The sequence below is a fragment of the Saccostrea echinata genome, unplaced genomic scaffold, assembly GCF_033153115.1.
Source record: "Saccostrea echinata isolate AGI-Se365-2 ecotype Australia unplaced genomic scaffold, CSIRO_AGI_Sech_v1 ptg000002l, whole genome shotgun sequence".
Classification (NCBI taxonomy): domain Eukaryota; kingdom Metazoa; phylum Mollusca; class Bivalvia; order Ostreida; family Ostreidae; genus Saccostrea; species Saccostrea echinata.
Genome location: NW_026889751.1, coordinates 5,702,721 through 5,774,809, shown reverse-complemented (window position 1 = coordinate 5,774,809; position 72,089 = coordinate 5,702,721). Strand labels below are relative to the sequence as shown.

Here is a 72,089-nt window from a genome sequence, read left to right as displayed (position 1 = left end):
TCAACTGAGCCGAAGACTCAAGTGACCTTTTCTGATTGAAATTTGTCCGTTGTCTGTCGTCGTCGTTGTCGTAAATTTTTCATATTTTCATCTTCTTCTCAAGAACCACTGGGCCATGCAATTTCAACCAAACTTACCACAAAGTATTCTTGGGTAAAGGGGATTCAAGTTTGTTCAAATGAAGGGCCACGCCTTCTTCTAAGGGGAGATAATTATGATTTTGCGAAAAATTAATGGCATCATTTAAAATCTTCTTCTCGAGAACCAATGTGCTTGAAAGTATGAAACTTATGTCATTGTGAGGTAGTGTAGATTCAAGTTTGTTCAAATTATGACTCCCGGGGGTAGGGTGGGGCAACAATGGGGGGTCAAAGTCTTGCAAAGGAATACATAGAAAAAATCTTTAAAAATATTCTTCTTAAGAACAGCAAAGTCATAATTGGTCATATTTACATGGAAGCATCCCCAGGTATTGTAGATTCAAGTTTGTTCAAATCATGATCCCTGGGGGTAGGGTGGGGCCACAATGGGTGATCAAAGTTTTACATATGAATATATAGGGAAAATTTTTGAAAATCTTCTTCTCAAGAATAGCAAAGCCATATGATTGGTCATATTTATATGGAAGCATCCTGGGGTAGTGTAGATTCAAGTTTGTTCAAATCATGACCCCCAGGGGTAGGGTGGGGCCGCAATGGGCGATTAAAGTTTTACATATGAATACATAGGGAAAACTTTTAAAAATTCTCTTCTCAAGAACAACAAAGCCATGATTTTTCATATTTATATGGAAGCAACCTCAGGTAGTGTAGATTCAAATTTATTCAAATCATGACCCCCGAGGGTAGGGTGGGGCCACAATGGGAATCAAAGTTTTACATAGGAATACATAGGAAAATCTTTAGAAATCAAAAAGCCATGATTATTAGACGTATTTATATGGAAGCATCCTCAGGTAGTGTAGATTTAAGCTTGTTCAAATCATGACCCCCAGGGGTGGGTGAGGGGGGGGGGCAAAATGGGCGATAAAAGTTTTACATAGGAAAAATCTTGAAAAATCTTCACAAGAACAACAAAGGCATGATTGGTCATAATAATATAAAAGCATCCTCAGTTAATTTAGATTTAAATTTGTTCAAATCATGACCTCCCCCCCCCCCCCCCCGAGAATAAAGGGGCCATAACAGGGGATCATATTTATACAAGGGAATATAAAGGATATATCAATAAAAAAAATTCATCTTATGAACAGCAAAGCCCTTATGTGTCATATTAATTCAAAAACATCCTAAGGAAGTTAAGATTAAAGCTTGTTCAAATCAAACACCCCCCCCACCACCACTTTTATATTTAAACTTTTCAATACTGAATGATTTCTGCTTTTTCCTAGCCAAAGTGCTCAGGTGAGCGATGTGGCCCCTGGGCCTCTTGTATTCTTGTCGCGCGATGTCCGTTAATATTTGAAATTTTCAGCTTCTTCTCTGCTTCATCTAAACCAGTTTCAACCAAATTTGGTATAGAGCATTTTGGGGGAAAAGGGGAACAAAATTGTGAAATTCATGGTCTCTGCTTCTCTGAGGCCTGAGAGATGTGGTCAAAACCATTAAAAAATAAATTCAAAATTAATGGGTCTATAGATACAGCCTTAGGGTTGGGCTCGTTGGCACCTTAAATAACCCTCTCTACCCGTGGAAATGTTGTAGACAAACTATTGCCATAATTATAATATAACATTTCGCACTCTAACAGAATTTTGAAATGGCTCAGGCCCCAGGTTGGAGTTAGGTTTACATCATTTAATAAAAATACATAACACACCAATTTTAAAATCTCTTTATTCGTGATTATCTAGCTGACAAACTGTTGGAATGATAATTAACACTTAAACCTCTACCCAAACTAATTGCCCTTACCCATGGTTCACGTAGGTTTGTTCCCGTTTTGCACACATCTGAATTTCATGTATTGAAAAAATGTGTGCAAAACGGGAATTTGTCCAGGTAAGATAATTACTTAATTGCTATAGTCTATATCATAGTTGTGAATTTGGAGAAAGAGATTCTACGGAAAGAATAGGAAGAAAAAATGTTAATTTTGCACTTGATATTTTGACTTAATTCTTGAAAAAATCATTTTAAATATAAAAGATAACACAAAACTATAATTATATTCACATGATACTAACTAGACAGGTTAATATAAGATTGAATTCATTTATTTATTCATTTTATCTTTATGAAATAAAGAAACATGCAAATTTTGTGTATTAGAATAGGTTTTACTTACTGCTTTTCATCACTTTACTCTTTTAAATTTTAATTTTATGTCTTTTTATGATACCACCTTCTCGGGTGCTCCTTATACACAAGAGGGAATTCCTATACTGAACTGAACTGAACATGGTGAAATGCGATAGGGATATGTATTTGTCTAAACTACCAACTTCATCTTCGGTTGGATAAGTAAAATTCTCATAATGTATTCCCTTAAATATTTATTATAATGCATTGGTAAAATACAGGTAATTCGAGGTAAATCCTAGACGAAGATCAGACTATAATTGTTATCAAAACATATTTCACACCTATTGTTATATGCCTAATTATCAAATGTGTGCAAAACGGGAACACACCGTTCAGGCCACGGGATGTGGCCAATTTGGTAATACTGAAAGTACATTTCATCTTTATCTAATTAGACACATAACGCCTTTATCTATTAATGGCAATCGAATACAGAAGGCATCACCTTAAATAGATATGGGAAAACGCTAAATTATACATGTTTATGCGGATGTTTCTTTTTTTAAAATGAATTTTAAGAAAATTGCGTTCAAATTTGCAGATATTTTGTTTTCGATAATTCAATTACAGGTTTTAAATCGATTACCATTGTTCCGACCGAGTATTCGGTTAACCTTTTAAAAATTGCAATCCCTATATCTGAATTAAAGCCTCTATTAACTCAAAATCAGCGTTGTCTACAAAAATTGTGAAATTCTTGGCACCCTGGTACATGGTTCAGACACCAGATGTGCTATGTTGATCACATTGGAAGTATATTGCATATACACAGGAACATATTACAAAGGTCCTCACATTGAAAATATATTACACAGGTCCTCACATTGAAAATACATGTATATTACACTGGACAGGCCCGTAGGAAGCAATTTCACTTTGATGGGGCACAACCAGACATTTTAAGTTGTGGGGGGTACTATGAACTACCAAAATTCCTTGACAAGCAAAAAAAAAAAAAAAAAAAAAAAAAAGGTCATCAGACATTATTATTGAGGGGGCAGAAGCATATAGCAGCTATGTTTTCTACAGTATTCTATATATCGGCAAAATTATTGGGGGGAGGCACGGCCCCCCGTGCCCCCCCCCCGGTTCCTACGGCCATGCAGGTACCCACAAAACTGGAGGGTGGAGCCGAAGGGGTCATAGCCTGAAAAAAAAATCCATAATACTCAGTTGACCGTTCTCTTTTGCTTTAAAGGATTTTAAGGATTTTTTTTTTAATGATTTTCCATTTTATTGAAAATTGAAACACTGTTGTGTTATTAAAAAAAAAAAAAGATAAAGGGTATGTTTCAAAACAGTTTCCTGTCTTAATCACAGCTATTCTGATGCTTATGGACATAGACTGGAATGTTTGTGATGATTTTTTACTCTTAATGTGGCTGCTCTCTGTGGTTCTAATTCATCGTTCATTATTAATCTTCTATCAGGTATCGGCCATTATAACTCTTAACATTGTTTAATTCTGTTCTGGCAGGTAGATATCATATATTGCTTCAGTAATACTTTAGAAATTCTGTCTATGCTATTCGTCATTTATTGATACCATCGAACACAGTATCACCCAACACTGGTAAATGTTTCCCCCATGGAGGCTCTAAACACAATACACTAAAGACAATATCACCTACATGTAACAATGTAACAATGATTTTGACAAACATATGGTTTTCCACAAAGAGTTTAAAAACTGTTGCTAGATAAGTATTCACAAGAAGTCATCATTATACAAACAGAGACTGAATATTTTCGTTGACGAAGATGACACCATGCAGTGAGATCGAACTAAAATAAGTCCGATTAAACCATAGTCCAAATACTATGTTTATATGAAAGGAATGTTCTTAAGGAGGGATTCTTCTCATAAGAACACTTATTTCTTATATTTAAAAATCAATGAAATTTTCACAGAATCAAGAAGACAATATCACTAAGTGATGGTATCAGTTAGATTAAATTTGACCATTTTATATTAGAGGCAAGGTCAGGTCAAGGTCAGTACCTTCTCCCTGGACATAAAGAATAAAAAATTACTGTTTCCAATCATGTGATGCCTACTTCTATTTCAATAAATTAATGTTTTTCTTTTTGCATAAAGGGATATTACCATATAGGGTCTATAAGATGATATTACAAAATTGACATAAATAATTTAACTAAAATGGATGTTGGCTAATCCGAATTTTCTCTATTTTTCTTAAATTTTTTAAGATATTTTAGTTATTTTTATATGCTTCCTATATTTAAATTTTTCTTATTTTCACATATGGTAAAGTTGTCACATAAAGATACAAAATGATATAAAAACAAAATGTTTGGACCGTTTACTAAGAGAGAAAAAACACTTTTTACGGATTTTTGGCTCAAATCTGAACTTAGATTGGAAGCTTTTAAAAGCTAACATAATTGTAGTTTGTTTGGAAAATCATATTTATTTGATATATTTTAAAACTTTAGTCCATTATTATTTATTTAGCTTACATTTAAAAATTTTCTCCAAGTCTTTGATTGTGTAAAAATTATAACTAAATTCATTGTTCTATAATTATTCTGAGAGGCAGAAAAGAAGATATTTTCATACGCCGCCATTCCGCCAAAAATATAGTCCCTGCTAGATTTCAAACTCGGTTTACCATTTCTATTTAAAGTTGTACAATTGTGATGAGGAAAGAAAATTATGATCTTTTAAATCTCTTACATCTAAATATATAAAGCATATAAGCAAATATACTTTGAATATTTCATCTAGTCAGAAATCAGACAAGAATCCCTCCTTAATTTAAATTACTTAAATGTCCAAAATATATATTGGTATGACAGATGTGTGTTTTATTTCCGTTTTAATTCCTCGTTATTTTTATTTAAAATGCTTCATCTCTTTACATGATTAAGTTACACATAGCCATTGTCATACTCCACATTCACTTCGAGTGAAGTTAATTAAAACTTTATGACAACAGGTGTGTTGAAGAAATGAGTAAAAAGAGAATTGTGATTTTGTAACATTGCTAGATCTTACTGTATTTTTTTCCCTATGACTTAATATCAAGACTATAATATTTGGTAATTAGATCTTACTGTATTTTTTTCCCTATGACTTAATATCAAGACTATAATATTTGGTAATGATTTATACAACACTCTATTTATTAAGTCGAAAGTGTCAACGTTTCAAAGCCTTGAAAAGGACTTTCGTTGAAAGCAAAAACTAAAACTTTCTATTTGTTACCAGCAGCTACTTGCTTTTTAGGGGTCTTGACTGCGGCCTTCTTCTAGTTTTTTTTGTTTGTATGTTGTTTAACGTCCCTCTCGAGAATTTTTCACTCATATGGAGACGCCATCACTTGCCGGAGGAGAGCTGCAAATTTTGTCCTATGCTCGGCACTTACGGCCATTGTGCAGTGAGGGATCTTTTTCATGCCAGCACCTACTGCGACACGGGACCTCGGTTTATACGGTCTCATGCGAAGGACCGGTCTCCACGTCCCCCAGTGGGATTCGAACCCGCGACGTAAGGGTCAACTCCTTACTACGCGACTCTAGAGCAGACACCCTAACCACTGCGCCACCCTTCTTCTAGTAGAAGAAGGTAGAGCGCTCGCTCCGTCTTCGGAGGTCGTGGGTTCAAACCCCGCTCGCGACTGACCTAAGTCGATAAAAAATATAGGTAGCTACTATTTTTTCTCGTTTCGGATGAGACCTTAAAGACTGAGACCCCGTGTCACGGCAGACGTTGGTCCTAATTACTGCTCAATGGTCCTGAGTGTTGAGTAAGGGTCTGAATTTGAAACCCTTCACCGGTATATGGTGGCGTCTCTATATGAGTGAAAAATTCTAAAACAACATACAATCAATCAATTTAGACTCTCTCTCTCTCTCTCTATATATATATATATACATATATATATATATATATATATATATATATATATATATATATATATATATATATATATATATATATATATATATATATATATATATATATCCTGGGATATTTTCAGGGTTCATGATCGTTAAATTAAAAGAAATGTCCGTCAAGGTACCATTCCAAGATTGCGGTCTCGATGTATTCTAATGTTTAATGCTCATCTCACGCACTGTCTATTTACAGAGACACACATAACCATTTATTTATGTATCTCTATTACGTCCGTCCTTGCTTTGGGGTTAATTCAATATAGGTGCAATTAACGCTAATCGCTGAAATTAGCCCGAGAGGGATTCGAGACAACTGGCGGCAACCGCCTTGATAGGTTGATCCTAAGTTCTTTCCCTTTCTTCGATGAAGTCTAAAACTTCTAATAAACGATGAGTCGTAGAAACATGAAAGCATCTGCAATAGAACTCTTGAGTTTTAATGCCGCCCCAGACATCAAAAGTATGGAATATTTTTAAAGAAAGGCCGATTTTAAATCCTTGAAGTCTAAAATATGTGAAAATCGAATTAACTATTAATACGCGAATCAGTCAACCATTATATGGTGTATTTTTTGACACAAAAGCTGCCCTTTTTTCATCCTTACAACGTCAGAGGTCCCGAGTCCACCCGTGGCCGTTGGACCCCACGACCGACTTCATTCAATAAAGAGGTTGAGATTTCATTCGTGTACGTCTAGTAGGGGATTTCCCTAAATTTCTTGCGTATTACCTCATCAGTTGTGGTGTTGATAAGTTTTCTACACATTCCTACAACTTGTAAAAAGGCATCTACACGTAGGTGTAAACTTGTACCTTTTTCAATAAAAACTAGTCAATTTATGTGTGTTATTGTTGTTATTTATTTAGGATGTTAAGTTTCATGAACACTTATTTTAACGATGTTTTGTTCACTAACTAAAGTCAACTATAATGTCACAAAACTACTACAAAGTTGAAACAGAGACACCGATGACAGTCTACATGTTCATGTTACACGTCATTAAATCTCAACGGACAAATTACAAAAAAAATGTACACGTACACACGTACATGTACGCGTACAAGTTCAAAATCTTAACCTCTCTAATATTCTACGGATTGACTGCAGCGACGTCCTTCCGGTAAATTACAAATCTTGATTGTTTTTCCTATTTCGAGATCAATCACATATTATATCGGTGACAACCTGCAACACGTGCACTGAGGTGCCAACTGATTACTTTCTGTATAAGTTATATATCAACGTATGAAGGCTCCGATCTGATTGGTGCTTCACAATGAGAGAGGCAAGCCCGTAGAATATCGAATGAAGTTTGTCAGAGGTCCAACGGTCATGAGTGGCTTCAGGACCCCTTACGTTGTGAGGTGATGTAGGTAAATTATAACCTTTAACGACAGAACAACAAATTCGGTAGCCGTTAAAACCGACCCAAAAGTTCTTCGTATGACGTTCGTTTCCTTTAATATGATCCATTATTTTCCTGTCAAAATGAGCGGAATATATTTTTATTTTATTTAGAATTTTTCAGTCTCGAGAAATAGCAATTTTCGTTATGAAATAGTCATTTGCATTACCTTGTTTTACTTTTTAAAATGCTTGTTTGGAATTTAATTTATGCTCAACAAACACGAATGACTTTTCATGACATTCAGTCCCAAATCCGACCTTCTCTGCCCCCCCCCCCCTCCCAATTTACAAACAGTCTCGCCAATGTAAAGTTCTGATCTACTTCATAGGTTCTAAACTGATGATCTTAATTCATTTAAATATAAAACAACTCATAAAGTTTTATTACTTATTCAAGGCCCATATCGGCATAAAGAGAAAAACATAAGAAGGATGGGAAGTTTATCAGAAAATCAGGATTTTTATTTCACTAGAAAAAGGGCATTTTTTGTATTTTACTTATTTTCTTGCATTCAACTCAAATGATACAAATGTATATAGAAACAGCATAGAAAGAGGAAAGGTCTCGATTTAACTGCTAGTTTGTTTTTTTATTTATTCATTTTTTAATTTATTTTATTTTTTATCCATTTTTATTTTTGAGCACATATGATATGGATACCGCCATCCCCACCCCCTAAAAGATTAAAAAACCTCCAATAATTAAGTTCCTAGTTTTAATTTTAAACATATAAAATTTAGGATCCTTTCCTCAAAGCTGCTGACTTTAATAGCCTCGAACCACGCTTAAATGTGAATAAATTGCGCTTTTGATGAGTTATTCCAAGATTCTTCGGATGAATTAATAAAATTCAAGCCAAATAAAATTTAGTTTCTTAGGCTAAGATTATGATCTATGCAATAAAATTCATCCTAACGGTAGCTTTGCCTGAGAAACTATATGTATATTTTTCTTTTATTGGCTTAATGAAAGTAAACAGCATTTGCTATGAGTCCGGAAATTTACATCTTATCCTTTTATCTTTAGATTTAGAATTTTTGCAACCATCCGTAGTAAACAATGTCTGGTGGCGCAAACTTTAAAGAGGTGAGACGATATCTATATATTAGCGACAGCTTCATAACTTTGTTCATTGTGTTGAATTTTATAATTATTGTATTTCTTCTATTGTTTTTAGAGAACTGTACAAAATGTTTTGCTGCAATTCTTCAAAGATGACAGAACAAAAGGTATTTTAATATTTATCAGGTCCAGTCCAAAGACTATTTCTACCTGGCTACGTAGCTATTAATAGCTACCTAGGTATTTAAACCTACCCAAAGTAGCTATTTTTACCTACTTTTTGTATTACTTGCATTTTGTGACCAAACGGCCGAACAGCGCAACATGGTGAGTAGCAAATTTCTTGATACAGTCACACTGATGATGAATACGACAAAATTTGGGCCAAAAAATCATAAATTGACAATTTTGCATTAATTACTAGGAAAAATTGTTTATGAAGTAATCATTTTTTGGCTAAAATTTTGCCGTGTTCATAATAAGTGTGACTGTATCAAGAAATTCGGTATTCAACATGTTGCGCCTTTTGGCCACAAAATGCAAGTAATACAAAAAGTAGGTAAAAATAGCTACTTTGGGTAGGTTTAAATACTTACGTAGCTATTAATAGCTACGTAGGTAGAAATTGTCTTTGGACTGGACCTGTTTATATTTTTTAAAAAAAATTGCACTTTCGTGAAATACCCTTTTTATATTTCACCAGAATTTCCTCTGTAATATCTAATAGGTTGCACAACAGTATTAAATTTTGCTATATATTCTTACCAAAAATGCGCAACTTTGAGCAGGTGGTATTAATTGAAAACAAACTTTTGAGAAGTTTCCTTTTCAGATCTTGTAAAACAATTCTTTATAAAGATTTTAGTACCAAAAAATACATAGCCATCCAGCAAGGCACGCAAGTTTGTTTCGGTCGAAGTCGAGCAGGTGCTTGAGAATCAAGTCCAGGACCTAATCACTCCCCACTCAAATACAGTATATAGAAAATTCAGCACGCCCTAAATTTTAATGAATCTAGTCAATATAGGAAGTTTACATATTGTTTTTCATCTCATAAAAAAATTCAGCTCCAGTCTCGTGTTAAAATGCCCAAATCGGAAGGGAAGATTCAGGAATTATTTTGCGTCAGCCATGATTTGACATGAACCTCAAGTGAAATACTGTTATGACACCTGCAATAAACGGTACCCTTGGATTTGGACTCATTGATTTTGGCATGGGACTCATTAAAAGGGGTCCTTTGGACCCATGATAACCATTTTCAAAATGAATCACTGTTGTAAAACAATGTCAATGTGTTGTGTAAAAGTGTGACAGGTCGGCATGGGATGCTTACTCCTCAATGGCACCTGATCCTACCTCTGATGTTTTAGAGTCCGTGTTTGCTCTTCTCCTGATTTGTATTGTTTGAATGGACGTTTGAGCTTGAATACTATTCTTTATCTCCATATTTCATATGTGAAAATCAGAATTATGGAGACGACACGTGGTCATGCAATCTAACAGCTCAATTTTTTTATTTAGTTAATAAAATTAAATTTGCATGGTATGTTCAAATTAGCTATACAGTACTACTGAATATATGTGGAATAACTATATACGAAGTCTGTTCATGCGATGTTTAAAAATGACGATTATGCATAGCTAAAGTGTTATATTTGAGTAACCCTAAATTATTCTTTTTTTCAGTTAACTTTAGTAAGTTTTGCATATTTATTATTTAAAATTCATTATTTCCTGAAATTTTAAAATATTAAGGGGTATTTACTTCTAATCTGTATAAGATATATGTCGCATATATACGTTTTGTAAAAAAAAATGTAAGATCGGGCCTAAAAATGTTTTATTTTTTACATAAATCATATCTGTATATAGCATGTATTTTAGCGCTTAATTAATTTATACAAGACAGTAAGATTTTGAAGGATTCTAGTACTGAAACTGATTCTATCATCATGATTTTGATCTCATTAATGTCGGCCTTCCAGAGGTAAATAAAGAATACTGTAAATAATTTATATAAAATGGTTCCTAATGCAAATATATATACAACATTGATGTAAATAAAATCCAAACCGAACATGGAAGGGGGAAACCTCACTATAGTCTTTTAGGGGGGAAGACTTACTATATAGTCATTCTTCTCCCCAGGGGAAGTCTCGCCATATAGTCAGACTTCCGGGGAGAAGTCTCGCTATATGACACCGGCACAATCTCATGATTTAGCTATATATATAGCTTGATTTAGCTATTTTAACACACTTTTTTCTAGGACTGGGACGAGATATCGATAATATCGATTCAATGTGAGGAAGATACGCATATCGATACATGTGAAGAAATATCGCAAAAAAATTCTGACTTATGTTTTTCTTTGTTTACTTAACATTTTGGGTTTAATATATAAAATAAATATGCTAAATATAAATATGAAATACATAATAATTAATACCACTAAGTAAAATGATTTTGTTTTACAACAGAATGATACACAACTTCTTTGAATAAATTTTTCTTATTTGTGAACAAATGTTTCGTTCATTTCAGTACAAAAACAAGATGTGTTTGTGAAACACTGATGCCCCCGTATGGCAATTTATAGCAAAGGTTAAACTTTCTCAAATGCAAATCAAATATGTTGGTACCAAAAGTAAGGTCTTGTGTCGAGGAATATACCTGTGAAATATGAGAGCCCTAGTAGCAACCATTGAATAGATATGGAAAAGGTTTTTTCAAAAGTAAGTCAAACATCCAGGTCAAGGTCAAATGGTCAAAATTAATGGTGCCTAAGGAAATGCCTTCTCACAAGAAATATACTGGTGAAATGTGAAAGCTGAAGCACCAATCGTTCAAAAGTTATGACCAAGGTTTAAGTTTTTCAAAAGAAGGTCAAACTCCTAGGTCAAGGTCAATGGATTACAATTGTTGGTATCCAAAGGAAGGTCTTGTCACAAGGATTACATATGTGAAGTATGAAAGCCCTAGCACTAATGGTTCAATAGATATAACCAAGGTTAAAGTTTTCCAAAAGTAGGTCAAACTCCAAGGTCAAGGTCAAAGGGTCAAAGTTGTTGGTATCCAAAGGAAGGACTTGTCACAAGGATTAAATATTTGAAGTATGAAAGCCCTACCACCAACCGTTCACAAGTTATGGCCAAGGTTAAAGTTTTTTAAATGTAGGTCAAACTTTAAGGCCAAGGTCAAAGGGTCAAAATTGTTGGTATCCAAAGAAAGGTCTTGTCACAAGGATAATATATGTGAAGTATGAAAGCCCTAGTTCCAACGATTCAATAGTTATGGTCAAGGTCAAAGTTTTTCAAAAGTAGGTCAATCTCCAAGGTCAAAGGGTCAAAGTTGTTGGTATCCAAAAAAGGTCTTGTCAAAAGGATTACATATGTGAAGGATGAAAGTCTTAGCACCAACCGTTCAAAAGTTATGGCCAATGTTAAAGTTTTTCAAAAGTAGGTCAAACTCCAAGGTCATGGTCAAAGGGTCAAACTTGTTGGTATCCAAAGAAAATTCTTGTCACAAGGAGTACACATGTGAAGTATAAAAGCCCTAGCACCAATTGTTCAAAAGTTATGTCCAAGGTTAAAGTTTGGTAAAATTTTGCAAAACAGGGTCAAACTCCAAGATCAAAATGTCAAATATGGTGGTACCCAAAGAAAGGTCTTGTCACAAGGAATGCACATGTGAAATATGAAAGCCATAGCTCCAACGAATCAAAAGTTATGGGCAATGTTAAAGTTTTTGTGGACAAACAGACAATCAGACAGACAGACAGACGGACGGACAGGGCAAAAACTATATACCCCCGAATCTTCGAAAAGGGCACATAAAACATTTTATAACCTATTCAACATATCGTGATACATATCGTATCATGGCTCAAATATCGTGATACGTATCGATATAGAAAAAGTTGTATCGTCCCAGCCCTACTTTTTTCCTAAATATAATTATTATTTTTTTAGCATGTACAAAAAGTCAAACTTTGTTGCAGTGATAATATTCAACCTTGAACTCTTCTGAAAACAATGCATGTAAAAATCACTCATCAAATTGCGACTCCTTGAGAGACTTTGTACTCAAAGTTCTAAAAGTTTTGGGACTATATGAAGCAATTAATATGTGATCATAAGTCTCTTCTTGAATGAAATTATAAAGGAGGTCAGTTATGGTCAACAAGATAATTGATTGGTAATAATTCAGCACAATGAGAAGCAATCATACTTATCCACGCCTCAAGCACACAAGGTAGTCTACAGTTACCCTATTTTGAATAGCTTGATTAACATGATTAAGCTATAAAGCTATTTCAAGCTATATAGCTATATCAAGAGATTGTGCTTGTCCTGTGTATTTAATAGACTTATGCATCTCTACTAATTTTCTTTTCAGTAAATGCAGAGGCACTGAATTTAGTAACAGAACTCCTAAACATATTTGTATCTGGTAAGTAAAAATGTTTAGCGTGTGGTTAAAAAAAGGACAGTGATGATATCAATAAAAAAATCTTATTAAAATGATAGAATGCTCCATAAATGGAAAAGTTGGGGGTGATATGATGTATGATTATCAATGGTTATGATGGCAATTGTTTAATAAGAATACCATATAGTGGGTTTCTTTAGCGGATGTAAAATTTGGCATTTTGCTTGCTCAAACATATGCCAATAACTTTGGCGGACATACAGTTCCATGACATTGTAAAAGAGAGGGAATTCATGATCTAGATGCGTTTTCAGTACTTTTAAGATATGTTTGAATACCGATTTCAGCAAGAGTTTGAGTAAAAACCAACACCAGATGAAAGATATCTTGTTTAACAATGGAATGATCAAAGTTATTTTTCTTATGTTCAGTCCTTATATGCAAGGATGTAAATTTAGTGATTATAACTTTAGCGGGCTACTTCAAAACAGCTAAAATAAGTCAAAGTTAGCACCCCGCTAAAAATTCCCGCCATATGGTATTTCATAAACTGAAAACTGAATAAAATGATGTTAACATTAACAAAGGATTGTTTGGATTAGATGGAACAATATTCTTATGGACTCTCTTCAAGAGTACTACTGTATACAGTATTTTTTAGCTTTCAATTCAATTTTAGCCTTGTTTGTATAATCATTGGTGTATTTAAACTAGACTTGGAAGTGTATTTTTTTTTTGATGTACCGGTACATACCAAACCATAATCAGAAATCCATGGTTTCTAGCTGCAGATCTGTAGCTCGCTGGTCTGAAAAAAATCGGGAAGGATGACTAGAGAGCTACAGTGCCACCCATCGAAAAAAATGTATTGCGCACAAAAAAGTGAGCTGTTTCTCAATTTTATTTCTCCGAATATTTACGCCGCCATCTCAAGATATTACTAACCGTGTGTTTCTAAACTATTCTTTAACTATTTCCAGAACAAAACATTCTCCAAAACCGTCAATAATAGCCCTCCTGGGCTTGAAATCAAGATCATCGAAAATTTCGCCTATTTGTACTGCCATTTTGGATGGCAAGACAATAATTCAGTCCAGTGCACTTCGTACATGACTTGTCATACAGTTTTGTATTGGAAGAAGTAAAAGAATATAGTAGGAACACACAGTTAGTAATATTTTGAGATGCATGGAGAATTAAATCGAGAAACAGCACACTTTTTTATGCACAATAAATATACACTTTTTTCAATGGTTGGCACTGAAGCTCTCTGGTCGTTCTTCCCAAATTTTTCAGACCAGCGAGCTACAGATCTGCAGCTACATGGTTTCTTGCATTTCATACCTGAGGTAAGAGAAGTGAGACCAACTGTGGGTTTCAGACGGTGATACCATAAGGCTGAAATAGGAATGTAACTTGGTTAATTTGAAATGACAGGCTAAATATTCTGATATGTTGATACTTGGCAAGAATGACTCATGGCCAAAATTTCTTAGTACATTGTATAAAATAACAATATAAAAATGTTTCTCTAATTCACTGTACAAATATCATTTACAGAAGCTGTCCTGAGAACAATTAATGAGGCAAAGGTATATGAACTTCTTTATTGTCTTATATCCTATAGTGTTAATGGTTGGTGGCTTTGTCCCCAGAAAATCCTGAAATCAACATGGAAGTTTAAGTCCCTTCCTGAAAAAAAAGATAGGGGGATTAGATTGAGACTATTTTTTATTTCAGTCCTCCCTTTCTCTCTCCTGCTGGCTGCCCATGACAAGTGTCTGTCATGATTGCTTTGTCATTGTAGCTCTTTTTATCTCACCTGAGCCAAAGGCTCAAGTGAGCTTTTCTAATCAAAATTTGTCCAATGCCTGTTGTCGTTGTAAACTTTTCACATTTTCATCTTCTTCTCAAGAACCACTGGGCCATTTTCAACCAAACTGCCACAAAGTATCCTTGGGTAAAGGGCATTCAAGTTTGTTCAAATGAAAGGCCATGCCTTCTTCCAAGGGGAGATAATTATGATTTTGTGAAAAATTATTGACATCATTTAAAAATCTTATCAAGAACCACTGTGCTTGAAAATATGAAACTTATGTGGAATCATTGTGAGGTAGTGTAGATTCAAATTTGTTCAAATCATGACCCTCAGGGGTAGGGTAGGGCCACAATGGGCTATCAAAGTTTTACAAAGGAATACATAGGAAAAAAGTTTTACAAAGGAATACATAGGAAAAATCTTTGAAATTCTTCACAAAAACAGAAAGGCCATGATTGATCATTATAATATAAAAGCATCCTCAGGTAATGTAGATTTAAATTTGTTCAAATCATGACCCTCCAGGAGAATAGAGGGGCCATAACAGGGAATCATAGTTATAAAAAGGAATTTTAAGGATATTTCAATAAAAATTTTCATTTTAAGAACAGTTAAGCCGTTATGTGTCATATCAATTCAAAAAGCATTCTTAGGAAGTGTAGATTCAAGTTTGTTCAAATTATACCCTCCCCCTCTCCAAACCACTATTACATGTATATTTAAACTTTTCACTACTGAACTGATTTCTGCTTTTTCCTAGCCAAAAGTGCTCAGGTGAGCGATGTAGCCCCTAAGCGTCTTGTTTATGGTAGAAATGATCTGTGAAAATGATAGCATATTCATGTTACCTCTCCTGAAGAAAAAAATATTCATTTTAATCTCATCTACTTTTTATTTAGAAAGATCATCAGGACCAGATACCCTTAGATTATTTTGAAAAGATATTGCCTCAGTTGGTAAGTGGTTTGGTCTTTCAGCTCTAGTACACTTTAAAGACATATATAAGCTCACCTTATCAAAATTAGGATGAGGTTACTGTTATTCTGTATTTGGAAATCCCCTGTTGGCATTGACATTGCAGGTTAAAGCCATATCCCAACATTTTATAAGCCAAACTTGCATGGATAATGAATTTAGGGACACTTTATGCAGTTATGCTTATGCATCAGATGCTTTGTCTGACTAATATTTTCTGGATAAGTGGAAAGGTTAAAGCTTTTGGAGCAGAACCATTTCAAAGTAACTATGAACCCTACTTGACCAAATTTACATGGATGTTGATACAGCTGAGTTGCTTACAATGTTGCATCTAACCCATATTTTCCAGAGGAGTTTTAAAACAGGTCCATTCCCAAGTAAGTATAAACTCTACAAGAACCAATCTTGCAAAGAAATGTATTTAGCGTAATATAGAGATACTGACTTGCATACAATGCTGCATCTTCCGTAATCTTTATTTTCAGGAGGAGTGACCAGGTCAGTTTTGGGGCAGGTCAATTCCCAAGTAACTAGAAACTAGGGATGTCAACGAATAGTCGACTATTCGACTATCAGTCGAATGGACCGACGATCAAATAACAAAACGACATTGGAATAAATAAATTCAATAAAAGAGTGATAAAGAGATGGAATTCTCATCCTTAAATTGAGAAACTGTCTTTCCTCAAACACAGTCAATAAGATAATTTTCCTCATTAAAATCTGTGGACTTTACATGTAGAAAGTACAGTAATTAGAAATGTTTCATTTCCGCGAGAATTATTTGTCAATTAATGTGTTGTTTTTGTAATAAAATTATCTCGCTATACTGCGCTTTCTTTGTAAAATTATTAATTGGACTTGATTTCATATCATGTACCCTTGATAGCCGTGACATGTTTGGACACTACGATAATTATAAAATTAATATTCTTTTACATATTTTAAAGACAAAAAGTTTATTCAAAGATTTAAAATTATCACAGACACCGTGTGTACCCCCCCTCCCCCAATCATTTCAATAAGCTTTAAAAATGTATGTATTTCATACTGTCATTTTTTTATGCTTCCTAAAAAACTGACTTTACAGACCGATTTATGAACATGATTGACGGGGAAATCATACATTTTGGAGAATTTAGGGGTCTATATTTAGTAAATATTAACACGCTATCCATATTTTAAGTCTATTTGAACATCTGTGTGTAACATTTGATGTTACTTTTTAATAAATTTAAGAAAAGGGGATTTGGGGTTTAAAATGTCATGTACCAATGAAGTTTGAAATAAAATTTTAGTTTCCGAAAAAAAGTTTCGAATATATTCAACTATTGTTCGAATAATGCAATCGAATATTCAACTAAAGAAAATAAATATTTTGACATCCCTACTAGAAACCCTACAAGGACCAAACTTGCATTTGTTATGCATAGTCATACTTGTAAGACTTGCTTTGGATGCTGCTTATGACCAGTATTTTGTTGATGAAAGACCAATTTAAAGTTTTTAGCTCACCTGAGCCAAAGGCTCAAGTGAGCTTTTCTGATCAAAATTTGTCCGTTGTCTGTCGTCGTCGTCGGCGTCGTTGTTGTCGTAAACTTTTCACATTTTCATCTTCTTCTCAAGAACCACTGGGCCAATTTCAACCAAACTTGCCACAAAGTATCCTTGGGTGAAGGGGATTCAGGTTTGTTCAAATGAAGGGCCATGCCCTCTTTCAAGGGGAGATAATAAAGAATTAGTGAAAAATTAATAGCATCTTTTAAAAATCTTCTTGTCAAGAACCACAGAGCCAGGGAAGATGAAACTCATGTGGAAGCATCCTCAGGTAGTGTAGATTCAAGTTTGTTCAAATCATGACCCCCGGGGGTAGGGTGGGGCCACAGTGGAGGATCAAAGTTTTACATAGAAATATATAGGAAAAACCTTTAAAAATCTTCTTCTCAAGAACAGCAAAGCCATGATGAGTCATATTTATATGGAAGCATGCTCAGGTAGTGTAGATTCAAGTTTGTTCAAATCATGACCCCCGGGGGTAGGGCGGGGCCACAATGGAGGATCAAAGTTTTACATAGAAATATATAGGAAAAATCTTTTAAAAATCTTCTTCTCAAGAACAGCAAAGCCCCAATTGGTCATATTTATATGAAAGCATCCTCAGGTAGTGTAGATTCAAGTTTGTTCAAATCATGACCCCCCGTGTAGGGCGGGGCCACAATGGAGGATCAAAGTTTTACATAGAAATATATAGGAAAAATCTTTAAAAAATCATTTTCTCAAGAACAGCAAAGCCCTGATTGGTCATATTTATATGGAAGCATCCTCAGGTAGTAAAAATTCAAATTTGTTCAAATCATGACCCCCGAGGGTAGGGCGGGGCCACAATGGAGGATCAAAGTTTTGCATAGAAATATATAGGAAAAATCTTTAAAAAATCTTCTTCTCAAGAACAGCAAAGCCCTGATTGGTCATATTTATATGGAAGCATCCTCAGGTAGTAAAAATTCAAATTTGTTCAAATCATGACCCCTTGGGGTAGGGTGGGGCCACAATGGAGGATCAAAGTTTTACATAGAAATATATAGGAAAAATTTTAAAAATCATCTTCTCAGGAACAGCAAAGCCCTGATTGATCATATTTATGTGGAAGTATCCTCAGGTAGTGTAAATTCAAGATTGTTCAAATCATGACCCCCTGGGGTAGGGTGGGGGCCACAATGGAGGATCAAAGTCTTAAATAGAAATATATAGGAAAATATCTTCTGATGATGAACTGCAAAGCCATGATTAGTCATTTTGATATGGAAGCATCCTCAGGTAGTGTAGATTCAAGTTTGTTAAAATGATGACCCCCGGGGATAGGGATGGGCCACTATGGGGGGTCGAAAATTTTACATAGGAACATATAGGAAAATATTCTCTTCTCAAGAACTGAAAATCATGTTTAGTCATTTTGATATGGAAGCATCCTCAGATAGTGTGAATTATAATTCGTTCAAATGATGACCCCTGGGGTAGGGTGGGGCCCAATGGGGGATCGAAAGTTTTACATAAGAACATGCAGAACAAATATTTCTTCTCAAGAACAGAAAAGCTATGTTTAGTCATATTGATATGGAAGCATCCTCAGGTATTGTAGATTCAAGTTTGTTCAAATATTGACCTCTGGAATAGGGAGGAGCCATCATGGGGGAATAAATTTTTACAAAGGATTATATGAGAAAATTTTTTCAAAATTTACCCCCCCCCCCCCCCCCCCCCCCCCCCCCCCCCGGTAACCTTTTCAATACTGAACTGATTTGTGCTTTTGCCTAGCCAATGTGCTCAGGTGAGCGATGTGGCCCATGGGCCTCTTGTTAGAAGTTGCATTTGCAAGGATATTTAAGAAAACTTGTATGGATGACACTTGTATATCAGGGGAACATACTAACTGCCTTGCAAAGGATGCTTTGTCATTATTTATAAATATTAAGTGAAAGGCCTCTAATGATAAATAAACATGATAATAATGAATCTGAACATTTGATTTTTAACTTTTCCTTACTTATAGGTATCATTCATAGAGGTGAACTTTTAATATCTGTTGATTTTTTAAAAAGTATACATGTATATATGTTCTTTTTCAGTTGCTGGATTTTTGAAGATTTAATAATCAATTATTCATGAAGGAATAAAGTATAAAAATCAATGAATATACTGACTTTGCTTTTTTTTTTTTTGGGATAAAACATGGGCAAATTAGTAGAGAAAAATCCTTTATTTAGGCAAAGAGAGTAAAAAGAAGAAAGTAACAATATGCATATATGTAACTGTTTGTAAAACACTAATGCCCCTGTATGGCAGCTCATGGCGAATGTTAAAGTTTATCAAATGCAGGTCAAACTTCCAAGGTCAAGGTAGACGAATCAACATTGTTGGTACCCAATGAAAGGTCTTGTCACAATGGAGACACAAGTGAAATAGGAAAGCCCAAGAAGCGTCTGTTCAAAAGTTATTGCCAAGATAAAGGTTTTTTTCAAAAGTAGGTCAAGGTCAAAATTGTTGGTACTGTATGAAAGGTCTTATCACAATGAATACACCTGCAAAATGTGAAAGCCCTAGTACTAACCATTCAAAAGTTATGACCAAGGTTAAAATTTTTTTAAAGTGGATCAAACTTGAAGGTCAAGAGGTCAAAATATTTGTACCCAAGGAAAGGTCACAAGGAAAGCACATGTGAAGTATGAAAGCCCTAGCTCCAACCATTTAAAAATTATGTCCAAGGCTAAAGTGTGGTAAAATTTTGCCAAAGGTGGGTCAATCTTCAAGGTCAAATATGTTGATACCTAAAGAAAGGTCTTATCACAAGGAATACACATGTGAAATATGAAACCCATAGCTCCAACCAATCAAAAGTTATGGTGAAGGTTAAATTTTTGCAGACAGACAGGGCAAAAAACTATATGCCCTGAATCTTCGATTGCGGGGGCATGAAAGTTGAACCGTGATGAAATTTTCTTTGAATATACATGTGTCTGTTAACAACAATTTATAGTTGGGGGTAAATGGAATATGGCACAATTTCATACGTATTAAAGGTTATGTAATTTTCCTGCAATGAATGGTTCCAACCATCATCGCAAGCCACAAGTTTTTGTGTCCATTCCATTTCCATGTGAAAACAAAATGGTTCTCAAGATACAGAGCTGACAATCTCTTTCCATGTCTAGTGTGTATGTTGTTTGACCCTTGAACTTGTGACCTCAAAATCAATAGGGGTTATCTACTCCTTAAAGGAAACCATTGTACCATATTTGATGTCTGTCAAGCATAGGGTTCTCTAGATATTGAGTGGTCAATATCTTCCTATGTCTTGAGTAATTTGACCCTTGACCTTGTGACCTCAAAATCTACAGTGGTCATCTACTCTTCAAGGAGAAACAGTGTACCAATTTTGAAGTCTTGACATTGTGACTTATAATCAATAGGGTCATCTACTCCTTAAAGGAAATCTGTCTTCCAAGTTTGATGTCTGTCAAGCAAAGTGTTCTCAAGATATTGATTGATCAATATCTTCTTATGTCTATTGTCTAGATTAGTTTTACCTTTTACCTCAAAATCAATAGGGGTCATCTATTCCTCAGGGGGTACCAGTTTACCAAGTTTGATGTCTGTAAAGCAGAACATGTACATTACCTGTGACCTTTCCAAATATACTGCGACTTTTGAGCCCATGGCCTGAAGTTTGACCCTCTTTTCAAATATATTAAGGTAGTATGGGATACCTCCACGTTATGACGTATTTCCGTTTGAAGTATTGTTTTGATTTGCATGAGTGCTTATTATCGGGTCAAAATTTGTAGATACACCGCTGAAAAGAACAATCTGAAGCCTATTTCAATGCAAGTTCTCACAAGTCGGCATTTTAAGTAAAAACAGACAAAAAAATCGCAAGTATATAAATTTACTTATAATTGTACAACGGACATTTAAAAAAGCAAACCCCTGTAAAAGGTAGTTTCAACATTGCTGCTTTTGAACACTTTTAAGCAAAAGCTGTATTTCAATTGTTTGAGTAGCTGTACAGCACCTTGTGTGCGGTGAGGCATGGATAAGTGCGATTACTTCACATTGTGCTGAATTATCACCAATCAATTATCACGTTAACCAGAGCTGGACTTTTCTGTTATTTAATTCAAGAAGTAACTGTTTGGTCACAAATCAGCTAGCTATTGTATATAGTCCCAAAACGTTCAGATGAATGCAATTGCTCTGAACAAGACACCTCCTGGAAAGCGATTGTCCATGCATTGTTTTCAAAACCGCTCAAAGTTGAAAACTACAAAGTGCGATTTTTTTATGGTTGGGAAAAAATGCTCATCATTTCTAGAATAGCACCCAGGTTTTTTCAACCCTTGGAAAATAAAGAAGGATAACTCTTCCGCTCGGATCTTTTAATTCAAAAAATTTTAAATGCATTTTATATTTTCCATTTATATATATATTTTCAATTTCTTTATTTCACTTTGCTAACATATTAAGATACATTCTTATTGTAGACTTTCATGAAATGTTATCCGTCTGTTTTCAAGAAATAAAGTTTTCCCAGTTTTTTACGCTTATTTTTTGTTGAAAATTAAAAAAATACTAAGACATATTTCTTGTCATTTTTGTTTTTATAAACATTTTATATTAGCAAACGCCTGCCTATAATATTAAGCTTATGAAAAAAGAATTATGCAAGAAAAAAAATCGTTTTTGTATTTCTCATTAAAATAATAAAAAAATTATTAAAATTACACTTTAATATACTGAAAGGTGGGGGTATTTCAAATCCTTCTAATTTGGGTACATAAATATGTAGGAGAAGTTTCGTTTGGTATCCCATACCACCTTAACATTACTTTTACTTTGGTAACATTTCAATGAGAAAAGATAGGGCTTTCATATTTCACATAAACATTACCTGTGATGTTTCCAGATGTACTGTATATGATTTTATAACCCCAAGACCTTGAAGTTTGACCTAATTTTCAAAATATTTAACATTGCTGATAACTTTTGAATGAGAGAAGATTGAGTATTTATATTTGGCATGTGCATTACCTGTTGCAAGACCTTTCTGAATAAACTGTGGTTTTTGACCTCATGACCTTGACCTTAAGAGTTTAACCTACAGTCTTTTTCAATGGTAATGACAATTGAATAAGAGGAGATAGGGCTCTCATATTTTACGTGTACATTTTCTATAACAACAACTTTCAGAAATATCATTTCTGACTTGGATACACAAACAAGACAGTTACAATAAGCAATAAATAATTGCATCCAAACCACTATACCAAAAGTGGGGGACCACAATTCTTTGAATTTACTTGTTTTCAGATGGACAATATAAGAACAACATACAAGTATGCTCTATCATAATTCAAAACATGCAATCCAGCAAAAAGACTATAGTTGTTAGTGTTTTAGAGCACTAGCAATAATGGGGATTACCTTTGACAATACACACCGGTATCTTGCATGTTTACCAAAGGGCCGTAAATTCAGTGTTAAAAACTAATTCCGTAAATTTCAATTGGACCCATTATAACTACAAATTTTTAGTTATTTTCCATAACTTTCTTGCATTTTTGTCATTACGTCATAAATTTTATCAATGATATTCCTCTTTCTGAAAATTTCTTCCAAACAAGAGGCCCATGGGCCACAACACTCACCTGAGTAACTTTGGCCCTGCTGTTCTTCACCAGATCCCCCCCCCCCCAATAATACTTATTGTGGCCCCACCCTTCCACTGGGGTCACGATTTGAACAATTTAGAATCTACACTACCTCAGGAAGTTTCCACATAAGTTTTAGCTTTTCTGGTCCAGTGGTTCTTGAGAAGGAAGATTTTTAAAGATTCCAATGTAAAACTTTGATTCCCTATTGTGGCCTCACCCTACCCCCTGGGTCATGATTTGAACAATTTAGAATCTACACTACCTCAGGAAGTTTCCACATAAGTTTTAGCTTTTCTGGTCCAGTGGTTCTTGAGAAGGAAGATTTTTAAAGATTCCAATGTAAAACTTTGATTCCCTATTGTGGCCTCACCCTACCCCCTTGGTCATGATTTGAACAATTTAGAATGTATGTTAACCCAGGAAGCTTCCACATAGTTTCAGCTTTTCTGGCCCAGTAGTTCTTGAAAAGATTTTTTAATGTCCCCACCCTATATATGTCTTTTCTTGATTATCTACCCTTGTAAGGGACTTGGCCCTTCATTCTAACAATTTAAACTCCCCTTCACCCAAGGATGCTTTGTACCAACTTTGGTCAAAATTGGCCCAGTGGTTCTTGGGAAGGTGAAAATTTGAAAAGTTTACAGACTGACGGATGATGGACAACATATGATCAGAAAAACTCACTTGAGCTTTCAGCTCAGGTGAGCTAAAAAGGCCAATATTTTAAGTAATTTCTCTAACAATGAAAAAAATCTATGTCTTAATAAAAAAAATTCTATTTAGAAAAAAGCAGACACATAAACATTTTGTCTTTTAAAAAAACATATTTATTCCACATGTGCATCAGATATATGTAAATCAATATGGTGACATAATAATTAAATCCATTTTTACTGTAGGAACCCATCCTCATAAATTTAGAATCATTTCTATAGCTAGACAATTGATTTGTAAAAATTATCAGATATACAGATAATAATTTAATGAACCAACCATATGTACACATGATAAACTCAAAGACAAAATGGTATACCTAATATAAGATTTTCTTCAGACTAAACCAGTAAAATTAAAAATAATCTACATGAGAAAAAAAAAATCAGGTCAATGACAAGGCTGTTTTTCCATTTTTCTTTAACTTTAAGGTCTTGCATAACATATTACTCTTCAGCACTTCCATTTTTATGAAGAGATCATCCTCAGCTTGGAGGAGGAGGTGGTGGAGCCCCAAGCATGCCTAGGGTATTCATATCAATTCCTCCTGGAGGCGGAGGTGGGGGTACTGCCATGGGATTGTACCCTTGTTGGCCAGGTGGGGGTGGTGGAGGAGGTGCAACACCACTTGGCATTGGTGGTGGAGCTTGCCAAGGGGGCATACTGTTTGGAGGAGGTGGTGCCGGTTGCCATGGTGAGGCTGATGTTATGGGGGGTGGCGGTGGTACACCTTGGGCTGAAAAAAGATGACAACAGTAATTTCTGATTTTGTGTAAAGAAAATGCCTATCCAACTTATTATTAGTATATTTCCTTTGAAGTACACCAGCATAACTTTACCTTGCTGCATCCATGATCCTGGAGGCTGGCTGCTTGGTGGTGGTGGAGGTGGCGCAGACAGCAAAGATGGAGGTGGGACACCTGTAATGAAATACAAAAATTACCACCTAAAATAATATTCAATGGAGGGGTGGGAGTTGATTGCAAACTTGAAAATGCTAAATCTAACCTTCCTTATTTGAATCTACATGTGATGGTTTTCAAAACGTTTAAGAAGAAATCCTTTACTTTCATATTTTAATGCATTTTTTTTTTATAAAGTTACAAATGTAGCAATGAGAACCCCCAACAATGACATCAACCTCTTGAATGTTTACAACATGTTACTGGGAAATCAGGTCTCCTCTGTCCTCAAACATTACACATATGTACTGTATATCAAAATGACGAGTCTTATTAATTAAATATCTATTTTACATGCATGTTTGTCCATGATTCCATCTACACTTTGTTAAATCACATTTTGCACAAATGCCTTAACATTTTGTGCCTTTGTTTAACTTTAACTGCCAGAATTCAAGAGAGGTCAAATTTATTTATAGGGGGTCTCAATTTTTAAAAAATTAAACTAAGTGACAGTACTTACCCCCTCCTGCAGAAGACATAGCACTGTTTTGTGATACCATTGTGTTTGACTGCCAGGGAGGTGGCACTGGACCTGCTGCTGATGTGTAATGTGAGGGTGGTGCCACAGGGGCTGGCATCTGTCCAGGCGGCATATGCATGTGTCCAGACTGCTGCATGCCCACTGGTTGCTGAATACTTGTTGAAATTCCCATTGGGGGCTGTACGCCCTGTATATTGTAACTGACAGGTGGCTGGGTGGTAGTCTGGGATGTCTGTACTGGTGTGCTGAGACTGATGTTGGACACCACTTGTGGTGGTGGTGGACGAGCTTGCTGCTGCCATGGTGGATTTATTGCCTATATATATGACACAACATTACTTAATGATATTTTGAGCAACTGGAAAACTGAAAACTTAATTTTTCATATGTAGTATATGTTCACAGCAAAGATAACAGTGCAACCCAATTGATTAATTTGCATGAGGAGCATGTCAATTTAATATGAAGAACATCAGTATAAAGAAGTAAGGAATTACAACTGAAAAAAACATAATCCATGAAAGGTATTCATGGCATCCTACATTAATCTGGGTAAGAGCTCTTGATCCAAATCTTTCTTACAGAAAACTTCAGACAATTCAACTGCTTTGCTAAGATAGCAATTTTTTACAGGGCATGAAACAGATGTTTAATGTATTGTTTGTAAATTAATTCTGTCGGACATATCATGACCATAAATATTCAATTATTTCTATAAAAGAACAAAAGTTTTACAAGCAATTACCATAGGGTTTGGAGGAGGCTGACCAAAGGAGGGTCTAAAGGACTGTACTGCTGGGGTGGGCTGTGTCTGAGTCTTGGGTGGAGGTGGACCCTCTCCTAACTCGGCCATCAGGGACATGTACTGCAAAAAAAAAGATCAGTCAGAAAATGTACACCATACAAATTAATTTTAAAAGCAATGTTTCTCTAAAATTTTTGATATACAAAACTTCAGACTGATTAATGTTTAGTAAAATCAATATGTTTGTTATTACCTCGCTGTCCATTTTAGCTTTGTCAGCTTGAGACACAGGGTTTCCATTCTGTGGATAATTCTTGAAAGAGTCACCAGGTCTAATACAATGTAAAAGTACATGTAAGTTAAAATTTAAAGCTTGAACCCTTATTGGTAATATCAGTTAAACACATTTTGAAATTTGACTTACTTTTTAGATTTACAGTCCTGTGCTATATGACCAGTGCCCCCACACAATGAACATATGATGGTATTGGTAATGATGTTCTGGGCCTGTTGTAACTGTTTAAGTTTCCTGACAAAGAAAAATAAGCAAAGCTTTGTTATTCAAAATTTACAGTTAAAGCAATTATCAGATACGTGTATGAAAAGAACTAGATGTGTTGGGGTGACATGAATGCTTCTGCTGACAAGCAAGTTTTAAATATATGGAAGTCCAAGAGTTTGAAAAATGGGTAGAAATGGCACAAAAATAAAATAATGTTTAAGTTTTTGCCAACAAACTGACTAAAAAATATATGCCCTCAAATCTTTGATTACAGGGACATAAAAAATGGGCTGACATGATAATTTTGTTGTAATTTAATAGCTTTTTCACTAAGCATTATCTACTTACGCAAGGCCATCATTTTCTCTTAGAGTTCCATTTAGTAGGGCCAGTTCTCTAAGCTGCTGACGTCGCAAGTCATTTTGTCCCTCAGGAACCTCAATACCTTGAAGTATGATTTCCTTGATCTAAAATAGAGATTCAGAACTTAATGATCTACTTATTATCTTACAAAGAATAATTAGATACAAAAAAGAATGCTTCAACTAAAGGTACTGTGAGCAAGTGTTTTAATGATAAAGAAGATGGAGCCCAATACAAATTTAACAGGTTTTCAGGCAGTGGCCGTGAACTTGTCAAATGACCTTGGGTCAGGTCATGACACACTCTTAAGGTCAAGATCTAGTAAATGAAGAGTGCCTACAGATTTCTCAAATTTGAGAAACAAATTCCTTTAATCTATTACAATTATAGTTAAATAAATTGAGGTGTATCGGGGAATAATTTTTAGATAAACTCAACGTAAAAACATATTTTAAACTGCCCTTTTCAATGAAAAACAAGAGGCCCAAGGGCCTTAACGGTCACCTGAGTATAATACAACAATTTAGAGGATCCATAGAGTATAAAATGAACTGAAAGGTGAAGCTTTGTTGCCCAAAAGCAAGAAAAATAGGGTGATCAGGATCAACAAAATAGTCTAGTATTCATTAACAATTCATAAATTAGATTCTAATCTGTTCCCCATTTATCACTATCACCATACAGTATATTAAATAGCAAACTATCAGTGCTTCTGTACTATTTTAATTCCTCGTTAAAATTTCTTACATTGGCTTCTCTTGGTCTTTGATGAACATTTAAAAAGACAAGTTATTTTTGTCTCATTTTTATTTATCTATTACTTACAAGTATATCTGATCATTAAAACCATGAAAGTCCTTATGTATTATACAATAAACAATCTTGCATAATTCTCTTATTCCATTAACCTTTCAAGTACATTACTTACAGTGATTAATTATCAAAAGTAAATGGCAAAGGGGAATAACTCCTCTCAGTAGAATACAAATTAATAGAGCCCCGGCCAGGACCAGAACACTTGACCAAATGGTCCAGGTGTTCAAAAATCTGGTGAAAATACTCTTCCTTATTAAAACTTTTACTCTTTTTGCCTCTGATATGCCCAGGTGCAGAGAAGATTTTAAAAGAAATAATGCATTTTTATTACAGATTCACTATATTATCAATAGAGCCCCCCCCCCCCCCCTCCCCAGCAAGAAACACCAGATCCTCTCACCCTGGGACCAGAAGTTTGCTCATCATAAGTAATCACTTTGTTTATCTGCTTAACACTAAGAGTAGACAGGACTATTTAATAGAATTAATGCATTTTCACTATATTATCAAGAGCCCCACCCTTACACCAGCACATCTGACCCAGGGGTCATGCAATTCCCTACTCTGGAAGAAGCACTCTTGCTCATCATAACTATACACTTAGCTTCTATGCTTTTTAACCAGGAACAGAAAAGAATATTTTCAAAGAAATTTTGCTTTTTCACTATATAATCAACAGAGCCCCCCCCCCCTTTTTTTCACCAGAACCCTTGACCCTGGGGCTATGAGTTTCACAATTTTGGTAGAGTCACTCTTGCTTATCATAACTATGTATTTAATTTGTTTAAATAATACCCAGGGGCAGAGAAGAAGATTTTCAAAGAAATAATTCACCTTCACTATAGGATCTATATAGCCCCATCCTAACACCAGAACCCCTGATTACTGGGCCATGAATTTCACAATTTTGGAAGAGGCATCCTTGCTTATCATAACTATGTATTTCATTTGTTTAAATAATACCCAGGAGTAGAGAAGAAGATTTTCAAAGAAATAATGCACTTTCACTATATGATCTATATAGCTCCACCCTAGCACCAGAACCCCTGACCCTGGGGCAAGAATTTCACAATTCTGGTAGAGTCACTCTTGCTTATCATAACTATGTATTTAATTTGTTTAAATAATACCCAGGAGCAGAAAAGAATATTTCCAAAGAAATAATGCACTTTCATATATGATCTATATAGCCCCGCCCTAGCACCAGAACCCCTGACCCTGGGGCTATGAATTTCACAATTTTGGTAGAGTCACTCTTGCTTATCATAACTATGTATTTAATTTGTTTAAATAATACCCAGGGGCAGAGAAGAAGATTTTCAAAGAAATAATTCACCTTCACTATAGGATCTATATAGCCCCACCCTAACACCAGAACCCCTGATCCCTGGGCCATGAATTTCACAATTTTGGAAGAGGCATCCTTGCTTATCATAACTATGTATTTCATTTGTTTAAATAATACCCAGGAGTAGAGAAGAAGATTTTCAAAGAAATAATGCACTTTCACTATATGATCTATATAGCCCCACCCTAGCCCAGAACCCCTGACCCTGGGGCTATGAATTTCACAATTTTGGTAGAGTCACCCTTGCTTATCATAACTATGTATTTAATTTGTTTCAATAATACCCAGGAGTAGAGAAGAAGATTTTCAAAGAAATAATGCACTTTCACTATATGATCTATCTAGCCCCGCCCTAGCACCAGAACCCCTGACCCTGGGGCCATGAATTTCACAATTTTGGTAGAGGGCTCAATGCTTATTACAATCATGCAAACAGTTTGACTGCTTGATGTCCAGGAGTAAAGAAGAAGATTTTTAAAGATAGCACTAATTTTGATGGTTTTAGCCCCACCCCTCAGGCCCCAGGGGGGCAGGGACCATGAAATTCACAATTTTTGTACCCCTTCACCCATTGATGCTATATGCCAAAATTGGTTGAAATTGGTTCAGTGGTTCAAGAGAAAAAGCTGAAAATGTTCAAAAGTTTACGACCGACGGACGACTGACGACGGACGACGACGGACGAAAACAGATAGCAATAGGTCACCTGAGTGACTCAGGTGACCTAATAAAGAAAATCAGGTATAAAAATGGGAGTTTTCTCCATCTCAGACAAGCAAAATGTATCAATATTGCCTACAGTCTCTCAGTAAACAATTTTTCATATCTTCTTGACCTCTTCTTTAAAATGATATTAAATTGAATATAGGTATCGGGGTTCCTTTTGAAATGATTTCAAATTGAATTCCCTGAAAATGTGGCATTATCTACTTAATTCTGTTATAGCCGTAAAATATGGGAAAAATAAGATTAAATCAATTATGACGTCATAATGGATCTAGCACCTAAAGACAGACTTAGCTCGTTTACTAGATCTTGACCTTAAGTCATAAGCAATCTTTGTGTCAACTATTTACTTCCATATATATATATATATATATATATATATATATATATATATATATATATATATATATGTAGGACTCCAAAGTTCGATGGGTCTGCGCCAAACCCTGATGTTTTGACATGCCAAAGTCTGATGGTGTGGATAAAACAATTAACGTTTATGACGTCATAGTACTACTGCGCCACACTGCAATGCCGTGCCATGACAATGTCTTAAATAAGTAAAAATAAACATCACTATGTGAAAACTAACCCTAATCCCTTGGATAGGTGCGAAACTAACCCTAATCGCTTAGCTAAAACCTAGATATCTTGGGTGGGTGCGAGACTAACCCTAATCACTCGACTAGTGTGCAAGGACTAACCCTAAATCTCTCGGGTTGGTGTGAAGCTATCCCATAATCAGTCCAATAGTGCGCAAGGACTAAGTTAACCCTAATCAGTCGAGTGGTGTGCGATGACTGATACTAATATCTCTGGAATGTGCAAGCAATAAGCAAAATCAATAAAATTGTATGTGAGGATGAATTAATTGTGACGTCATAAACGTTGATTGTTTCTCCACACCATCGGACTTTGGCGTGTCAGACCATCGCACTTTAGCGCAGCACGTCTCATAGGAAACGAGCCATCGGGACTATGGCGTGACCATCGGACTTTGGCTTCCGTATCGACCTCAAACCATCGGACTTTGGCGAGACCATCGGACTTTGGCGTCACCATCGGACTTTGTAGTCCTATATATATATATATATATATATATATATATACATACCTCCTTCATATAATTTCTACTGGAAAAACATAAATACAATGTATGTTTCATTGATTTATTTATAATTACCTTCTCCACTGCTTTTTTGACATTCTCTGGATTGTTAGCTGTTACATAAGCATGGAGTGGTTCATCTTCACCAGGTAATGGTTGACCATCCTTTCTGCCTATTTTTCCCTCTTTCACTGAACCTTTACCTCGAATGATAATTTTTGCTCCAGTCTGTAATACATGATTTGAAACTTAAGGTCAAAAACCCTTCATAATGAAAGTACACAAAATAAAATGAATGTACCTTACTCTAACTTACATCTTTCTCTAAATTTTTAAGAGTGTTTCCTCTTGGTCCAATAAGGAGTCCCACAAAGTTGATCTCAGGATGTTCATCCTGTGGTATCATGACTTTGTCATTCACTCGAATAATTGGAGGCCTACAATAGTGAAATATTTCATTTACAAATTTCATTGTTCTCTATTGTGACTAAGTTAGCAGCTCTAATAGGTTCATGGTAAAAACAATGTACAGACTGACAAGCTTACTTGTAATCTGCTGGTGGTTTATAGTCACAATTGAGGGCGATGGCTTGCTGAACTAGACGATGTCTCTCCTCCTCTAGATTTTTACGGGTCCTATATTCTCTGGTGTTTAGTCTCTTGCCTTCATTGTTATAGATTGGCTCTGGAGAAGGTGACCTTTAAAATTAAGATTAAAATGCTAAGGCTCCCGAGATTTTTTTAACTCACCATATTTGTCCAATAATAACCCTTCAAATTCCAAAACTTCATCCTGGCCCTAGGGCTAAAATTTTAGCAAACTTTTAATACAAATTTGGCATAATGGAAGATTTCTCTAAAAGTTTTGAGACACTTTCCCAACTGCCTCTAGAGCAATAATTTTAATGCCCCCCTCCCCCCCCCCCCCCATCAGGCACCCTTATATTTTATTATCACTATAAGAATGTGGTCAAGAATTAAGGAGTGCTTGTGAAACACAATGGCTGAATAGACCAAAAAAGCAAATGTACCAAACTTTAATTTCAGGAACATAAAATGAAGTTTTCTCTTCTTTAAGATGCTAACTTTATCCCTTGTTTAATTTATTATTATTGTATATCATCATTGGACATATATGATAAGTCATGCAAATAATTCACAAGTACATGTGTATTTGAACAAGCTTCATGCAAATTAAAATTCTTAATACATCAGTGAAATTTTCAAGTGAATTTCAAAACTTTAAGTCTGAACGTTTTGCAAAATTAAAACAATAATCAATATGAAATCAACTGGGTTATAGTCCCCCAATATTCCTTAGCAACACATTTGAATAGTATTTCTTCACTTGTACTAAGTACTAATTTCACCTAAAAAAGATTGTCCTTCAAAATGTCCCGTTTATTCCATTTTAAAGATTCATAAAACTATATTATCCCTGAAGTATCTCTGCTCAGAAATACAAAAATCAATTGGTAGTGTCAATAATTTAAAGATTTCATTTTTCCCTTCAAAAACTTCTTTTATTTTATTTAAAACAGGATTCTTTGAAAAATAAGCTCAAACCGATAGTTCAAGAAAAATATCCAAGTATAATGTACCAGTAACAAAATTTCGAAATCAACCAAGTATCAAAAAACAAAAGTAAAATCATCTGAAATTGAAACTTAGTTATCTGAAAAAGTGTGAATTCTGTATTATTAATATTAACATAAAAACTTTAACCTGAAATACTAGATAATTAATTATGACAATATAAATTAGCCAGAAATGCATATAATGCTTCAATACATCAACAATTTTCAGAATGTGAGATTGTTCAATAATGGACATATATCAGAAATAGAACTGAAATGAAGGAATTTATCATCACAAATTAGTTGTACATGTTCATCAATTTCAAGCTTATTCAAGTTATAATTCAAATCAACATGCTCTGAAATTAAGGGAATAAAATTACAGCACCTTCCTCGCTGAATGACCTTCACACAAAATCGTCATTAGCAAAATAGAAACACTGATTAGAACAAGTCCTAATTATACATAAAACTATACCTGAAGGATATTGGGTAAAGGCACACACAATCAGTTGAAAAATTTTGAGTGTAATTTGTCAAGCATGTTTATTTCAGTACTAGGGTTTATCTTTTTTCCCTTTTTTTCAAAAGAATGGATGGGAATAGGGAGTACAAATTTACCCGGTATGTACTTTTTCCATAATTTGGATGTTTTAACGGAATTGTACTTTAATGCCAAAGAACTACATTCCTTTCCAATGAATAATCCCCTTGAATAGCAATTCAGATATCCTTAAATTAGAATTTTCAAATACAATATCCTTCTTTGTTGCATGCAAATTTACAGGGAGAAAAAAGTGGTTTGACATCGTCTCTGAGATTTGTCAATATTGTTACCCATACTGACTTTTTCAGGGGTTGAAATTTTCCAGGAAAACCCACTAGCCCAGGGGCTACTGATCAATAAAAAATTACTAGCCCAAACCTCAAACTAACTAGCCCAACAATTGTTTTAATGTAAAATGAAAACATACCAAGTTAAAGTTTCAAATGCTTTGGTGACAGAAGCAAATAAAATTAGTTCTTAGTCAAAAGAAACCAGTCTACATAGAAAAGGGAAAGTAAACCAACGAGAATTTTTTTTTTATCATATTTTATAATTTCACTTCAAAAACTGTGAAAAATTTGCATCATCATCTTTAATTAGCATTATTTATTATTAATTTTATCTATTTCCTCCATAAATAAAAATTTTATACAAGTTCTCATAAACCATTAACAGTATTTAGTATATTCTGACATTGTTTTAAGAATTATTTAATTTTTTCTTAAATGCTCAAAAAATACTTTTAAAGAATACATGTACATTATTTTTGAAAAATCCATCTGATTTGTGTGTGCCATTCCCCTAGAATCTGGTTATCATGTTGGGATTCAGCTGGCCTGCGTGAAATGAGAGTTGATTATGCACGTGACCAAACCTTTCTTCTGGATTAGCTGAGATGCCCAAGTCTCCTGTTCGTAGTCTACGACTAACTTCCTCTATTTGAAGATGCACTGGAATGCAATTGGTAATAATCAATGATGACAAGTAAATGATTTGATTTTGTTATAATCAAGTAGCAGGACAAAAGGCCCATGGACCACAATGCTCAACTGAATCACCTTGCTCCAAGTTTAAATCATATTGTGTGTATTTCATATCACACTCTTGTTATGACTTTATTGTCTAAAATCGGAGAAAAATTTAATCTACATTTTTAAACAAAAGCTGCAGTTTCAATATAATTATTTGTATGGAGTTTATATTCTTTTAAAACTTGACATTAGTCTTGTAAATTTATATATAAAAATAAATACCAAAATTTTTTCTCACAATGTTTATCACATTTTTTAATGAATTCTGGACCTACATGATTACAGGATGCTTTATTGACTTTTCCAGTTAAAACTATGGAATACTTTGGGTTCTTACTCAGTACTTTGGCTTCTCACTGCAAAGTACCATAAAAATGTTCTGATTTACTTGAACAAACTTGTTTCCATTTAATACTTAATCAAAGCTTTCATCTATGCTTAGCAATTTCTGTCCTGGCAATTTTATTATAAATACAAAAAAAATCATAAGTATTACTATTCTGTTTTGAACACTTCTATTAAATAGTTTATCTTTAAAATTGGAATCTCTGCTTTGAATTTTATACCAAAGTATATGGTAGGAAATGGTTATTCACCAGAATACCGTATAACGGGTATTTTCTGCGGTTGGAAATTTTTGCGATTTAACCCCTAAAAGATAGCAAATTAATTTCTGCGTTTTCAATTTCTGCGGTTGCATTATACCACAAAAAAATATATACTGGGTATGCTCACCAAACTCTTAAGAATTATCAGATAGCTGCCATGTTTACGTTTTATAAATTCATTGAGACATATTGATCAAAGGTGCATGAGAACTGGTATTGAGCTGTTTAGCTCAATTCAACTACTATCTTTTAGTTAGTCTTTGTACAATTATGTCGAGTCCCAATTGAAATGAATTATTACAGTATCAGTCCACCCAAACAACAATAAAAATCTTTATTCTACATTGTAACAAACGTTTTATGCGATCTATTAAAATATTTAAATATATAGATAATTAATGCATCCAAGCCATATTCTAAAAATACTCTTATAGTTAATTGCCATCAAAATTAACCTGGTGTTTATATTTTAAGCTCAAACAAACAGTTGCATAATCAAGTAACCTAAAGTTGACCGTATACAATCACAGGTGCCATGTGCAATGAGGCGTAACTAATCCTGTCAGTTGTCTGCATTGAGTGAAATTCATGAGACAATCAAGCCACATTGTGTATACAAGCAGTAATTATGGTCTCAAGATAAAACACAAGATTGAAAAAAAGTGTTAAAGAAAGAAAGAAAAGCTAATATGTGTTGTTTGCAGCTATCGGAGTTTGGACGAATAATTGCGAAATCTCTTTTAGTCATTTACATGTAGGCCTACATGCATATCCGTATAAAATAAAGAAATAGGTACAAGAAAAGATCTTTTTTATAAAATTATTAAATTGATATTATTTACAGGAACGTTTTGATTCAATATGTTTTGGACAAATCCTGAGTGACATCTAAAATCTTCGACTTTCGATGACACCCGAATATTCTCGCTAACGAGGACGTGTCCACTCATGAGTCTGCGGACGCATCGTTTTTAAGAACCTTGCGTCCCAAATAATTTTGCTGCGTCCAGTACGCAGCTTCTTGCGTTAATGAGAATCCTGTGACATACGCACAACTTATCATACTTGCATGTATAAAATATATATCTGAAGAAATATTGAAAAATATTTTGCGATTGTAATTTTTGCGGATTTGTCCTATCCGCAAAATTCCGCAAAAATTGGACAACCGCAGAAAATACCCGTTATACGGTAGTTAATCTAGTGAAAAGTAAAAAAAAAAATCCAAACAATGAAGACAATTCTTGATCAGAAAGCTCACATGAGCAATAAACCATACAAACCATAATGATGACAGAACTGATTTAACTATTTTTTTGAGTTTTTCACCACCCCCATCCCCGAGTTTTTAAGGCCTTAAAGTCAAGGGCATGGGCCTTTCCATTTGGGGAAAATAGTGACATTTGGTTGAAATTGGAAAAAATATCATATTTAACATTTTTCTAAATAAATTCAAATAATAGTCTTTTTTTTTATTTGCAAGGTATTTTATGACTTGTTTTACATTCAGTCAATCAGTTTTTGGAGTATGCCTTTCAGATTTTTTTTTTGTTTTTGAAAACCATTCCTAATATACATGTTACCAAGTTCAGATTCCAAGTTCAGTTTTTTAACCATATTTGTTTGTTTCGATTGTCTTTTGGGAATTTTCTTTTATGAAATTGGGAAAAACACATTCTTTTTACTATTGGGAATGGGACAGAATACAGACCCCCTATGACCCTAAAAAAAAAAACCCTGCCCCCACTCCCTTCTACAGGGTAAAAAATTACACTTCTATTCATAGTGTGTATAACCAAAGCTAAATATATCCTGTGACAAAATCACCGAATAAACAGATTATAATCTTGGATTCTAAAGGGAGGGAATGAGTGCAGGTAAAATAAAAATAACATATATATATACATGTATATGATTATTAGAAAAATTTACAAGATTATGAACAAAAGTATGACAGTCATACTGAAATCTAAAATTCAGCAATGTTTAGAAATCACAATTCCTAATCCTGGTAAGAAATAAAATTTTGATCATTATAATATTACATAAAACAGCTGTAAAATTAATAAATTAAATATCTGCACATCAAAAACTATAAATCAAAGGATTACTGCCACTGTGCATCAATGGACCTAAAATCAAATTGATGACCAAATCATGATATTATTAACATTAGTACAATTTCTTAACAAATTCCCTACAAAATGGACATAGAATTATTAGTTGTTGATGTTCTGATACTTACAAAGGTACTGTTTCTCCTGGTCACCGGACAGCCCAGTTGGAATTACTGTGGGCATGCCCGGTATGATGGTCTTATCAATCTCATTCTCCTGTGCCCATCTACTTTTTCGTTTCTTCTTCCTATCCCCACCAGGTGTGCCATCAGGAGTCCATGATGATGCTGTTAAATGTAAAACTGAATAAGAATAAACATGATTTTTAATAAAGAATAAGAAAAACACTTAGTCACATGACTCAATTAAACAATAGACTTGGTAAATATACATGCAAAACTAGAAAACAAAGTTGGATAGGAAAATGATGCCTGTACTTAGTGCAACTTCACTAGAAAAGGGATTCTAATCCACTATTCTCCCCAAAAACCCTTGGCCTATCATGCTACCAAGAGTCTGGATTGTTTATGCACATAATCTTGAATCACCACATACACACAGTTTGCATCACTGACAGAAATCAAGAGTGTTTTTACAAGAGGCCCTAGGGCCTTTACGGTCACCAATCTGATTAAAACCATATCCTTTGATCCGCTCACATAGCATTCTATTCTTCAACATGTACAAAAAGTGACAATTAGGTGCAGTGAAACTTCAATTTTCATCTTTTAACTCTTCTGAAAACAGAGATGAAAAAATCACTCATCAAATTGCATCTCCTAGAGAGATTTTATACTCAAGTTCTAAAAGTTTTGGGGTATATAAAGCAATCAATTTGTTACCACACAGTTACATCTTGAATGAAATTATAATGGAGGTCAATTGTGGTCAACAAGATATATAAATTCAGCACCCAATGTGAAGTAATCATACTTAGCTATGCCTCACTGCACACAAGGTGTTTACAGTTACCAAAACGATGGAATTACATCTTCTACTTAAAGTGTTCAAAAGTAGCAATGTTTAAACAATGTTTGATTTGGACTGCTTTTATAATAGCAAGTGCAGTGAGCAGTGTGAAGCACTGCTCACACTGCTGTGAGCTCTTACATGAATTTATTTCTTCAGCAACCTTTGGACCCACTATCCTTGCATCTTGCCACAAACTACAGGTAATTCTCGATACCTCGAAGTCCGCAGGACCGAGGAAAAACTTCAAGAGATCAAGAGTTCGAGTTTTCAAGAGTCCAGAATTTTCCAGGTTGGTTGACAGGTTTTAAAATTAGTCTTACTGGATGTAATGATTTTTATTCATTTCCTTGACCTTTCACACGTGGTTTTTGTAAAACAACGATACTTCTTTGTATTTTTAGGTGAATATTTTTTAAACTAAATAAGGCAAAAAATTATAACGTCATGTCATATTTATTTATTTATTCTATGTAATATGAACATCATACTACGCATTTGTTACATGAAAACAAAATTTTATAGCTTTGTACGTATGGTAGCATTGACTATTTGTATGTTGATACCAAACATAATCATCGAACGCAGTTCTGTAATTATTTATTCTTCAATAGTTGTCATATTGACATCGATGCTGCTATGTATAGTTTCTGCATTTTTATTATTCATTTAACTTTGACACTAATTTAAAATTAGTGTCTCGTCTTATAATCAATTTTCACTGTGTCTCTAGATTATCATAAGACAGTCACGATGTTAATTATTTTAAGTGCAGACAGGCAAAATATGATTAATTATCAATCAATTATCACCTTGCAGTTTGAACATATTTTATTGTATAAATAATACACAAATGGTTTGAACACAAGTTCTAACAACTTACGTTCTCACCATAAATGGCTACAATTGTCAAGGTCTATATATAGAAAAAAATATTGATATACAAACATGTTTGTTTTAAACATACATTCATTACATGATAAATATATAACTAACTAGAGTTTTAGTGTAAGGCTGTAATAATTAATTGAATCTGCCAGAATCTCTTATAAATTTTTGTACAGATTGAAAAATATATTTATTGATTTCAAAATTTTGTGACTCATCTCCCCAAAGAAGTAGGTGACAATCAATAATATTCAATTTAGTGTTTGGTTTAGTAAGACACAGTGGGTTTCTAAATAGCTCCTCTCTAGCATGTTGATACTTAATACATACAAAGAAGAAATGATATGGGTCTTCTGGTGTACCACATGAACAGTTAGGACTATCAATAATGTTTCTTTTATAAAGATCATAATTTAAAATACAGTTGTGTCGTAGTTTAGTATGTATGATATTAAGTCATCTGTTACCATAACAGAAAAAAGGAGGGGGGGTCTGCTGGTTTTTTACATATATTGTTTTTAAAACTACTAAAAGTTGAGCTGTTTCTTGTGGTAATACTTAAACTATTCCATTGGTTTACTGTATCAGGAACAAAAGATTTCTTAAATATTTCGAGTCTGCATCTAGGAATAGTGTAGTCATCTCGATTACGTGTGTTGTAATTTGATTCAACACTCCTTATTGAGGGAAAAATACTTTTTAAATAATCAGGTACCAAACTGTGGTGTACTTTAAACATAGTATTTAGTTTTCCTACTTCACACCTCTCTGCGAGAGGTTTCCATCCTGTTTCTATATATAATGCATCTCTTGAAGCTATAATGGGTAACCCTGTAATTATTCACGCAGCATAAAGCTGCACCTTTTCTAATTTTTCAACATCTTGTAGAGAACATCCATCCCAAACTACAGAACAATATTCAAGTAGTGGTCTAATAAAAGTTATGTACATTTTAGATAGTGTGTTTGTACCAATGTTGTATTTTAGCTTTTTTAGGAGGCCTAATCTTTGGTAAGCCTGTTTAACTATATATTGTCTATATGTTCAGTCCAATTGAGATTTTGGCTCAATAGCAGTCCTAGATGTTTATGAGAGGTTATGTATTCTAATTTACATCGTTGAAATTGTAGTTTGGGAAGATAATAATTAGATCTTAATGTAAGGAATACTGCTTTTGTTTTGGATGGGTTGAATTTCATAAGCCATTTGGAGGACCACCTATCAAGAATTTCTAAATCGTGATTCAAGATATATTCAATAGTTGCAACATTATTTATATTAACACCTTGCAGTATAAATGTCACCTGAATAAACATCCCGTTCCTCGAGTCCCGTGTCTTCTGCCTGGGGTCATTTAAATGTCCAGGTAAAGGTTAATTATGTAATGCTTGCGTACACCTAGCCACTTCGAGGGATTTACAGTCACTTCGTACACAAACTGAGTCGTACACAAACCAACTCGTATACAAAAAGTCAACTCGTACACAAAAAAAGTCAACTCGTATACAAACCAGAAGTCAACTCGTACACAACTCATACATACGTTTTCCTATGTGATTTAGGGTAATATTTGCCATAGTTTCCAAAAAAATTGAGAAGTCAACTCGTACACAAATGTGTTTTCTGTACATTTTTAACTAGTTTATGCCTCTGAATTTCCATATACCATATGCGCGATGCGATGCGCAGATTGATTTGTTGACAAGATTTTCCGGAATGTATGTCGTACATAATTTTGTTATATGAATATTGACACATGATGTCATTATATATACTCTCTATTTCTCTATAGTACTACTTATTTATTATACTTTTATTTATTATACTTTTTTATTCAATATTATGGTCATTTTGGTTCCTTCATATAACATAATTTTCCCATTGTTATTCTCTTGTGCCGTCTTGAGGCCGTTTCTCATCTTTCATTCTTTGTTGTGGTTTATTAATGAAAACAGACAAAGACATATAATTTCTTATTTATTTTTTATTTGAATAATATTTACATACCAAAACAAAAGTAAGATAAAACAAGCACAAGTAACAAGCACTATTAGACTAGTCCACTCAAGTCAATTATTGTTCATAAAACACAGTCACAATTTAAATATTTTATTTGTTAAATATGTAGTTGAAAAACTTAATTCAAATGGATTTCTAATTGTCAACAGAATTGATATACGCAGTTTTTATATTTCTAAAAAGTTTTCTGTTATGCAAGTAATGCATGTTGATGTAGAATATAATATTTTATAGCATCCTAATTTATTATGTTAAATAAATATATAGTGTAGATTGTAAATTCGATCTAAATACATGGTAAGAATTTAATGGTATACTGTATAACACATTTTTCTTGCACTTTTCTAAACTTATTTAAATGAAAAAAGTTTTAAAAACTTACCGTCTTGCTGCAGGAAAGACAACTCTCTCGAACCATGGTGAAGTATAAGGAATGAAGAAACTTGGAGACGTTTTCGATACATATAGTATCTCATAATTAAAGGATACCGAATTATGAGCATCTCGTAATTAGCGTTTGTCGCAGATCCAAGAAACCACCGCGCGGGTGTTGGTTTAACAATACTTCTTTGATGTTCCTATCCTATCAGGGAAGTTGAATTATTTAAATATTTAGGGGAAAAAACTTAAAAAACTTAAAGAAAAGTAACATTTCGTGTTATCAAACATTACTTGTATAAAATTAAATCATAACGATTGTATATAAATGTTGTGTACGAGTTGACTTCTGGTTTTTGTGTACGAGTTGACTTTTTGTATACGAGTTGGTTTGTGTACGACTCGGTTTGTGTACGAAGTGACTGGACACCCTTCGAGGTATTGAGGGTAAATTTCAATAAAATATGCATGGCAGGACTGCATTTTGACTTTGAGGAATCAAGGGTTTTGAGAGACTGAGAGTTCAAGAAATCAAGAGTAAACTTGCTTTGTTATATAGGGGGAAAATTCGGGACTGGAAACTCACTTTGAGCAATCAAGAAATTTGAGAGATCGAAGTTCGAGCCATCAAGAATTGCCTGTATGTAAAAATATAATTGCCTCAACCAAACATTTGTTTAATGGACTGCATTGCAGATAGTAGATTAAAAAATTTTCGCAAAGAATTTGCTCTTTTCAGACTTCATTTTGGAAATGCAACTTACATTGACATCACAGTCTAGACCTTCCATGTCTTGTGTGTTTTGAAGAGGCAGATTTAAGTTTAAAGTGAATAGGTACCCAGGAAAACACAAAATTCTGTGCTCACCACAATGGATGCACAGTCAGCATACAAGTCTATATAACAATAACGAGTAGTCACAGGATGCAGGCGCAGTGGAGAGTCCTCTATTTACAATTAAAACAGTACTGTCACGTAATGTTTACCAATTTTTCCCAGCCCTGACTTAATTTACATGTAGGCAAAGTTGTGATTATCTATGAATATAGGAGTCGTTTTTTAGACACTTTAAAATTTAAATACAACTAGACTAAAATACATTCACTGAGACAGAAACGAACAACAACTCTGCAAAAGAGATTGCACTTCAGCTTCAACAGTTTGAGACTGTTGTCAACAGGCCACTTGGAAAAGGAAGGAATCTTGTTATAATATCAGCACATAGTTAAACTTTATTAGTCTTAAAGATCACAAAGAAGCTGTTTGATTAATACTTACGTGAACCCGATCCATAGTCTGCAGGTCTCTTGGTTCCAGGAGTTCCAAACATCGAGATTTTTTTGTGAAACAGGACGTTACACTGTCGTCTACCGATAGGTGGCGGAGTTAAGATGACGTCATAAATAATCTCAAGGCAAATGAAAATTTTCAAGATATGAGAATTAAACCTCAAAAAATAATATCATTATTTGTATATATACTAAGATTGAAAAACATCTCCATTGTTTGAATAAGATGACATAGCTACTCTCTTATTTTTTGAATTGCATTTATAATCTCGCACTTGTAAAGTGAAACTAGGCAAAGTGACTGATGAAAACACGTGAAATGTAGTCCTGCATTCTTCATAGAAAAAAATGGTAAAAGAGCAGTTTCGGGAAGCAGACGTCGCCAAGAAAATGTAATGTTATGATATTTTTTATTGTATAAAAACAGTACTAGTACATTACATGTAACCATGTAGCTAACTGGTCTGGATTTAAAAAAAAAGACCACCAGAGAGCAACAGCTTCAGCCTTCATGTGTTCCAAAACTGTATATTTATGTTATGAGAAAAATGCACACCTTCCTTTTGTTATTTTTTCCTCGTTTTTAATGAGAGGTCACATGGTAATCAGGGCACATCCTCCTTTCTCTTACCACAAGGGTTTCGTGTAAAATGCAGAGGATTGAGGCTCCAAAATAGACTGTCACAGAGTGCAAGGGTTGAAGTCTCTTAATTTCAATTTTAACACATTTGCCTGTTTTATCTAAAACCTAATTAACTTAATGGATCACTGTACTGTAGGATAGCAGCTCGGTACAATAATCTTTCTGAAGTTAAAGATGTTTCCGTTGCGCTTGGCATCTATTATTAATTTAAACTGAAAGCACAAGCTTAAGCCCCCTTTTTGTTTTTGATATTTAAAGGTCTTTTTTGTTTTTTGTTTTGGCTGAATATTATTTTGTTTCTTGGTTGTTTCTCATTCTTTGAAAGAAAAATTACAACAGTGCATCAAATTATAATTTTGATGCTGTACCTGTTTTATTCAGTCTCCGTTATCCTAAAAATATAAATCAAAAGCAAAGCTGTTCCCCTTGTTAACATGTGAAGGTTTTACTGTTTCCTGTTTCTTTGTTTTGCATTAACATATTTCATAAGATATTGTCGAATGGTCTGGAATTGAGTTTCGGGATAAATTAGATTCATTCAGTCAACTTCAAAGAATCTGTGATTATTTTTTAATTGTTTTGATAGTGAGTCACTCTCTAACAAGTTCTCAGGGAATATTGGGAATTGAGATGACAGATCTAAGCAAGTGCTAAAATTGCAACAAGATGCTCTACCTCTTGCATCCTCTTACTCAGAAGGCTCCACCCCTTGCACTTTATAACACTTCATTTTGGAGCCTCTATCCTCCACATTTTACACAAAGCCTTCCACAAGGTATCTAACTCAATTTCAGACACTACCACATCAAACTTGTATTTTTATTATTAACACATCATTAACCTACTTTATCTGGGTATATTTTGCTTCAAGAGTCTTTTTCCTTAAGCCCTGAAGAGGCTTAATGGAGGTTATTTGGAATGATGTATTTGATGAGAGAAAAGTCTCTTGAAGCCAACAAAGAATAATGTACGTTAATGATGTATTACTAATAAAAATACGAGTTTGAAGTTGGGCTGTCTGAAATTGATTTAGGTACCTTGTGGTTGCGGTACTCAAAATGATAAAAATTCTGTGTTCCTAACATACTCCTTACCTTTGTGATAGGATTGGATTTTACTGAGCTAGCAAATAACGATAACTTGGATTGGTTAAGATCGTTTATTATACATTCGGAAACTTTCTAGCTTTATACAATGATTTGGGAAACGTCCTTGTCTGGGTTATACATAGAACGTAGATTTTGATTGGATAAGAGAGACACACCTTCAGATCGTGGGGTATTTAAAGCCCAGTATTTCACGTGTAGATCAGTTGGTTTGGAACCTTCTCAAAGGTTTGTGCCAGCTCACTTTCTGATAAATGGGGTGGATCCCGGTCTCTGTCTCTGTCCCGTTCAAAATTCTTGGTAATGCATTGTCTCGTTCATTCGTTTAAGTTGTCCTTTTTGTTTTCCTTATTTATACGTCCATTTTATTGTTAATTTCCAGTTCCTTATTTCTATTTTTGGTAAACCAGTTAGGTTAGGCATAGTAGATTTTTCGTGCAGGGGTGGGTCACTTCTCTTCGGACTTAGCATTGGGTAGGACGGGCTCTGGACTTCGTACATCTGTTAGGTAGGCACTAATTTTTATTGAGGCCTAAAAGTATATAGGAAGGTCGTTAGGACATCAGTTTTCGTTGTAAATATATAAATGTAAATATTTTGTGCTGTTAATTAAACACAATTGTTGCCATAATAAATACTTGTTAATTTGCAAACTCTTGTTATTAAAATTCTTGGGTTAGTAAGTCACTTTCATGACTATTTGAGATACAAAAGGTTTATTAATTGGTTAATAAGAAGTTGGTACAAAACATGAAGTACTACTATTGATAAAGAAAATGTGTGTTATTTAATGAGTTAATTTTGAGAATAAAAGAAGTACTTTCATACGATCAAATACGGTTACATTGGTGCCGTGAGTGGTACCTTAGACAGAAGGTAAAAACCAAATCCTGTCACATTGGTGCCGTGACGGTCATCTCGGTGGAACCTCCAAAATATGACCGATTATAATTAGCTAGGTGTGTCCACACTGTGGCTCAAATCCAACGCTCTACCGACTGAGCTAAAGGGTTAACCCACTAGCTAGTGCTAGTAGGAGCGTGGCCTCACTATATACAACACATAGCCACTTTCAACTCTGTTACACTTCCCCCTTCTTTTTCTTGAGATTTCTTACCCCTGAGAAATCTCACACACGAGACTCTATAAACACCACTCACCATATGGGTTTTGTAGTTGGGTGCCAAATATGACCAATTATAATTAGTTAGGTGTGTCCACACTGTGGCTCAAACCTATAACCCTCAGATTTAAAATCCAACGCTCTACCAACTGAGCTAAAGGGTTAACCCACTAGCTAGTGCTAGTAGGAGCGTGGCCTCACTATATACAATGCATGGCCACTTTCAGCTCTGTTACACCTTCTTTTAAAACAGAGCATTCCCCACAACAGTTTCTTTTTTAAGCTATGAAAATTGGTAATGAGGAGGAGTAAAAGCAAATACTATAGCTTTGCAATTAGGCTAGAGTATCGCAAGCTACCTAATGATATGATAAATATCGGCTACGATACATCATACAATTTATTTTAAAACTATTTTATTCATTGTGACATGAAATGGATTGAACAGCAGGCATGAATCCTAATCATTCTCTTGATCCACTAGTCAAGGTACATATAATAAATTACATTTTAAGCATTTGATTAGCAGGGTGTCAATAAATGATTAATTGGTACATAAAATGAGTACAGAGAGAGAAGAAAGAAATGTGTATGTTGAATCAGATGTGGGAAAGATTCCCTTACAAATAGTATAGTTTTAACATTGTACATACTTATAATAAAATAATATTCTTCCAAGCATTTTATAATTGTCTTAAGTTTTTTATGAAAACCTCTTCTAGTTTCTTATAGAGTATGAACATTATCAAAAAATGAAAACATTATGAATCTATACTATATAATATATTTTCTCAATTGAATACCATTTTCATTCATATATTTGATCAGCAACTGTCTGTGAGAAACATTGTGGACAATACAAGAAAAAATGTAGTGAGTCTTCAAATTGGTTTCCACAATTTGTACATTTTGGTGATTCATTAAAGTGGTCTTTAAAAAGGTCAGCATTGAGGTTACTACATTTATTTTTCAACTGGCATTGTAATATATTTTCAATTCTATTGTCTGTATTGTACAACTTGAGTTTATTTTTCTGGATTGAATTGTTTAATTTTTTTTATACTTTGTAATGTAGGGGAATTTTTACAGTCATCAGGAATGTTGTGGTTGATGGTAGAAAGCTATTACATGCAATACAACACGTGTCATGAAATTGCCATCAAGAATTGAATGAACTGATATACATGTATTTGCATATTTTTGTGTTTCTAACCTCAACAGTAGTAGAAAATATAAAATGAATATATCTTGACACTGCTTACAGAAATTTATTATGGGTGAATTCACAGTCTCAAGATACGATTCTTGTAGGTCATAACCTTGTTTTCCACCATTTTGGAACATGAAAATTTGTTTTTCAAGTAAGACAATGAAAATTAACTTGTGCTGTATCATGATACATACCTGATGATATGATACACATATGATCAATGTAACACTGTATCATTACACCTCTATTTGCAATTACATTTGCTGATTTAAACATATTTTATTGTCTGTAAACTTTACATTTGGGATGAGGCAAAAGTTCTAAAAACTTAATATGCCCTTTTCCTTTACATTTGCTAATTGGTCAAGGTAGCAATTCACTGCAAAATTGAGTATAATTACACATCTCAGAAAAAATCCTACATTTGATAGACCAATAGGCCAAGGATTTGCGAGGAGTTTAGCAAATCAGACATACTCATCTAGCAAAGGTGAATAGATAAGATACTTATAAATAAAAATTCATGTTTTATTAAATCTTACAGAAGCCATGTCACGTTTGGATTGCTTAACTCCCATCAGATGCAGCAGCTGTCCCACCTCCATGTGGTCAGTAAGAATTTGTATAGTCAGGATGGAGGGCGTAAGCCTGTCCCCTATGGGGCTCTGGACCACAAAATGGTAAGTTCATTTCACTAAGTCTTAAGGTTGAGGCAAAAAATACAAAGACAAAACAAAACTAGAATAAGTAAAATTCTCACTGGAAGAGTTTTAAATAATTTGACAAAGAACTCTTTAAGTACAGTGTACATAGAAATTGACATATTTTATGGTTATTAGAATAAATAGCATTTGATTTTCAAATCTGTTGTTATTTGAATAGTTTATAGGTTATGGCTTTGAAGAAATTTACTGTTTCAACTTCTCACTACTAATTTCTGGGATCCAGTTTACTTTCCATTATTTATACCTTGCTAATTAAGGTTTTAAAAGCAAATGGAAATATTGGACAAATAACAAATTTCTCGTAAATTTTATACTAACTTGTCGTTTGGAACAAAATGAAGACAAGTTTGAATATATTCTCATGATGCATGGTTCTTTAGACTCAGATATATAATATTTGTTTAACTTGGTCTATTTTCTTGTCAAGGGAACCAGTGACAAAGACAGTGCCTGTGAAACTTGTGGAAAGGGATTGGCTGACTGCACTGGTCACTATGGATACATTGATTTAGAACTGCCATGTTTTCACATTGGATATTTCAGAGCTACAATTCAACTTCTCCAGATGATTTGCAAGGTATTTCTGGACACATGGATCCAAATGATTGTAGCAATTGAACAGAGATGAAAGTATGTTATCCCATATAAAAAAAAATGTGTAGACTTGATAAGTTGATTTCAAGTACACTGTAAAACTGAGGTAATATTAAATAAAACTCTGGGTTGACTCATTTAAAATAACACAGTTATAAAACAATTCTTATCTTTTGTAGACTTGCAGTGAAGTTCTTTTGAGTCCTGACCAGAAAAAATCATTTCTAGAAAATACTAAGAGACCCCTGACATACCTACAAAGAAAAGTCCTAAAGAAAAAGATATACGACAAATGTAGGAAGATGGCAGTATGTGCATCATGTGGTGCATTTAATGGTATGAATGGGGCTTATCAACAACATTTTATTTAAACAAGAGTTAACACAAAGGAATGGTAGACATTTGAGTAAACTTTGATAAGAGGGTAGCAGTTCTAAAGGACCCCCCCCCCCCAACTTTTTATGTTTTTTTTTAATTTTTTTTAGCCTGTTACAGTGTAGCATGACTTTTTCCAGTTCATTATCCAATGTAGGTGTACCATGGGAGAAACAAATACAAGGGTTGTCCATAAAGCTTGTGGACAAATGCTATCATTTTCTTAATAAAGTCCGCACTGGCAATTGTGTATGGTAATATTTTAATATAGACCATAATTAAGTAAATGTATAAAAATTGAAACAATACATACTAATTTTACGAACATTATAGGTGTAATTACTTTGTATATTCAAGCCGCACGACCCAGTCTGACGTATTGAGAAATCCTAACAACATATTTTTCCTAAGTATTTTACCCTTGATACCTCGAACCCTCTGATATCTCGAAGTTTTTTCTTGGTCCCCTTGAGTTCGAGATAACGAGGTTTGACTGTAATTTTCATGGTAATAGACATGTGGCTTTTCTACTTAGTCTTAAGGAGTGGGGTGATCAGATGTGATTGGGAGTTTTATGTTTGAAACCAGGCTAGTAAATATTAATTTCTAAAACATTTACAAAGTATACTTGTTTGATATAAATCAGAGATATTTTTGAATAAGGATAAATTTTGTTAATGAGTAATAAATGATTTGTTCATATACATGTATAGTGCAGATGGAATCTTAATATGTGTGTGTTTTTGAACTTTAAATGCATGTATTTTTTTATTTAAATTTAGATATATTCTTCTTTTTCATGATGAACAGGTATGGTGAAGAAGTGTGGTTTGTTGAAAATCATCCATGACAAATACAAACAAAGAAAAGGCTCTGATCCGGTCATTGAGGAATTCATGGGGTCGTTCGAGTCAGCCCTGGAAAATAATAAAGATTTAGAACCTCTGCTGAGTAAAACACAGGTCTGCGGGCTTATACACATAGAAGCTAAATAAATTGTTATGAATTAAATGCTTTTAATAAAAATAAATCCTGTATATAAAGTTCCACTTCAAGCCTGTTTTATAATTAGTATTATATTTGATTCGACATTTAAGAATTGAGCTCAGTTCAGCTTTGTATAAAATCTTATTAATGAAAAGTATGTTTAGCATTTCTTTAAAAGATGTTAAGTATATATATATATATATATATATATATATATATATATATATATATATATATATATATATATATATATATATATATATATATATATATATATATATATATATATATATTATGTATGTTATGTATGTGTACATGTATATTGAAGTATTATGAAAATATCTTTTTTTTATGAAGCTAATTAATGAAATGAATCTTTTTTTTATGAAGCTAATTAATGAAATGAAACATTTTAACAAATTATAATTATTGTAGGAGGTCTTGAATCCAATCAGAGTGCAGAAGCTCTTCCAGTTAATTCCCGAAGAGGTAAGAAGTTAGAGATATCAGACATGATTTTTTTTCTGCTTTAAAGTGGAATTCCACCTTTTAAAATTTGTATTCCGTTTTTTAAAGTCTCTCCATATTATCTGATTATACTATTTTGTCTGATAAATCAGTTTGGGTTCACTTTATACCTACTTTATTGATTCAATATAAAAAGCAATTTCATTGGTTTTTCAAATTTAGAGTTATTTATTCAGCCAATCGTTGGAGGTTTAACTAGAAGCATCAATCACGGTAATGGATGAGAAAATATATATATATATATATTCTGCCATTTGATGGAAGTCTTATGGGAAACATTGATTGTTGTAACAGATGAGAATGTTTTGTAACATGAATTATTAAAGAAAGTGTAAAAGATGTCAATAAAGACTAAAGAGTAGGTAACACGTAACATTTGTCAAAAAAAATCCTTAAAAAAAAGAGGAATTTCAGAGTGAAAATTAAGTGCCAGGAAATGCTCAGAATGCAGGATTTTGTACCGTTTACCCCAGAGTTTCTGGGGGCCACCACCTTCCCTCCAACCCCCAACCCCCCCCCCCAGGCCTATGGATAGGTACAGGGCTGGAATAGGAAAATTTGATAAGGAAATACATGTATTATATACTGTACATGTTTTTCTAAAGGAATAAAAACCTTATTTAAGTTTCTGATAATAATATTACATGTATTATGCAAATGTTGTTATGAAGATAACAGTTATATGCCAATCACATCCTTTCCCTGTTTTCAGAAAAATGTAAGGTTACAAAAAGTAGTTCAATTTTTTTCAAAGGAATATATAGACTTCTTAAAAACAATAAGGATATAATTTGTTTAATTGATATATACAGCATGCTTGCATTAATATATCATTATTGAAATGTAGTCTTCATTTATTACATAAAAAAAGAAATGTTACTCAGTGTTCTGGTCCATAGTCACTTTTTATTTTTTATTAAAAAAAAATTATGCAATAGATTGTTTTTTCACATCTTATAAATTGTAACTTTGTAGGAGATTCCTCTTTTGATGATGAATCCAGAAGTGGGCAGTCCCAAGGATTTGATTCTGACCAGAATTCTGGTTCCACCCATCTGTATCCGCCCCTCTGTTGTCTCAGATCTCAAAGCAGGAACGTAAGTAACTGAGCAGTCTCAGGTCTCAAGTAACAAAAGTTGGATCCACTCCCTCTTTTATCTCATTTCAGATCAGGAATATGAGAAATAAAAAGCTTTTATTAAAATTGTTTAAAGTGGGATAAATTTTATCCATATCAATGGACCTAGGTTGAGATGTAATCTACATGTATACCAACAGATCCAAAAAATCTTTTTTCTAAGAGAAAAAATTGTTTCAGTCTAAGAGAAGCGAAAGATCAGTATATATACTTTAACTTCTTATACCTCCTCTCTCATTATTTGCCAGTAATGAAGATGACATCACTATGAAGATGACTGAGATCATGTTTTTGAATGATGTCATCCAGAAACACAAAGCCACAGGAGCAAAAATGTCAATGATCATGGTAAGTAAAGTTTTCCATTCCACCCAAAATAAGAGTGAAGTTTTTTCTTACTAAGATATATCGCCAAACCCCCTAACTCCGTCACTACCCTAACTGTGTCACTTTCAGGAAACTCCGCACTGTTTGTAAACTAGTGCGATTGTGACGTCATTTTTTACATGCTGAAAATCTGCAATCAAATGCTGAGATATTATAACAGTCAAGTTCAAGAATGCATCACAAACAAATAACAATGACAGTATATTGTATCTATCATATTTTTTGTGAAATCAATAAGCACCTTTTCCCTTATGCGCTTAATCCATCGATATCTCTGATGTGTGCTTCAACATGCTCATTTTCACATGTCGGCCATTTTTAAGCGCTAAGTGCAGCGCAAAGCACTTACTGTCATCTTAATACTACTTCCGTTCTCGATCCAGCGCCACTTAGCAAGTAAGATAACTCCACCGAGTCTTCTAAAAATATACAACTGGAAATCCCCAACTCGCTTTCGGCTATTGTGATACTGTGTTACGCAGAGGTCTAATAATAGGTGTCAATTAGTGAGGTAGATTGTATACATTGTAAGAAAATCTGCTGTTAGTGGATAAAGGCGGTTCTCATCTCTATACACTGTAGTTCATTAAAAAAATCATGTCGGCACTGTGTAACATGTAGCTAACAATTGCTGCAGTGATAATACATGTATCGCAGAAGTATTAAAAAAACCATCAATGGTGCAAATACCTTAAAAACGGTTTATTATATGTCATGTATATAGTGATTGCTTAAAACTCATATGGAATTTTAATAAGTATTTAAAACTCAAACTGGAAATAAGTTATTTAGTAGAAAATTTCGCACAAAATTGATATACAATGTTCTTATGATCTATATAATTTATATCCATATTAACTAACTTTTTTTTTCTTCTAGACCCTTATTTCAGACAATGTAACTAAAAACAAGTCTTTCTATTATCACCCTTGCACCATGCAGAGAGCTATCAATGATGTTGATTTTCGCATCTCAGTATCACTTTTTAACAGACGTAAATGCATTCATGAACTGTCTATATTCGTGTAATCTAGCCTTGTTTCGCAAGGAAAGGCAGTTTACGGCTGTACGTACATGTAGGACACGTAGTGGCTGAATCCACTTAAAGAGGAAAACTAATTTCTCGGAAATATTGATGACAAATATGGTGCTTCGTGTGTGCTGTGCGCAAGATATGTCGAAAAATGTAAAACCTTACTTAAACGTTCTCAGTAACGGGACAGGTATGTTTGAGTTGCCGATTTGTCTGCTTAGCAACTTTATGAGCACCAAATAAAAACAGAATGAAACAATGTTGTATATCGTCATGAAAATTAGAAAATAGGGGTTCATATTTGTTCATACTTGAGATTAATATACCATCTTTTCTTTTTTGGGTTGTTGAATTATTTATCTTGGAACTAGCACGAAAATTACTGGTCAATTATTTTCAGGATTTCTTTTCAAGGAACACATCAGTGCTGTGGATATTTTATTTTATTCCTATCAGCATGTTTTGAGTGGTAGCTGATATCATACCTAAACAAGTTAAGATTAAGCTAAAGCATCAAATGTCTGTAAAATAATCACCAATTCATTTTAAAGTATTTTAACAAGAAAGAGTTTAAAAAAATACTCGAGTTTTTAATGACATATTTTTATTCCGAAGAAAAAAGTATAAAATTTTTATTTAAAAATGTGATATTTACAAATCAGCTACACATATTGTGAGATCAACAGAAAAAACTACTTTTCGACGCAAATACATTATAAATCATGTATATGAAAGTCAAAGATTAAAGGATAGCACTGAATGTTTTTTCATTAAACGAAGAAGACAAATATAATATACTTATACTTAAATTGTATATATACCTATTATCTCTGACAAAACTACGTAAACTCTTCAGGTGCTGATTTCCTAGATTTTGTCACATGTTGATGCCGGTATGTTGCACAGCGCGATGAATGTGAAGTGTTAAAAATGTGTAATGCACAGCTGTAGCAAATTCAAAACAAAATGTAATAGTCTAAGTCTTATTTATCATTAATTAATACCGGCGATTGTGTAAATATCTTACACACTCCATTGAATGTACTTCTTGTAAAGTCTTTTCTATGAAATCGTAAATTTATAAATCGCTTATGAATATGAGAAAAAATTTAGATATGATAAAAAAAAAAAACAATTCAGACAGAATATTTCGTTATTTTAAAGATCTTTTATTCATAACTTTAATAAATGTTATTAATAAGGATTTTTTTTATCGAAATGCAGTATGGTATGCAATAAGAAATAACATCTACACTTTCTAACAAATAAAATGACAGTCGCCAACCATAGGCGCTTGGTTTCAGTTCAAATCGGCACACGATTGAAGAGCGTTATTCAATCAATTTTGAAGCTAGATCTCATCCGACACCGGTAAGAAAAGTGTATATATTGATTAAAATCAAGTGTGAACTGAGGCACCCCCTGAAATCTAAGATGGCAACTGTCGTACCTTGGTTCTTTTATATACAGTAGATATGATATTTTTAAAACGTGCTAATTTCAGCGATTTTCGATTGTTATTTTAATGAGTGTATTCAGACACACCTAGAAAAACACATATTACACAAAATACACCATCCATGCACCTGAAACCAAGCGTCTAGGTGACCAGAAGCCAATCTTCATTTTGAAACACTCGTGAACACGAAATGAATTTATTATTAAAAATTATCACCAGTGCTGTAGTATTTCAGTCTAATAAACTGAAACTGAAAGCAACGGATGTGACGATTTCTAATAATGTAAAATGTAGAGGCACCTCGGAATTATACAAAAAGCCTAGAGAGGTCAGATTTGTTCTATCTGCATAGATTTAATGATGTTAAAGAAAAAGAAAACTAGAAGCGAGTGCTGCTCATAATGGCAAACTAGCTCTTAAAGGAACACCGAGACGAAGAGTAAAATTTGGACTGTGCACATTGCTCCATATGAACTTTTTTCCATGATAACTTCCGGAATTGCAATTTAACACAAATAGACAGTTTTTCCATAACTGTGGTATTGCTCTTTCTTGCCATAAATAAATTAAACTTCAAAAAAAAGAAAGAAAAAGTAACTGAGTTGCTTTAATCGAATTTGCTGAGAGATAGTAAATTTGATGCTCAGGCAGAAAACTGTGTGAATTTTATCTTGACTTTTTAAATATATATTCATTTTTTGGCAAATTCTGTTGAGTTAACATGTAAAATTTGTTCCAAAAATATTAATTGACACCTGCATTTCAAATTCCTAGCGTATGATAACGGGGAAAATGCTCCGAGTAAAAATATGTAGGGCTAAAATTCCAAGATATTAGATTGTGTAGATTTGTAGAGCTTTCTATTAAATATCTTTCCACCACAAGAAACAGTCCCCCATAAATCTTGTTCTTTATGATTTTATGGCCAGTTTTTAAATTGAATGTTTTATAATTTGTATAATTCAAATATGTTTTAGAAAATGAAATTGTAATAAATAGTTTTGAAGTGAGAGGTTATTACTGAACTTTTCTTAAAAGCTAACGAGTGACATACCTTAAATAGCAACGTTTATTATACTTCTGTTAAAACGTTTCCTATATAAAGTTAAGAAGGTAAAATAACTATCTTTTATAGTCTGAAAATTTTCACAGATAGGAAAGCTATACCCCGGGGTATAGTTTTTGCTACCCACCCCTTTGGAAAATTTTCATTGAATTTTTGCCACCAATTTTGATTTCCTGTAATCAGTGTATAGACTTGTGATGTCATCCTGACTTCAGTAGCATTGTGACGTCATCAGGATTTCAGCTCATTCTAGCAGTGTTATCTTATTCCAGATACTTGTTCAAAACTTTTATAATTATTTTTTTTTTCATGTTTTTTTGCTATGGAACTGAAGTATCAGGTAAATCCAACCCTCAGAAATTATGATACACATAAGTATAATAAAACGCTTATCCAGTGGCTGTGAGTGGTATAGCTCTTTCATCAAACCCTTGACAGGAACTATTCCCCTCGGGCAAGCCCTCGAGGAATAGTTTCCTGTCGAGGGTTTGATAAAAGAGCTATCCCACTCACAGCCAGTGGATAAGTGTATAATATACGACGTCATGGGATGTCACAGTCTCGAATCTTCAAATATATCCTCGTGCGGTAAGTAAATGTGTATCAAACAACTGTGCTCGCCCCTAGCGTTTGCACTGTCAACATATTACTTATTCCAATACAATAGGCAATTTAAATTCAAAATAATTCTGATGAATGTCAAATTGCAAACATTGCTTAGCGCTTTCCAGTACTTTCAGTACTTTGATTATGAAGGTCTTTGTCAAATGTTTAACATGACATACCATGTTGAATACAGCTAAACATATTTTATTTTTTGTCTACATTTGCCCTAATGCTCTACACACTGGAGATGACATTAACTTGACATTATTACATATGAAACACATTGTATTAACATTGTATTTTTTTGTATTGTTGGAAGTTTCCTCAAAACACAATGTAATACTGTTTTGAATCTTATAAACTAATTTTTATGTTTAAGAATTTAAGAAAAAAGGGCAAAAAACTTAAATTGGAAAAAAAAAATATACATTGGCATATTGTAGAGGGCCCTGGTGATGGAGTTAGGGTAAATGGGTAAGGATTTGATACACATTCTATTTAGTCATGTTATATAATCCCAGTAACTGCACTACTAAAACAATGTTGAAGTTCATTACTAAGTGTAGCAAACAAGATCAAATCAAAACATGTAAATATTCTTGAGAGTAAAGCGGAATGTTTTCTGCTTATGGTGACAGAGTTTGGATGCTTGGATATACATCTACCTTTCAGTGTCTTTTCCTTATTCTGAAAAAGTTGTTTTCAGGAGTATATATACTACAGAACTAAATTTTTTGATGGGTTTGTTTTATAACAGGAAGACTGGGATTACCTTCAGCTACAAGTGGCACTACTCTACAACAGTGAGACCTCAGGGATTCCTCTTCATATGCAGGTACTTGTTCTTGCTTTGGAGACATTAAGGATCATTCTATTTAAACATGTGGACAAGGAAATTTTGTTTGCACTTCACCTACATGTATAAGTAATGTAGTGTAAAATAGTGTAAAATATGAAAAAAATCATTAAATCTGAATGCTTTAAACCAAAGGCTCATAGTCCACAAAGTCCACCTGTATGACAGTAGAACGTTTCTCTCATCCCCTCCTGTATACCTTTATTTGTTTAGTGACTATGAAATGCTGCTGTTATGGATGGAATATGAGTAAATAAATGAAAATATAAATGTAAAACCAAAGTGAAAGATTTGCAAATTTAGACAAGAATGTCGATGATTTTCTTTCAGCCTAAGAAGATGACCAGAGGGTTTGTGCAAAGATTGAAAGGTAAACAGGGTCGTTTCCGTGGTAACCTTTCCGGAAAGAGAGTTGATTTTTCTGGAAGAACTGTCATATCTCCTGACCCCAACATGAGAATAGATCAGGTATAATGCAAAACAAGTACATTGTAATTATTTTACAAAACAAGTCAGTTGTATGTTCTACATTTATTCTTTGTCTTTCGGAACTGCTTAGCCATGGTATTGAACAAAATGTAAACAAAATTGCAACATCAAAACACATGTGCAGGTATACATCAGATAACAAAATTGACCAAAGATAAAATACATGTAATCTGTACATGTAAGGTCAGTGGCCATTTACATTAAAATATGACCTAAAATATGTACAAAAGGGTAAAAAATTATGCGACTGGCTGATGGCCTTAAATGTAAATGGCCGATGACCTTGTAATTTTTGCCACTGGCCTGATAGTCTGGAAATGGCCTTATGGTATGAGGCCGATGGCTAGCAACATTTTTCAATTGATTTCTTGTTTTACTACTCTGTAATTATGATATAGTACCTTTAATTAAGATGGTTAACACTGATCTTTAATGCTTCAAAAATAGATTTATGTTGCTTTTAGTTGTCATTATTCACAGAGTTCATTATTTACACCTAGGTTGCTGTCCCTGTTCATGTTGCTAAAGTCCTGACTTACCCTGAACGGGTCACCAAAGCCAACATCAAATTGATGAGAAAACTAGTCAAGAATGGTTGTGACACTCATCCAGGGGCGAACTTCATCCAGCAGAGAGATAACAATATAAAAAGGTATAATATAAAAGAAAAAAAATGAGTGTATTAATCCATATCATTTAATGATGTTATCATGCTTACATGTACAACTCACTGATATGTACTTTTGCACTGTAAATTTTTTTATGTGTGTAAGCAGCAATAATCATGTTAAATGGGTTTCATTGACAGCAGATAGAACATGTTTGTATGGTATAGGTCATTACTGAGCAGATTACTATTAATCTATTGATGAATTGGGGCCAGTTTTGTTGACTGCTGAAATTTGAAAATATTACTGCAACATCTTGTCATCATTTTATGAAATTTTGTCCAGTTTTGACATACAATACTGTACATATATATGTACTTGCACTTTAGGGGTCTACATCAAAAAAAAAAAATGCTCTGCAATGAGCAAGAGTGATATTTAAAAGCAAACAGATAGTGTGTAATACTGACCTTCTTTAAAATCCTGTAAAAGTATTAATGGCAGATGTCTGTACTCTTTTGCTACAAATGATGTTAGACATTTAATTATCTCTGTCAAATAGGTATTTGAGATATGGTAACAGAGAGAAAATTGCCAAGGAACTCAAGTTTGGTGACATTGTTGAGCGTCACTTGATAGATAATGACATCGTCCTGTTCAATCGACAACCATCTCTTCATAAACTTAGTATACAAGCATTTTATGTGAGTATTCTTTAGTATGGAATTTATATACAAATCCATATTTTTAGTTAATTACATATGATAAAACTTTGCAAGTTAAAGTGCATGCCGTGAAAAAAAATAATCATCCTAACACAACTTTATCTTTGCTGTTTTTGCATTCGTTTCATCGCAGGCCAAAGTTATGCCTCACAGAACTTTCCGCTTCAATGAATGTTGTTGTAACCCTTTTAATGCTGATTTTGATGGAGATGAAATGAATCTACATTTACCACAGACAGAGGAAGCCAAGGCAGAGGCAATCACACTAATGGGGGTTAGTTGATTAGTTCGTTACTAAAAATCTGCAACAGCAAATCTGTTGAGTAGAATTTTGTAAAGAAACAATGTAAAAGTCAGTGTTCCCATTTCCATTTGTAATACTTGCACCGATTTTTTTTCAGTCAAAATCAAATATCATCACTCCAAGGAATGGAGAACCTTTAATTGCTGCTATCCAGGACTTCATCACAGGTAAGTTATTGATATTACAATAATATTGCATATTTGCATAAGTTTTTCACATAAAATTATGACTTATTAAAACACAGTAAATATGATCTTTGTAGTAAAGTGTATGTTGTGAAAGTCCTTACAATCATTTAAAAGGCATGTAGATATAGTTAGGCATAAGCAAGTTTAGTCACAGTTGCAAGTGTAGATTTGCCTGTTCTAGCTGCCTAGTTTGAATTTTAATGCTTCACCAGGAACCCTTTCTTAATTTTGAATGCAAATTATTTAGGGACTTGCTGCTTGCTTTTTTTCAAGCAATGATAAAAATTTATCCTAGATTTGAGCGAGCATCTCCATTCTGATATTTCTGTATCACTTGTGGAGTAAGCTTGTTGAAGATGCTGTATATGCTATGAAATACAAAATACATGTATTACATGAGTATTTGTTAGGTTGTCATTGATCATTGTTAGGTGGGTACCTCATAACACAAAAGGATGTATTTGTGGACAGAGCCAGGGCTTGTCAGTTGATATCAGCCATGTTGTCAAACCGAGAGACCAATCTCAAGATTGACCTTCCTCCTCCTGCCATTATCAAAGTAAAATTTTTTTTAAAAATTGTATCAATTTTTATCTTTTTTGACAAATTGGAGTTTGAAATAAATAGTTGAAGAATTTAGATTCTCCTTGGAATGAAAGTAACACTAATTTAAATCTTCATGAAGCAGAACTCTTCGCTTGAATTGTGCTAACAACAGCTATCCATAAAGATAAAAAAAATGTGGTACAGTGATATTATCTAAGGAACAGATAATAAATCTTAATCATTTTTAACAGCCTATGAAACTGTGGACAGGAAAGCAGATATTTAGTGTTCTTCTGAGGCCTAACAAAAACTCCCCTGTAAGGGCTAACCTAAGGACAAAGGGAAAGAATTACTCAAAAGGGGAGGATCTGTGTGTGAACGATTCATGTGAGTTTAGTGCCTTTGTAATGAATGTAATGCAAGAAGATTTTTGAATGATTATGACCATACAAAACATTAAACTACTGTTCGTGCATTAAAAACATGAAGTTTTGAACAAAATGACTTTATAGTACATGTACATGTATGTCTACACATTTCTTATTTATACATGTATAATTTAAGACCAAGAAATTAAATTTCTGTTTTAGTTGTGGTGATTCGGAACAGTGAGCTGTTGTGTGGTGCCATGGACAAAGGCACTCTTGGAGGGGGATCTAAAAGTAACATTTTCTATGTGATACTGAGGGATTTTGGAGAGCAGGAAGCAGCAGATGCTCTCTCTAGACTAGCCAGACTTTGTCCTGCATATCTTAGTAAGTACGGTTTTTCCAAGATAAATTTGAATAAAATTAAGATCTGAATGATGGCATATCTTCATAGTATAAACATTATTGGTGAGAAATACATGTAGATTTATGTGAATAAAATGCAAATTTTTTGTCAAAATTGGCATTTGATAAATGTGAAGTAATCATCAGATATGTATTTATGTATTAATGATGTTTTCTGTAGGTCATAGAGGATTCTCCATTGGAATAGGGGATGTAACTCCTGGTGCTGGATTAATTAAGGCTAAAAATAATCTTCTGGAAGACGGGTACAAAAACATTAAAAAAAATACATGTGTAAAATCAAAATACAAAGTACATGACTGTATTAATCTTAATGAAACAATAATATGCAGGTTACTGAACTCTGTTACAGATACAGGAAGTGTGATGGGTTCATCAGAGATCTTGATGAGGGTAAACTTCAGACTCAACCAGGCTGTACTGAAGAAGAAACCTTAGAGGTACCTGTAGTTAAGGCTTTAAAAGTAATAAATTAGAATAGACAGAGTTTCTTTAGTATAGACATGTATGGTGCTTTGGGAATTAGTTTCTTCTTTTTCAAGATGAAGTGGTAATAATGATGTCTACCACAATGAGCCAGATATATGAGTAAAATAATATTTTGATAGTAAGATATTTTATTGACTACTTCAATGTTTTATAGGCTATGATTCTGAGAGAACTGTCTGTTATCAGAGACCATGCTGGAAAAGCCTGTCTTAGAGAATTACACAAAAGTAACAGCCCTCTAAACATGGCCATCTGTGGATCTAAAGGTAAATATCCGCCAGAATTAAAATGAATAAGGTGCATTATTTTGAATTTATTATACCTCTATTAAGAATACTCAAATTTGATTGGTTTGTTAGAAGGCTTTTAAACTCAATAATGACTCCAAAAAGTACCATTTACAGCAATAATGACCTAGGAATCATTGCACGTGGGGTATAATGACCCAGTCATTATAAATAATGACCGCTAAAATTGACCTGTTAATCTAAATGCCATTCAAATTAAAATTTTATGCATACAGTAATGATTGTTTATTACAAAAAATGGTGTTATAAAAATATTTATAGTCCTTTTATGATATGGAATACGATTGGCCTTTAAATGCGTCATAAAATTTATCGTTTTCATTGAAACTTTCGTTACAATGTCAGATCCAATGTATGCAGACTCGGCTCTTTTGTACAATGAAAGCCTGCACCAGATTGTCATTGCATTCGGGAATGGTATTTGTGAATTTATAAAAATGCATGTTACTGACAATCACAGAGTGTTTTAATAAAACCTTACAAGACTTCAAAAAGTAAACAACCAGCGAATCCCGATCCCGATGGAACACTGATAATAACAGTTCATAGGTCTAATACACAATTGATTGTTTTAGTAATTAAGCCTACAAAAATTGTCTTAACTTATATCGGTATAATAAAACAATTGATTATCCCTTATGAGTTCAACATGGTGAAATAAGGACCCTCGGACTGGCCCACTCGCTGACCTGACCTGACCTTGGCCACTATGCGGCCTGGGTCAGGTCAGGTCACCTCGTAGGCCAGGTCTCGGATCCTTATTTCACCATGTTGACCTCAAAAGGGGTAATTAATTGTATAATATTACCATATACTATAATTCAAACACAACTTTCCTCTGTAGGTCCAATGATGTTATGATAAACTATTGCAGATGCATTGTTTCATGTTGGTACATGTACAGTGTGTGTTTATGTATTCCATTAGACTAAATTGCTTATCTTTAATAGGTTCTTGATTTGTTTTCTTCAATAGGTTCTTTCATCAACATTTCTCAGATGATTGCCTGTGTAGGACAGCAGGCCATTAGTGGAAAGAGAACACCCAATGGATTTGAGGACAGGGCTCTGCCTCATTTTGAGAAATTCTGTAAGTTTGAAATAATTGCATGGTTACTTTTCTCATAATACTTGGGCTCATATCTGAATATTCATTATGCAAGAATCCATTAGTGCTCAGTGTAACGCGGCTAGGATAAGGCTGCCCGAAGAATGTCACAGAGTACCAGCCGTAGTAACTTCTCTGAACTACCTAGATAGGAGGTCATAATGACATATGACGTCAAGTTACTGCATACTTGAGCTGACTTGTCGGGGAAAGTGTCATAACTTTTACATTTCTTTCACATCACATGTAGAATTTTTTACGTTGATGTTTTATTCAAATGTCTGCATTCTTGTTTTAAGGCTGTTGTGATGGTAAATATTTGCAGTATAATATCGTTATTCCTTTTGTCTTGTCTTACATGTGCGTATTCAAACAATTACAAAAAAAAGAATGTGAAACGCTCCCCCTTACACGTCCGCAGACAGAGATAGAATTTATAAATCTTATATATATACAACTGGCACAAGTGAATATTAAGGATTAACTGAAGATATTCTGTGTGAATCTATTAGAGAAATATGTCCTCTAACTGAATTTTGCTGGGGGATTGTATGTTATTTATCCCATTTTTTATAAATTGCGATGAAGAGAGGAAAATGACCCCTTGTATGTGGGTAAGTTGAATTTCTCGTGAAATATTTTCTTCAGAATTAAAATTCAGACTTGCCCCCAGCACTTTATGTATACCCAAGAATATGATTAATTGATTTATATAACAAGCCGTTCACAATAATTTTGTTTTTCACTTGTGCCGATGCGATTTTTGTGCAACATTTAAGGAAATTTATAAGTGTCCGTCACATGATCAACACAGTCATGTGACATCACAAAAATCTTTCTTATAATACTTTATTCAACTCTCTTTAAAACTTAACTGTGTATGTATACATAGATTACAAACTGAAATCAAAACATAGCTCAAAATAAAATAGTATATATCTATTGCATATTAAGCCTTCGGACAGCCTTATCATAGCTGCGAACAAAGAATTTAAAAATTTTTTTTTGGGGGGGGGGGGGGTAAAATCCCAGTTCCTTGTAGCTGAATAGTTGATTAAATTTCATGATATGTGTAAAATTTAATAAGAAAAAAGATATCTTTAAATGAATTCAGCCAAGGATCCTGCAGCTCGAGGGTTTGTGGAGAACAGTTTTTATAGTGGACTGACCCCCACAGAGTTCTTTTTCCACACAATGGCTGGTAGAGAGGGACTGGTGGACACCGCGGTCAAAACCGCAGAAACAGGATACATGCAGCGGCGACTGGTCAAAGTAATACATTTCTATAAGTCAAGAAAAAAATATTAAATTCTGCTCTAAAAGTTTCCTTTAAATATATTAATGAAAGATCAAATACACAATGCATATACATGTACAAGTTCAGTATAGTTTCATACTTGTATACACCAAGTTTAATTTTACAGTCCTTCCTTTTATAAAATAGGGATACTGAACATGCAAGCTCTGATGTTTTATTTTTTTTCCAAACCCTATTAGTCATATTTTGAAAAATTTCAAGATACCATCAATAAAAAATTTTATGTTATGCATCATATCTAAAGATAGATAAGGTAAACATGTACCTGTAGATTATTTTTATTTCTGTGTGCAGTCTTTGGAGGATCTTTGTTCTCACTATGACCTGACTGTCAGAAGTTCCACCAATGACATAGTACAGTTTGTGTATGGTGGAGACAGTCTAGACCCCGCCTCCATGGAGGGAAAGGACCAACCAATCGATTTCAAGAAAGTTTATGATCATGTCAAGGTTTGATTGTTAACAATTTCTTAACTAACTAGTACTGTAAACAGATTCTCCCTGGCTAAACAGATACCCAATGAAAAAATAAAGTTAATTAATTTTCATTTTATAGTTTACCGGTATATAAGATACATGTTACCTCTTTTGTATTGTATTTTGTGTGAAATATTCAAGCTAAATTCGACAATAGCTTTGAATAGAAAATAATCTAAATTATAGAACCTGATCAACTTATACACTTAGATTTTACATAGTTTTTACTCAAATTGGTTACCACCTCTTTCAAATACATGTAGCATAGCAATGAAATCATCTATATCTGTCTTCTAGAACAACAACAAAATATACACTTGTACCCAATTCTTGGGATGTCATTACAATAATCATAATTAAATTTTAAATTTTAATATTTTATATCCTAGTAAGCTAAATTCTAACATAAATGAATGTCTTAATTTTCTCTAGGCAAACACCAGAAGCGGTTTCAGAGATGAACTTTCCCTATCTGGAAGTGAGCTACAAACACTTGTCAACACCACATTAGAAGAAGACATATTCCAAAGCTGCAGTGATGATTTTAAAAATGATTTGATGTAAGTAAATTCTATTAAAAAGAATATTTCTTATACTGATACATAAAAATGTACATGTTCTTTTACATGTGGATCTTTTTTTCTTTGGAAAATTGTTGAGTGGAATCATACAGTATTTGATCTGACTTCTTTATGCATATTTGCATATACATGTACAATGTACAGGTAGGTTATGATGAAAACATCTTCCATTTATCAAATTTTATAGGAAATATGAACAAATTCTCCAAGAGTTTATGAATATAGAAAGGGTCTTCTGTTGTTCAATTACAAGAAATCAATATTTTTCTGTGTACATGTACATGCATCAGATAAACTTGATATGACCTGTTTTGCAGAAAATTTATAGAGACAGTGGGTTCAGATATTGACTTGGCAAGAGAAAGATTTGGAATAGTAAATGCACAACAAGATAAATTACCTCCAGGTAGGTTAAGCTATTGGACGCATTGATTTCTATCCAGAATCATCAAGAAATATAATATCTGCATATCAAGTTTAAAATTAAAAGCCAGTTTCCATCTTTACAGTCCTGTTTGAGCTGAACAGAGTGACACCATCCCAAGTGAAACAATTTCTAAATGTATGCAGGGATAAATTCATGAAGGCACAAATAGAACCAGGTATTAGGAATGGATTAGGGATTATCTCAGATAGAACCAGGTATGGGTTTATCTCAAATAGAACCAGGGATAGGATTATCTCAAATAGAGCCAGGTATGGGATTATCTCAAATAGAACCAGGTATGGGATTATCTCAAATAGAACAAGGTATGGGATTGTCTCAAATAAAATTAAGTTGTATTTTCTCTCCCAGTAACAATTTATTACATTGATATAGTAAATTATGAATAAATATTGCAATTAATGCAGTTACTGATGGTTTTTTATACACCCCTGCATCCCTCTCTCTACCAACATTTATTACTATATGTTGTGTCTTTAAAAAAAAGATAGCACAGATGGACAAATCATGGTTTTTCTTGTTATTTAGGAACAGCAGTTGGTGCTGTCTGTGCACAGAGTATAGGAGAGCCAGGAACTCAGATGACTTTGAAAACTTTCCATTTTGCTGGGGTGGCTTCCATGAGTATCCTTTTGTTTGTCATGTGTAGCAGTAGTACCGGGTATATCAAATATTATATTTTACATGTATATGGAAAAGGCTTTCATCTCCCAGTAAATCATAGGCAATGGAACATAATTTGTGAAAAATCCTAAATTAATCTTTTCTGTATTCTGTAGAGGTACTTTTTTCCAATTGGGACATATTTATTTATTTATTACCGCAGACACCAAACATCTGCGGAATTTCATCCCTGAGGACTAAAATCTTAGTAGCTTGATATATTCATTGCCTAATGATCAGTTTGCATTGATGCAGAGTTCATAACTGTATAAAATTAATATATTTGATTGACCAATTTATTTATTAATTAAATGCAACTTAAAATATAAATATAAATAGGGTGTCTTGTTCTTGAATAGTAATAGTGTAAAACTGCATGCCTTACTGCCATCACAGGATCATGCTTTGTGAGACATGCCAGCAAACCCAAGCCTAAACAGAAAATGCAAATCCACAGAAATATGACCCCCTTGGAAATAAATATGTCTACAGTATACGAGGGTTGTAAGAAAAGTTTGTGTTCAAGCTCTATTGTGTGGGTGCTATATGCATGAAACCAGTAAATTTCTGCAGATAAAAACTATACATATATTTTCAATAAATCCCAAGATTTAGCGTTTTCCTATGATCCTTAAAAAAAATACAGCCATAATTTTTTGTAAATCAATGTGTCTGTGAACTTTTCTAACAACCCTCATATGTCTTGAAGAGTTCAAGACTTCAGATTGCCATGTAAGGTGCTATATAAAGCAAATTTGTCTAATCTGGATGCTATGTATTGCAAAATCTTGCTTACTACAATGTGAACTTTAAATTCCTTTTATAAAATTCATTTAATTAAAATGTTATCTAATCTTGAATGTTGTCTAGTCTGGTAAATATCTATGGAATCAGCATGGTCCAGATCAGACCAATTGGTGATGTCTTCTTCCATTTCTTTCTGTCTATTCTGCTTTTGTTCCTATTGCTGTTTATATGTCACCTCTTTATCTCAGATCATTCATATCAACACCAGCTATTCTTTAAATTTCTGAAAACAGAGGCCCCGTATCATGGTAGGCGTTGACACGATAAAGAACCCTCACTGCTCAATGGCCCAGAGTGCCAAGCTTTTGTGTGATTTTTTCTTGACTTCCCATGTATTCACCATTCATGTATAGTAAAAGTGCTCAGACACAGGTTACATTATTCCTTAATTCCATGCTAGACATTACCCAGGGAGTACCAAGAATCAAGGAAATTATCAATGCCTCAAAGAACATTAGTACCCCCATCATTACAGCAGAACTTATGGTGAATAATGACTCAGAGTTTGCTCGGGTGGTCAAAGGGAGGATAGAGAAAACCACTCTAGGGGAGGTAATTTATTGGATTTGTATCATTTTTTGTACAAAACCTAAAAGATATACAAAGAAAATTTAGAATGATCATAATTCATGTACTGATGTGTACTTGAACAGGTGTCAGAATACATAGAAGAGGTTTTTATACCGGATGACTGCTTCATTCTTGTGAAATTGGATTTGGATAGGATTAGACTTCTCAAGGTATGAAGACCCACTCCACACCCCTAAGAAAAGTACAAAAATATTGTTTCAAATGAGTTTGTACACATATATTGTAACTTTTTTTTACCTTCCCTTTACTTAGTTGGAGGTGAATGTTGAGAGCATAAAAGAATCCATATGTACAAGCAAACTGAGGGTGAAGCCCCAGGTAAGTATTGAAAGCATGCTTAGTTTGTATCATGTCATCCCCTGGGACCTAAAGGGTGGGGTCAAAATCTACAGAATCGATGCATTCCATAAAAAACTTTTCTTGTAAACTGTTTACATGATAAAAATAAGCAACAGCATATGACACATCTTTTGCAGGATGTACAAATTCATAGCTCAGCTATACTAAGTGTGAGGCCCAGGGAAACATCTAAGAGTTCACTATACTATGTCCTACAGATGCTGAAGAAAGAATTGCCTTCTGTCATGATCAAGGTACAAGCATGAAAGCATATTCTACAAAATATTCTTGACTTATTCAGCATACTAAATTTTTTCTAGACTGATATTGTTAGTAAACACATGTGTATATACAGAGGATTTTCAAAGAAACAGATGAATTAAATATGCAAATTTTCTTTAAATAACAGGGAATTCAGAATGTGACAAGAGCAGTCATACATATTGATGAGAAAAAGGGAGACACCTATAAACTCCTGGTAGAGGGAGACAATTTACGAGCTGTCATGGCAACGCCAGGTATTATGAATTTACATCTTACAAGACTTTAATTATTATAGCTCTCTTAATCTCATATATTATGTAATGGGAAGTAACAATTAGTTTTGTTGAAAATGTTTAGGAATTAAAGGGACACATGCCTCTTCAAATAATACCTTTGCCATGGAGAAGACATTAGGCATTGAAGCAGCACGTACAACAATTATGAATGAAGTCAACTACACAATGTCTAGTCACGGAATGAGTATTGACATCCGCCATGTAATGTTATTGGCAGATTTGATGACATTCAAGGTAAAAAAAAAAAAAAATCAAAATACCTAAACTTACAAAATGTAGCTATGTAAAGCATGTGACTTAAAATTGGAAGAATATACACTGTACAAGTACTAGCACTCAATAAGAATTTAAGGTTATGATCTACAAGATGTGAAAAATAACTATATCTGACAGCTAAGGTTTTAAGTAATGAGATGCAGTGATATACTTTCTCCAAGGCACCTTTGAACATTTATCATTTTCTGTTTAATGGCTAATGCACATCTTAGCAATTTGCATAACCATTTGCAAAAATAAATACTCGTATACATGTATTTTGTAAACAGGGTGAAGTTCTTGGCATCACACGTTTTGGATTGGCAAAAATGAAGGAAAGTGTTCTTATGTTGGCCTCAGTGAGTATTTTATATACAATTTTTTTTCCAATTATTGTTTGAAAAGGGGTGATGATACACTGTCATAGTCCTCCCTGTATATGACTATCACCAAAGATGTTGGGGGGGGGGGGGGGCTTTCCAGGATTTCATACATATTTATGCATATTTCTATTTAAAAGCATAAAACTTTTAATTTCTAAGACAAAGTAATTAATCCATGGAAAGGAAAAAAACAAAGTTATTATTATTAACCTCAATACTTTATACTATGTAACATGTACATGTATATATAGAATAGAATATGTTTATTCACCAATCAAGGGTTCTCAGGGGGCATATACAATTATTTCAGAATGACTACATATAAATAATATTAAAGTATATTGTAATATGAAGGAATATAAATCATATCTATCATGAGGGTACAAATGAAAGATGCACAATACCACGAGTAGGATACTCATGAAAATGCAAGATTTGCAACATAATCACAATAGTCTGAAACTGGATCAAAAATATTGAGTAGGAAGAAAACTGAAGGAAGATAAAGATATTGACAATAATAGCAGTATGCTTAAATACATGTATATAATGTGGCTTGAATACAGAGGGTACCAGGGGACGATGCCTCTGCATAGTCAATCTTACTGACACACCTGTACCCTAAGTATTCAAGACACTCATTCAGAATCATTTAGGTGATAGCAAAACTAATAACATATATAAAATATACTTAACATATAATTATGTACCTACTCAATTCAACCCTTTTTAAAGTGATTATAGGTATTTTACATTCTAGTATAAAATACATAGTTACATACCCACATACATATACAGTCGTACATACATATGCATACCTACATACATTATTGTAATACACATATATACACAAATATACCATTATATTTAACAGTAAATAAGTAATATTAATACTATTGTTTAGTGTAGAAAAGGTAGCTTGAATACAGAGGGTACCAGGGGACAATGCCTCTGCACAGTCAATTTTACTGGCAAACCCGTACCCTAAGTACTCAAGGCACTCAATCATTTCACTTTTAAAGGATATAGGGGGAAAACACAAGTAACATATAAAAACTATGTACTTTACATAGAATAGACCTTAATAAATTTACTTATATTTTATATTCCAGCTTTCAGAATCATTTTACTAACTTGAATTAGTATTTGTACATCCTCATTGGTCATAAGCCAAGTTAACTTATTATCACTGTCCAAGTTGTGAAAATTCTTACAGGATTTGTTTATTAATTCATACAAGACATTTCTTTCATCTTTAACATGATTACATGAAAGAAGAAAATGTTTCTCATCATCAACTGTTTTGTTGTTACATCTAGTACAGTGTCTTTCTTCTCTAGGAATGCCTATACAGTGTATATCTTTTCCTTTCAATATTAAGTCTGTGAGCTGATATGCGAAAACGTGTAAAGCTTCTCCTCTGCTCAAAATTCTTCAGTAAATTTAGATATTTTTCCTGACCAAAATTTTGTTTATATATATATATATATATATATATATATATATATATATATATATATATATATATATATATATATATATATATATATATGTATGTATCATAAAATAACATACATGAAGCAAAATGATGAATCATCATATTGAGATCCTCTGTGTTTCAGAAACTGTACTTAATTATTACATGCTGGGGTATATAATAAAATATCAGTATAAAAAAATGATTCATTTTCAGTTTGAGAAAACAGCTGACCATTTATTTGAGGCAGCTTACCATGGACAAAGGGACACCATCAATGGTAATTCTACAGCATATAATTATGATGAATATTGAGATTAAGATTCATAGCAGGTTTTTTTTTTTATATAGCAGAGTCAAAGAATGATACCAAAAATGACCAGTTTTGAGTCTTCTGAAATGTCCTAACATAAAGTTGAAATAGAATGAATTTTGTATGTAGAATACACTCAAAATACATGTAGATAAGTTTTTAGATTAGTCTACTAAAAATTACTTTTAATTTTAATATTCATTTTTCTTTTTTAAAGATATAATATTGATACAGGGTTTGGCTAAGAGTTTGAGTAGCATAACAGGAAATGTTTCCAAAATGAATTTTTTTAAATAATGGATATTTTTGTAATATGATGAATTAATGGAAAATTTCTTTCTAACATTACAACATGGATAAAAGTCATAACATCCGTCCTTAATCAATTGCTAGATCTTTCCCTTTGAGTCAGTGTTTGAAAAATATACCATATACTAAAATCAAAATTTTTAATGGTCCCATAGTATTTTCTCCCAATTCAGAATGCACTAGTTAATAAAAAAAAAGTGTATTTGAATTTTGCTGTCCCAGATAAATGTACATTGTACTTCCTTGCATGAATTTTTGTTCACAGGGGTCAGTGAGTGCATTATCATGGGCATTCCTATGGGGATTGGCACTGGACTCTTCAAACTACTCCACAAATATCCTTTGTTACCATTTTACAATATACACTGTACATATACATGTATTTGTAGTTTAAAATCAGTGCAGTTAGTACTAACAACCTACAGAATTTTCATGGATGATATTTATGCCGAGTTATACTGAACTATACAGTAACAAACATCTACGTATTTTGAAACAAGGTTCATAAAAGTCACATTACTTACATACAATCAAACCTCGTTATCTGGAACTCAATTGGTCCATGATTAAACTTAAAGATATTCAAGGATTCAAGATACGAGAGTAAAAAAACATGAAGAAATAACGATTGGGACTGCCAAATCACTTCTACATCTGGTATGCAAGATATCGGTGTTCAAGGTAATGAAGGTCAACTGTACTTGTGGTTATTATGTTCAAACTTTCAGCTTTGTTATACAAGACATAAAAGTATTCTTCACTGAAACAACATTACTGAATTATTTTGACTTTCATCCAGAAGGCTGTAACACTAAGAAACAAAATCATTAAACATTGCATACAGCTTATTATATTTCACTTCAAAAAATCTATAAAGAATGTGCTGTTTTTCCTTAATGAAATGTAGAGCTGAGAAGATCGATGCAACACCCCCACGTAGGGAACTGATATTTGATGTACCAGAGTTTCACCTTCCAGGAATGGACATCTCTTAGCAGTTGTACAAACACTGTATTACATTGTATTTGTTGTTGAAATAAAAATCATCCAATTCAGTGCAGTGACTTTGAATCAGATTTTTTTAGACCAAAGTCCAAGAACATAGCAGATCTCAATAGGAAATCCATGTCTGGGAGCATATTTTTTCTCCCGATGGCCCTATCTGCCCCATACTACACCCACAGAGTGCCCTGGGTTTAGGGGGCACAGTGGCTTTGAATCAGGTCTCTGGGTCAGAGGTCAAAACAAATTCTTTGTGGAGTCCTTGTCTTCAGCATCTTTCCCCTTGGACCATTCTGGCTCATACTTCAGCCATCAAGTGCTTGTAAGTAAGGGGAGGGGGGGGGGGTGTAAAGTGACCTTGAACCAATATTTTTGAGAAGATGTCAAGGTCAAAAAAACATAATCCTTGTCTGAAGCATATTTTCTCTCTCTGGTCCTTTGTGATCCCATTCCATCTCAAAGGACTATGATCTAATAGAATCTGAATCTAAACTAACTTGGGATTTTGCATATACACGTACAGGTATCAGTTTGACCAGATGCAGCGCTGCTATTCTTCAAACATCATTTGTTCCTCTATATATTTTAGTATGGAACTTGGACCAATTTTTAATACCCCACCATGAATCACTCAGGGTTATGGGATGAGTATCTATTAATCTACTATTCAGAGGATGCCTACTAGAAATTAAAGATCTCTCCAATATACATGCACCTCTTAGGTAAATCATAGCCCTTCATAACCAGCACCATGAATTTAAGAAACTTAAATCAACATAACATGGATATGCTTGCATATTAGACTTGCTGTTTTTATACGCCCGTCTTAAGAAGGGACCTATTATGGC

General features: G+C 33.7%; 4 protein-coding genes across 4 annotated transcripts in view; 3 read left to right on the top strand and 1 right to left on the bottom strand.

Moving 5' to 3' along the window:
- Window positions 1-360, top strand: part of LOC133178392 (beta-1,3-galactosyltransferase 5-like) — a 1,775-nt gene extending 1,415 nt beyond the window's left edge. The window contains exon 1 of the mRNA XM_061313123.1: window positions 1-360. This exon is cut by the window's left edge and continues 1,415 nt beyond it. The gene's annotated coding sequence lies outside the window, so the exon portion shown is untranslated.
- An 8,308-nt stretch (window positions 361-8,668) lies between these two features.
- LOC133178390 (centromere protein X-like) lies at window positions 8,669-19,618 on the top strand. Its single transcript, XM_061313122.1, has 6 exons — window positions 8,669-8,719; window positions 8,811-8,862; window positions 13,097-13,150; window positions 14,690-14,721; window positions 15,848-15,904; window positions 19,553-19,618. Exons 1-6 carry the CDS (start codon window positions 8,693-8,695, stop codon window positions 19,565-19,567), a joined length of 237 nt encoding a protein of 78 aa, XP_061169106.1. The 5' UTR covers window positions 8,669-8,692; the 3' UTR covers window positions 19,568-19,618.
- A 4,316-nt stretch (window positions 19,619-23,934) lies between these two features.
- LOC133205946 (splicing factor 1-like) lies at window positions 23,935-42,428 on the bottom strand. Its single transcript, XM_061341845.1, has 13 exons — window positions 42,317-42,428; window positions 36,911-37,069; window positions 33,901-33,976; window positions 31,449-31,601; window positions 31,219-31,339; window positions 30,978-31,130; window positions 26,890-27,008; window positions 26,464-26,568; window positions 26,293-26,371; window positions 26,040-26,159; window positions 25,274-25,610; window positions 24,688-24,768; window positions 23,935-24,584 (listed from the first exon to the last, which is right to left on the bottom strand). Exons 1-13 carry the CDS (start codon window positions 42,366-42,368, stop codon window positions 24,334-24,336), a joined length of 1,806 nt encoding a protein of 601 aa, XP_061197829.1. The 5' UTR covers window positions 42,369-42,428; the 3' UTR covers window positions 23,935-24,333.
- Window positions 42,429-42,603: 175 nt separating this feature from the next.
- LOC133205935 (DNA-directed RNA polymerase III subunit RPC1-like) lies at window positions 42,604-71,294 on the top strand. Its single transcript, XM_061341834.1, has 37 exons — window positions 42,604-42,719; window positions 46,954-47,089; window positions 47,562-47,711; window positions 47,908-48,064; window positions 48,914-49,065; window positions 49,526-49,579; window positions 50,594-50,715; window positions 51,005-51,104; window positions 56,065-56,142; window positions 56,494-56,631; window positions 57,153-57,304; window positions 57,823-57,964; window positions 58,119-58,259; window positions 58,387-58,456; window positions 58,909-59,036; window positions 59,275-59,410; window positions 59,614-59,778; window positions 59,978-60,062; window positions 60,170-60,257; window positions 60,461-60,572; window positions 61,590-61,703; window positions 62,836-62,993; window positions 63,334-63,489; window positions 63,949-64,076; window positions 64,415-64,503; window positions 64,607-64,699; window positions 65,071-65,166; window positions 66,413-66,564; window positions 66,666-66,752; window positions 66,856-66,921; window positions 67,080-67,196; window positions 67,352-67,460; window positions 67,564-67,736; window positions 68,048-68,116; window positions 69,834-69,897; window positions 70,505-70,583; window positions 71,147-71,294. Exons 1-37 carry the CDS (start codon window positions 42,676-42,678, stop codon window positions 71,232-71,234), a joined length of 4,188 nt encoding a protein of 1,395 aa, XP_061197818.1. The 5' UTR covers window positions 42,604-42,675; the 3' UTR covers window positions 71,235-71,294.
- The last annotated feature ends 795 nt before the right edge of the window (window positions 71,295-72,089 follow it).

Coding starts and splice junctions, on each gene's coding strand:
- LOC133178390 (XM_061313122.1), top strand. CDS start 8,693: ATGTCTGGTGGCGCAAACTTTAAAGAG. Junction 13,151..14,689: donor CCTAAACATATTTGTATCTG/GTAAGTAAAAAT, acceptor TATCATTTACAG/AAGCTGTCCTGAGAACAATT. Junction 14,722..15,847: donor GAACAATTAATGAGGCAAAG/GTATATGAACTT, acceptor CTTTTTATTTAG/AAAGATCATCAGGACCAGAT.
- LOC133205946 (XM_061341845.1), bottom strand. CDS start 42,368: ATGTTTGGAACTCCTGGAACCAAGAGACCTGCAGACTATGGATCGGGT. Junction 31,340..31,448: donor AAACCACCAGCAGATTACAA/GTAAGCTTGTCA, acceptor TCACTATTGTAG/GCCTCCAATTATTCGAGTGA. Junction 26,160..26,292: donor AAGCTAAAATGGACAGCGAG/GTAATAACAAAC, acceptor TTTTTTTTGCAG/TACATGTCCCTGATGGCCGA.
- LOC133205935 (XM_061341834.1), top strand. CDS start 42,676: ATGGTAAAAGAGCAGTTTCGGGAAGCAGACGTCGCCAAGAAAAT. Junction 60,573..61,589: donor GGCCATCTGTGGATCTAAAG/GTAAATATCCGC, acceptor TTTCTTCAATAG/GTTCTTTCATCAACATTTCT. Junction 64,700..65,070: donor GAAGGCACAAATAGAACCAG/GTATTAGGAATG, acceptor CTTGTTATTTAG/GAACAGCAGTTGGTGCTGTC.